The sequence below is a fragment of the Rhamphochromis longiceps genome, linkage group LG5, assembly GCF_057381845.1.
Source record: "Rhamphochromis longiceps isolate RC_006_pf linkage group LG5, R_longiceps_female_GT1.1, whole genome shotgun sequence".
In the NCBI taxonomy this organism is placed as follows: domain Eukaryota; kingdom Metazoa; phylum Chordata; class Actinopteri; order Cichliformes; family Cichlidae; genus Rhamphochromis; species Rhamphochromis longiceps.
Window position 1 is genome coordinate 11,039,395 of NC_140561.1, and position 72,089 is coordinate 11,111,483.

At 41.0% G+C, this 72,089-nt stretch overlaps 1 protein-coding gene and 1 long non-coding RNA gene across 2 annotated transcripts; one reads left to right on the top strand and one right to left on the bottom strand.

Moving 5' to 3' along the window:
* Window positions 1–634: 634 nt before the first annotated feature.
* Window positions 635–58,142, bottom strand: camkvb (CaM kinase-like vesicle-associated b). The gene is made up of 11 exons (XM_085407862.1): window positions 57,712–58,142; window positions 9,701–9,808; window positions 9,476–9,607; window positions 7,353–7,427; window positions 6,716–6,854; window positions 5,186–5,306; window positions 5,013–5,088; window positions 4,716–4,852; window positions 4,442–4,520; window positions 3,486–3,573; window positions 635–3,300 (listed from the first exon to the last, which is right to left on the bottom strand). Exons 2-11 carry the CDS (start codon window positions 9,793–9,795, stop codon window positions 2,938–2,940), a joined length of 1,305 nt encoding a protein of 434 aa, XP_085263988.1. The 5' UTR covers window positions 9,796–9,808; window positions 57,712–58,142; the 3' UTR covers window positions 635–2,937.
* On the top strand, window positions 47,530–48,300 carry LOC146669249 (uncharacterized). The gene is made up of 3 exons (XR_014911853.1): window positions 47,530–47,667; window positions 47,748–47,967; window positions 48,059–48,300. It is a non-coding gene; the product is annotated as an uncharacterized LOC146669249 (long non-coding RNA).
* Window positions 58,143–72,089: the final 13,947 nt, after the last annotated feature.

Sequence of the window (72,089 nt, forward strand, 5' to 3'; positions counted from 1 at the left end):
CCCAGAGGAAGAACGTTTTTTGTATTCCATATGAATTTCTCTTCTCCTCTCAGCAAGGACGGACTCTGATCACTGGCATTTCATCTCCACGCAACTGCTTGAGAGAGTGAGGAAAAAGACGCTTCTCTCATCCTACCATTTTTAATGAAGTCATCCAATGACAAAAAGACAGAGTTAGGATCCCCTTGAGCCCTGATGGCTCTATCAATGGCTGCATACTATTGCAGAATGGGCATTAAAAAGAGAAAGTCTCACTAGAGGAAGCCTATTTAAACCCCGGAGGGCCTGGAGAGTGAGCTCTATGCATTATTATTCCAGTGTGATGCAATTCAAGTGTCTTGGAAAGTGTCACCAAATGGCACTGCTGGGATTTTTCGAAACACGAGTTCACACCCCACGAGGATGGGTGCTAAGCTGGTGCTAATTGAGCGCGTGTAACACAGATGCTCTCCTCCGGGTTAGGGGGAAAGCAGAGTGTAATGACGCAGGCTCTTTCCCACATTTTCTCAAAATAATCTTCACTGGTTTGAAAGATGCTGTACACAATCTTTGCGCTTGGACGAGAAATAAGAGCTGATCGCACATGGATAAACAGATGAATCCAATTTTATTACCATCAAAGTCATCAACTCAGTCAAGGAGTACAGTACAGAGCTCACAAATGCAGGACAGGACCTACAGATGATCACTGGTCCTGGCAACATCACATCTACGAATACACCTGGAAGTGCTCGGCAAAATGAACAGACATGGGTTATTAAATACAGGGTTTATGAGTATGTATTGGGAAAAAGCATTGCTTCAAACTGTGCAACAGTATATGAACAGTATTTATTTGCCATCTAAACAAAGAGAACACACTACATGAAATAATCTATTCACATTAAAAAAATCTGATATCTTTCTGACTAAGCATCTTTTTAAAGATGAAATATTCATCCTAAACAATGTAAGAAAGATGGTGATGCAATCTGAACGATGCTTCGACTAATCTACTTTAAACACATTCAAAGAGATACTTTTATGAGTAAACGACTGTAACAAAAAAAGGTCAAACTTGAGATTCTATTGTAAACCTTTTCTTTTTTCTTCCCATTTAGTTTCAAATGGAGAAATATATCTTTTTATTATATAATTTGACAGGTGTGCACAGTAAATATTCTTGACAACAGAGTGGGGAAATCAGACAAGCTGGCTGTGCATAAGCCATGACATACTACACTTGAATTAAGTCATAGCACTGGCAGAGTGGCTACTGTCTTCATGTGGCCCGTGTTTCGGGCTCATGGGAACTTACAGTCCACCCACTGAGACACATATGAATTTGACAGCAGCCATATGTCAGTGTCTATGTAGGTCAGTGGCCCTCATGGGCCTGACAGCTGAGAAAGGACTACAGACTTCTACTTACAGGTATGTGGACTGTATCGAAAGGACACCAGGAATCACAGTTTCTGCAGCCAGTCAAATATTGCTCTAACTCCACTAGAGTGATTACAGAGGTTTCCTTCTGTAGCTCATTATTAAAACTCAAGGGGATCAGTGATAAGAAAAGATGAGATTGTTATTACTGTTTATCAAGTATAAGCTGAAAAATCTATGAAATAAAAAGAGAGAGTAAGAGCCAAATAAATAAAAAGAAACATAGAAAAAAGCAAAATGATCATGTACATAAAGTTTTAAATAAATACATAATAGAAATAGTAAAAAAAAAACACAGTGTAAATATGTGGTTGCACATCTCAGTACAATACAGGTCAACAAAGAGTAAGTGATGGTGCCCTAATTACAGCAAAGTCACCACAGTGCATGAAGTATTTTGAGTCGGTATCTGAACGCAAATGTTTTGAACAAGTCAAAGATGGCGGGATGTCACGAGGGCGTCTAAAAAAGAAAAGCTACAAAAAAATTTGGATGCATAGAACTGCTATGTAAAAATGGGAGGAAAAGAGTGGTGGGGTTGTTTCACATTAACAGCGGGGGCGCCAAAGGAACAGCAGCAGTTGATAGCGTAATGTACAGTATGCTTTTGAAAAGAACATTAGCCTTCACATGGCTTGTGGCAAGAGACGACAATGCTGTGGCCTGTGATAAGACAAAGCTGGCTGTAGCACATCTTTATCCACCAAGTGGGTGTAAAATGAACAGCAAAAGTGAGAAAGCATGCTGTTTTGGCTACTTCTACAAAGGTCTCTATGTACAGAATCTTTACACTTACAGCTATGAGGTTCTTTCCTGAGCAGGAACTTAGCAAAGAAACATAGTGTCTGTGTGTGCTTATGTGTGCAGCTGCCTCGTTCTAAACAACACTGGCTTAAAAACTCCCAGTCGCTGATTAAAAGCCCATTAACTGGTAAGTGGAGAATACAACAGACGGTAAAGATAGCCATATGTGTCAAGTGAGAGAAGTGCTCGTGATCTTCTTCAGGTGCGAATGTTAAGAAGCAAAACTTTTCTACCGATTCTACAAACAAATACTGGAATTGCGAGGATAACTGCAGGGAGAAGTTTCCCAAGTCGGCTCATTAAAGAGGAATCAAAGCTGTTTTCAGCACAATTATGTCTTCCATTATTCTCTTATCACTATGAGAAGAAATGGAAAGAAAATGTTAGCTGCAAGCCACAGCTTGACAGCAAATCGTTTTAGCCCTAAAACTAAAGATTTTGAAGTTAGTGTTTATATAATCTGACGCACACTGGGGGAGGTCAGGGGAAAAAAAGCACCGTACATGGGTAAAAAAACAAAACAGAAAAAGCCAAGGCAACGTAGCAGTCAGGCTCAGGAAAGGTAGCACACAGCTTCCATGAGATGATACTAATGCTGCAAGTGAAAGAGAAGCAGAGTCAGTGTCACCATGCTAGCAGCTAATGTACAGTGTGCAGGAGTAGGTGGGGACTGCAGAAGTCAAACAGGGCGCGGGGGTGGGAGGTTGGTTTTTAACCCTGCTCATCACCAGCTTCAGCAGGTGTGTGAAGGGCAGCTGAAGCTTCACCGTTGCAACGCGATGCGGGCTCGTCCCCATGTGGTGCCGGGATGGGCTGCTGATGGTCTTCGGCTGAGGGCGCCACCCCGGCCGAGGCCTCTGGTGCCGGTTGACTTTTCTCTGCTCCGGCGGGGAGCTCTGTGACCGGAGCGGTTGAACCCTCAGGTGCTGTGGCAGATGAAGGAGCAGGAGGGTCGGCAGCAGCCTGGGGAGCTGTGGAGTCTGCTGGGGCCCCGGCTGCAGGGTTTGCCGCCTTTGCGTCACTGTGCTCAGGTGCTCTCAGTCTCTTCATGATGGTGGTGACCCGAACAGCTTTCTGTGGGAGAATTAAGATCAAACTGAACTCAAATTGATGCTATAACCCCCCCCAAAAAATGCAACTAACAGTTACACAACACTGTACCGTGCTGCTGTATATCCTTGTTCAAAGACAGTAGAACTATTGTCGAACTTTTTGAAAAAGAAAAAAAGCTTCCGGAAAGAGAGAACAAAAGGGCTCACCTTCCATTTAGCTCTGGCAAAGTTCTTTTCTATTTGTGCGCACACGTTTTCCTTGATGTTCTTATCTGAGGCTGCACCACCAGAGATCCTGTTGCACAAAACAGGGGAAATACGAATTCACAACAGAGATTCACATTATCCTTACCTTCATGTGCCACGGGCTGCTACACACAGTATAACTCAATTTGCTGTTTGTTTTATCGATTGGCAAACTTTTCTAAGGACAAAATAACCTTTAAGGATCATTTTTATCTTGGCTATTTTTCTTCAGGAATTTGGCATTGACAGTCTATTTGTGTTCATAGGTTAGACTTGTGAAATATAAATAAGCAATGGTATCTGGGAAGCTAAAAAAATGCTGTATACAGGTAATAAAGTCAACTTGATAACATGAGATTATATTTATAGAGAAATGTAACAGGTAACTCCAATTAAAGCACATTTAGACATGCAAATGGGATTCAGAAGAATGTTAATCAATATATTTTCAGGGAACCAAGTTTTAAGACTGTTTGTGCCTGATCTTTGTCTCAGACGCAGCCAATAATAATTGGCTAACCGCTAATAATCCTACTATAATGATCATAGTATATGTATATATATCTGTCTGTACCCTATCTGCTCCCTAATGGGTGGGCTAATCTGAATCAAACGTTGCACAAATATTGTTGCACCTATAGTGAACATCTATATGCTTAAAAAAAACATTTATAATAAATATTTTTGCTTGATGTGTCGCTGTCACCTGTGCAGAATTTGACTGTCAGAGAGTGCACTGAGAAAGTGCAAATAATGCTCAGGACAGTAACAATCCTGGAAATGCTAACCACTGTTTCTTTGCATGATTCTACCAAAAAACAAAATGAACTTTTGAGAAGTCTTTCAGGTCAAATTAATATGGTCGGATCAGAGTCCTTTCATTTAAATGCACAATTTATCAAAGCTCCGTTGCCTACCATTCATGGTTTATAGCCTCCTGGGCTGTCAGTCTCTGGTCTTGATCCACCTCCATCAAACGAGCAACCAAACTCTTAGCTGTCAAAGAAAAATATCGTACAGAAGAAACTCAACAAAGAACAGGTATATTCCCCCGACAGACGAGAACATAAATATGACATATGTTTGAACACTCTAGCGGAAAGAAGAGGAGAAAACTCTCCAAATCTGAAATGTTTACCGAGCAAGCTGTCAGTGTGTTGCTTCACAATGTTATCTTTATCCTAAAAGTACCTGAATCAGAGATTTCATCCCAGTACGGAGAGTCAAACTCATAATCTCCTGCTAGGATCTTTCTGAACAAGTTCTTGTCATGGTTTTCATAATCATCATCATCAGTTTCATCGTAGAAAGGTGGGTTGCCTGACAGCCTGATGTAGGATAGAGTGAAAAAAGAGTGAATATGTGGAGTCCAAAAAAAGCCTTCATCCCATATTTAAACAAGCTTATGCTGTAACAGAGCATTACAGATCAATCAAATTTCCACATGTGACTGAGAATAAGCCTTTAAGTCTCATAAACATAACTTACAAAATATACGTGATGACGCCTGTTGCCCAGCAGTCCACAGGTCTGCCATATCGCTGTCTGCCAACTACCTCTGGAGCTGCACCAGAAAAAAAGACATTCACTAAATTTCTACACGTCTGTAAACCAGAACAAGCACTGCCTCATTTGCATGTTGTGAAATTTAATATTCTCACCCAGATACTCTGGCGTCCCACAGGGCTCTTTGATTAGTCCGTTCTCCAGCTTGGCAAGATGGAAGTCACTGATGACTATTTTTGAGTTCTTCAGGCGGTTGTAGTAAACCAGGTTCTCCAACTGTGAAAAGTGACGTTTTTTAGCTGATGTAATATTCATATTTAAGGCATTAAAAAAAGCGAGTTTAAATTTCCAGTGGTTTCAAAACAAAAATAAAGAGAAGACTTAAACGATGTAAATGTTTAATTATGTATTACGAAGTGGGATTTCAACAGTTTTCACAGCATTTGTCACTGACACACATTTAAAAGTCCAAAATCATACAACACCTACCGTTCTCTAATTGTCTCAAATTTGCATACGAATGAGTTGCAAGACAGTGGTTTTTAGCTACATGCTAATGCTATCCCTCTCACTGCTCATAATGATAACACTCTAATGTTTGGCATGGTTACTATATTGTAGTGTCTTAGTTTTATGAAGCCTATAATCATTATTTTTGGAGGTATTTGGTGAGAAATTAAGGTGCTGCTATCTTGCTATCATGGTGCAATGATGCTATCTTGTAGAAAAATGCTAACTTTATCAACAAGAGGCTACAAGGACTAAACATTATCTCATATGGTCTGAGATTTATGATAAGTAAGACAACACAATTAAACTAGTTAAGATGAAGAAGAAAAAGTTGTAATGCTTAAAAGTGAAATTAAAACAAACGAACAAAAAATTCAAATAAAAGAATAAAGACAACAAAAGCTTTAATAACAATAAAAGACGACCAAAAAGCAACATTACAGAAAAACAAGTCAATAAAAAGGCGTCATTGATCCTGAAAGCCTCGTTTCCTTAGTGTTATCTACAAATGAACACATTTGTACCAGCATCATATGAAGGTGGCTTATGTGAATTTGAAAACTAGTCAAACATAGCATTGGGGGAAAAATAATACTAGATGTTTGTGCCTGCTCTCTTCTTTCTATGCTGTGAAGGACATACATAACCTATGAGATGCTCTCTTAAGAAAACAAACCTGAAACTCGCCATTTTTCAGTGTAATGAGATTAAATACGTCATTTTTAAGAAAGAAAAGTGGTGTGTGCAACATCCCGCTGCAGGAGGCAGCTGTCAGAGGGTGGAACAATTGTGACTATGCACAGTAGCAGGTAGCTTGGCAGAAAGGGAAATTAATTCCAAGAAGCAGATGCTTTGGATTGCACACCTTTTCTCTAAGCTGAGGTTTGTTGTTGAGAAAACTGATAACGGTGCAGAAATGTCTTTCAGTTTGGTTTTTCAGGGAAAAGTCATTTAGCCATTTAGTAAAACTGGACTGAAAGTTGCTGGAAACCTTTTTACATCGTACTCTTTATTTCAATGTGATGAAAACAGCTTTTAACTGATTAACTGAGGACATGTGTTTAAAAATGATATTCTTTGTATATTCTTGTCTCTTTTAATGAACTCCAGTACAGTCATGTTGTTTTGAATACTTCTGATTTGATGATGCGACTTGATATCCTGAAGCATATTACCTTGAGATTTCTGTGAACAATGTGGAGTGAGTGGAGGTAGGCAACCGCCTCCAACACTTGGCGTACCACATTGCTGGTGTCCCGCTCTGAATAGTAGCCTTGATCCAGGATCCAGTCAAACACCTCTCTGCCTGTTGCACTGTGGAAGTTGTTGGAAATTAGGAATGTAATTTAATTTCAGTAGTGAAAGCTTTAACGAACAGTTTAAATTTAAGATTTACTAAAAACTTTTCTGTCTTGGCCTATTCTTTTTCTTCCTTTGCTCTCTACTATTAACAGTTTAGAAAAAAGAAAAAAAAAATACATCTGTAATTTAAACTGAAATAAAGACATCCTAATTTGATTATTATTTAACAAGATTGCATAAAAGATTTCCGTATAACCAAAAGCTTTTTAAATCACAAAAAAAGAATCCCACGTTCTGGAATTCCATGGAATACAGTACACAAGATTACAAAATCATGAAAGAGCTAATTTCACAATGAATACCAAGTGACTGGAGCTGTTCTTGTATCTACAGGACCTTGGGCTCATTCACCACAAGTATCAACAATATAAACAGATACATTTCAAGTTTAAGTTACGGTCAAGACAAGCAGAAAGGTTTTCCCTTGGCTCATCAGACATCGGAACTCACAGTTCAAGGAAGAGGAAGTACTCTTTTTTGGTCTCAAAGACATCCACCAGTTGGAGAATATTGGGATGCTTTACCCTGAAAAGATGTGTCAAAAGACACAAGAAGAGAATCAAGTCAAATATCAGATAAGATCTGAGTCATTCATTCTTTTAGAAGGCTAATGTAAATACCTTTTCATTTTAATGCACATAAACAACATGCATTCTGAAATCTGAGAGAGGGAACAAGACATATTTAAATATGCAAGACATATTTAAATTCCCATAGATACGCAGATTTGTGTAATCTGATGTATCCATATGGGCATATATCTCAAACATTTATATCATGAGCATTGACTATGCCTTCAACAACCACAGCAACATGCAAGAAACTCTGAAGGACATTCACGAGCCTACTGGTTATTTTCATGATCATTTTTCCACAGTGCTGACTGTGGAAGTCTGCTAAAAAGCTCTGTCTTTAATTGCTTCCTTATTCAATCACTCCAAGCACAAAGTTAATTTTGTGAATGGAAAATTGAGATTTGGGACATTTATGAATGATTTTCATCGTGCATCACAGGTGTGTGTTTTGTAACCATAATTTACATGTCTGAATCAGAATCCAGACACAAGCTGTGAAGTACTGGAGAATTTTTAAAGAGCACATACTCATCATGTGTTATATAAATGTTCTTTTTCAAACCTGCCATGAAATAAATGGCAGAAAGTAGATGCAGTCCAGTATATTACAGACCAGCTATTAGCTACTGTAACAACTTATTAAAGCAGATAAACACTATTTTTTTCTGTCGTTGTTTAGGACTGGAATATTTAGTTTAGTTTTAAAATAATCAATGATGCCTAAAAACTGCACTTCCTGGAAGGGCTACCTGAGGTTGGTTCCAAAAGTGAGTCAATCCTCAAACACCCCCAAATGAACAATGTCCAGCTTCATAGTGACAGTTTATGTTTTACAGTATGATACAAAAATATTTCCAGAAGATACTAAGGTGTATGCTGTTGAGCATTTCTGGTAAGGAATAGTATATACTATTTTAAAATGATATTGGATCATGCAAATCTAAGTAGCTATACCCAATGTCTTGATGCAAACTCAATCATCCAAGTAAAAGAAAAAGAGAATTCTGTTCAACTGGATTTAGCTTTTTCAGTGGGAGAAACATTTCACCACTCGTCCAAGTGACTTCTTCAGTCTCAGCTGACTGCAGGTTTCCCCAACCTTATAAACAGTACCTTTGCACAATGACTGAAACTAGCACAACAGAATGAACAATGGCCTGTGAGGTCAGTTCTTTGATCATTAATACCTCTTTAATGTTTCCATACCAACCCAATTAGACGTGTACTAGATCTACTACTAGATCTGTTACTTTTCCCGTATTAAACTATGGCTGCATCACATGTTAAACTGAGATTTAAATCTCAAATCCAGGATATTTACAGGGGAACCAAAACATGAAACTAAACAAGAAGAAGCTAAACTGACAGAACATACAACTGAACGTTCTCTTGCGTAACAACAAAACAAATGGAAGAAGGTAACTTGAAAGAGTAATCTCTTTTTTTCCCATTTTCATTCTTTTCTTTTGTAATGTCAGCCCACATTTGTCTCTTCAAAATGTAATTTGATGTTTTGCCAGCAATTATTCACAGGCTTTGACACTGTCATCTTACTGCTCAACCCCCTTCATTGATGACTACAACATGAAATGTGGATGCAGTGCACATCCCTGTTATTAAAGTCTAATTTTGAATGGAATAATCGGTGTTTTCAAAGGCTCCTTATAAAAAAAAAGCACTTTTATGGTAATCTCACTCTACTGCTTTGCTTGCTGACAGCGACAAATTGTTTGATAAGGCTCAGGTTATGCTAATGTGGGCTTTACCAGAAAGTCAGATCATCAAAGAGAAGCTGAAGGAAAATCTCTGATAATAAAGGCTTTAAAAAGTGACTGCATATGATCACTCAGCAGAATGAAGTTCACTTTTCTGCTTTCTTAAAGAGCACTGAGCTGTTTCTTCTTCTTCATAAAAAGATGTTTTCTGTGAAATCATTTTCAGTAAAATTAAATATAAAGCAAGAGTCACACAGCAAGATGAATCAGATGAAAAACTCACATCTTCAATATGGCAATCTCGTTTTTTGCAGCCTTACGGACTTTCCTCCCATCCTTTTTCAGGAATTTTTTACATGTGTACATCTTCATTGTAGTCCTGTCCTTGGCCCTGAATATCTCACAGAACTCTTCCCTGAAAAGATTTTCACAGCACTTCAGTTTTTCTTAAACAACATAATGGAAGCATAATTCAAATTCAAAAGCAAAAACCTTCCGAGATACTTACGATTTAACGATCTGACCCAGGTCATATTTATCTGTCACGTCCGAAGGACTGTGGTAATCCTTCTTTTCCCCGATTGTTAAACAGCCAAATGGCATGGCCACTCCTGACCTGTGGTATAAAAAAAGACAGAGCGAAATAAATAAGAATAAAGATTAAAATCATTGCAATTTGTCAGGTCATTCCAACTACTGCTGATTTATTCCCTCACACAGATCCTTAATCTTACACTGGATGATGACTTGGCTGCAACATATCCCTCCCTCAGCCATAAAATAATTATTCCAGAAATGCATTCTTCCACGGTTTTTTTAGTGCACTCTCTGAACACCTTGATTGCACACTCATTCTTGGCGGTGACCTCAACCTTGGACTAAATGAAGAAATGGATAGGCTCAACACAACAGGAACTCAGCGTAATTGGCAGTCCACAAATATAATCAAACAGTATATGAACGACTTTGGTCTTTGCGATGCATGGCGCTCTCTTCACCCCGCCAGTAAGGAATATACTTTTTTCTCGCATGTTCATCACTCTTACTCTCGTCTGGATTATTTTTTGGTCAGCAGCTCACTGCTGTGTGACATTTCAGACACTGAGATTCATCCTATAGCTGTCAGCGATCATGCTCCTGTATCTTTAACACTAATGCACAAGAATAATACTACGCCAAGTAAAAACTGGAGATTTAATATATCACTACTTAAAGATGAAGACTTTATTAAATACTTTAAAAAGGAATGGACTTCATATTTAGACTTTAATGACACTCCCGGAATATCTGCTTCTGTTCTATGGGAAGCAGGGAAAGCTGTGATGAGAGGTAAAATAATTTCTTTCTCATCACACAAAAAGAAAGAAGAAAACAAAAATATTCAGGAATTAGAAAAAAACATCAAATCACTAGAAGAAGCCTACGCGTCCCACCAAGATCAGGAAACATTGAACAAAATATGCAAAACAAAACTAGAATTAAATGAAACTATTAATAAAAAAACACAATTCCTTATACAAAGACTTCGCTTGCAGAATTTTGAACACAGTAACAAATCAGGTCGATTTCTAGCTAACCAGCTAAAAATAAATAAAGAAAAAATAACTATATGTGCTGCTAAAGATTTATCGGGGAACACAATATATGATCCTGGAAGAATAAACAACATTTTTAGGGATTTCTATGAAACTTTATACTCACCACAAATAAACCCATCTAAAAATGAAATTGATCTGTTTCTTGACAACGTAACTCTTCCAAAATTACTAGACAGTCAAGCAATGGAACTGGATTCGCCACTGACGCCAAGTGAACTCCAGGAAGCCCTGATAAGTATGCCCAATAATAAGGCTCCAGGTCCAGACGGCTTCCCTGCAGAATTCTACAAAGAATTCTGGACAATTTTGGCACCAGTATTCCACAGCATGTTGCAGGAAATCGAGGAAAAGGGCAGACTACCACCAAATATGAATTCTGCCAACATTAGTCTCCTGCTAAAACCAGGCAAAGACCCTTTATTTCCCTCAAGCTATCGTCCAATTTCTCTTTTAAATGTAGACCTTAAAATAATCTGCAACGCTCTCTCAAAGAGATTAGAGAAAATGACCCCCCTCTTAATTCATCCTGACCAAACTGGTTTCATAAAAGGTCGGCACTCCTCAACAAACACTCGTAGATTACTTAATTTAATAGACTACTCATACGATAAAAACATCGAAACCATAATATTATCTCTAGATGCAGAAAAAGCATTTGACAGAGTTAATTGGAAATTTTTATTCGCAACTTTACACAAATTTGGTTTTGGAAACTCTTTCATAAACTGGATAAGAATATTATACAATTCCCCAACGGCTCGTATCAGAACAAATGACCAGACATCCTCCAGCTTCTGTCTCCTGAGGGGCACCAGACAGGGATGCCCACTCTCCCCTTCACTTTTTGCAATTTTTATCGAACCTCTAGCAGCAGCATTTAGACAGGCTACAACAATTAAGGGAATAAAATGTAAGAACATAGAACATAAAATCAGTCTCTATGCGGATGATGTGTTGCTTTTTCTGCAAAACACACAAACCAACCTCTCTGAGGTAATTACTTTAATAAACTGGTTTTCAAGAGTTTCAGATTATTCAATTAACTGGCCAAAATCTACAGTTCTCCCCATTAACTGCTCCTTCCATAATTCTTCCTCTGCCCCACTGCAATCCGGAAATATTAAATATTTAGGTATTAATGTCTCTCCTAACTAAACTAAACCACATCCCACTTCTAAAGAAAGTAGAAGGTGATCTGACTAGATGGAAATCTTTACCCATATCACTCATGGGAAGGGTCGCCACTATAAAAATGATGATCTTGCCAAAAATAAATTACTTATTTTTGATGATCCCTAACAAACCATCACAAGATTGGTTCAGATCTCTGGATTCATATATTTCCAAATTCCTTTGGAAAGATAAACCCCTGCGTATTAGCTTAAAAACACTACAAAGAACCAAGGATAGAGGAGGATTAGATCTGCCTAATTTTCACCAATACTTCTTAGCCAACAGGCTTCAGTTCATCTCAGAATGGTTAAAACATACCTTCTTAGTTGAGCCCTGGCTAGATGTTGAACAGGCACTATGCAAGGATCTAGAGATTTCAGACCTACCATTTATTAGCTCAAACATCAAAAGACATGAATGCTTTAAAAGTATCAACATCAGCTTTTCTCTAACAGCATGGTGGGAGTTTCTAAAAATAACGGAGTCTTCATTAATCCCATGCAAACGTACACCTATCTGGAATAACCCTGACATATTACAAAACAATAATATGATTAATTTCCCAGAATGGAGTTGTAAAGGAATTAAATACTTAGAACATATATTAGAGGGAACAGAATTTATTCCATTTGACAGACTAGTTGAACAATATGGGATCAACAAGACAAGGTTTTTAGAATATCAACAAATTAAATCCATAGTAAAAAAGAAATTTAACCTCAGTCAAGTTGAATTACAAACACCACTAAGTGCGGCACATTTTCTTACTCTTAAATCCCCCAAATTATTATCTAAAATATACAGAACACTTTCTAAATTAGATGAATCAATATCCCTTCCTACTGCAAAGTGGGAAGCAGATTTATCAGTCAACCTAGACCAAAACTTCTGGTCTCAGATTTGCTTAAAAACTTTTAAATTAATTAAAAATCCCAGTCTGCAATTAATACAATACAAAATACTTCATAGAGTGCACTATACAGGTCATCGGATGTTCAAGATGGGCTTTACATCTTCCAACAACTGCTCACACTGTCAAGGCAATACACCAGACAATTACATCCACGCTCTTTGGTTCTGTCCACCAGTGCAAAAGTTTTGGCGCGAGATATGTGAAGACTTATCAAAGTGTCTGAAATGTAACATTCCAACTTCCCCCTTAGTGTGTCTACTGGGCAGCTTAGATAATGTCACTTCAGAAAAGAATATAGCCCATATGATCTTCACTGCCCTATGCATAGCCAAGAAAACAGTCCTCATGAACTGGAAAAATAAAAATAATCTTAATTCTAACCAATATAGAAATTATCTATTAGATTACATTAGTCTTGATACAGCCTCTGCCACCACATTAGATCAATTGCTCTGGGCCCCTTTTATCAGCTCCATCACCTAGTGGGGGTGGGGGGTCATAGTTTGGTCCCGCCTTCACTGTTGTGATTGGTGAGGGGGTAGGGACAGGCTTAGGGCGTCGGGGGGTTCCCCGGAGGCATCTTCCTTGGGGAGCTCAACCCGGGGTAGCGGTCACGTCCGGTTGGGGGCTCTGTTGGCTCTCAGGTGACTGTTTCCTCGCGGCTGCGTGCAGCGGGGCTAGGGGAGGGTCTGTGCTGACGGACGTGGGTTACTGACCTGGCAACCTGGCTGCCCCTGGGTGGGTCCGGGATGGGCGTGAGGTTCTGGGGGCGCTCCGTCTCTGGGCTGGGGCCCGGGCCGGGCCTCGGGGGCTTGGGTCCTGGTTGGTGTGTTGCCGGGGTTGTGGGCGGGTGGGTGCATGGGGGCCCGGCCCTGGAGCAGGGTGCCGCCGGTGCGTCGAGCCGCCTGGGGGGCTCTTCAACTGGTGGGGGGGATGGTCACATCTTGCAGGAGCTTTCTTCTCTTCAGGAACTCTCTGCAGGAGGGGGAGATACAGGAGAGGTGGAGGAAGATCTCAGCCTGGGCGTTTACCGTCTTATGTAGTCTGGAAGATGTGTGGATGGTGGGGTGGGTGCAGTTTTCTCTGTGGTGGGGTTGGGTGGACTGTCCAGGGCTCTGTGGAGCCGGGGGGCGCTACTGCACTGGGCCCCGGTCTGATGGGCCTGGGCCCCCCTTCCCTGGCGGGTCGCGGAGGGTGGGGGTGCCTACTGGGGTCAGCGGGGGAGCTGGCCCCAGGGAGGGGTTACCTGCCCCTCCCTTCCTTCCCTCCCCATCTCCAGCTGCCTCCCTCTTCCCGCTCCTCCACAACCACCCACACATGCAGGGCCTTGGAGTGGGGGTATGTCACCAGGGTGCAGAGGAGGCTACCCCCCGTCCCCTTCTGGCTGCCTCTGCCTCAATTTTATCCCACAACTTAGACATTCACATTATTCACACTCTCATTACACATACATATAGGATCTTGGGGGTGGGCACAATCACGGAGTCCAAATCACCATCAGGGTGTATACCTCACCCCTGACGTCGTTGCCCACCTCTCAATTTTAAATACACTTAGTCATTGAGGGCTAGCAGGAGGGACTATGCGCTTACCTGCTGCTCCTTGGCAGGTAGCTCCATGCCCTCCTGGGTTTTAATTGCACCTTAGAACACATATGCATCAACACTACAATGAGCGGGTGGAGGGAGGTTTGGAGTCTTCTCCCACCCCCATTCTCTGCGGCCTGCTGGAGCGGGAGGGCTAGTAGGAGGAGTTGGCCGTCCGACTGCGGTCTGGGGTGTGGGGCCTCCCTGCTGCTGCGGAGTCGGGGTGGTCTGCCTCTCCCCACCGCAGGGAAAAGGGTAACACCACCTGGGTCTGGGTGCAATTCCCCCCTCCAGGGGCAAGGGTACCTAGACCCGGTTTGTAGAGTACGCTTGGGGAGTGTGATTGTGTGTACAGCGTCTCTTTATGTCTGTCTCCACGTTGGTTGAGTGTGGAGTGAGTGCATATGAGAGCATGAGGGTGGGAATGGATGTTTGTGTCTGTGTGTGCCTGTATGTCTGTGTCTATATGTCAGGTTGGGTATCAGACGCCACCTCTCTGGGGACACCTCAGGCCCTCCAAGGTTTGGAGGCCTATCTCCACCCACCACCACTTCCCCTGCCGGTGGCGGACTCCCTCAGGTGTCGGTGTGTTGGTGGTTCTTTGTGTCTGGGGGTGGGCGTCCGGGTACACACCGGCTCACTCCTTGGCGGCCGCTTGTCGGGGCCTGGGGCCTGGGGCTCGCTCGGGCCCCTTTGGAGGTGGGGTGCCCCCGGCCTCTCGGCCTGGGGCTCGGTCACTCAGGCGCAGCTGGGGGCCGGCGGAGCTCACGGGCGCGTCACTGCAACTCCCCCTGACTTCTGCTCCGCGGCTGCTGGGCGAGCCCTCATCTGGGACTCTCCTCAGCTCTTACTGGAACAGTGGCGCGGCTGCCCCTCTGTTGGTCTTCCATGGTCTCTTGTGTTCTGGGGGCCTCTGGATGTCTGGAGTTTTGATCTCCTCCATACCTGCTTCACATCCTGGAGGACGGGGCTGTGGCCCCCCCACACTCCCTAGCAGATCATTACATGGAGAAACCTTTGGAATGCAAGCATGCTGATCCACACAGGTATGCACACATGGGTATTCACAGACGCGGACTAAAGCTTTCTTGGCTGCTGCCTCAAAGCACACTGTGCGCTGTCTATCTTGCGTGCTGCACAATATCGTTTATTATTTAGTAAATATTGATATCTATGACTAGCTAGTTTATTGTGATGGTGCTTTGTTTTCTCTATTATTATGTTGCTCTTTGTTGTTTGCTGTCTCCTCTGTTTGTTTTTTTTGTTTGTTTTTTTTTTTTTCTCCATACAGGTGACCCAGGAGTTCTTTTTTTTTTCTCTCTCTCTTCCCCCCCCCTTCTCACCGTCTCTTCTCCCCTTTGGTTTTCTTTCTTTCTCTCCCCCTCTTTCTCTCATTCATTCCCCCTGTCCTATTTATTAAAAAAAAAAAAAAAAAAAAAAAAAAAAAATGACAAAGGATGAACTGAAGCTCTGCCATCACGTAATGTCGCATACTGCTGTTTCTGATGTCATTTAAAAAAAAAAAAAAAAAAAAAAAAAAAAAGAGAAAGCATTTCCAAAGTGTGAGCACTAAAGAGTCACCAGAGGCAGTATGAGTGCCACAGATTGTTTTAAACTTGCTAAACAGAGCTTTCATGATCCAGCATTAATAAGAATAAAGGCATAACTGCTACACAGTCCTACCTTTATGTTACAGCTCATAATTTTGAAAAGTCTGCACTGAATATACCAGCACTTTTCCGTGGGCAGAAACTTACAAAACACAGGGGTCAGGGAGCAGCAGGACTAACGGTTAATTCAAACACAGAGCCCAGTAAGGTGAATCCCACAACAACTGAAGCATTTCCAATCAAGAAAGGGAACCAGCAAATATCGGCAGAGCACCCAGAGAGGGAATTGAGGGAATTCAAGTATTTTCTAAGCTCTAAATCAGCACTTTAATATCTAATTGCGTTACAGTATTTCTGTGACTCTCTTTAACAGTTTCAATTTCAAACTTGTTTGTTTTGTTTTGTTTTTTGTTTTGTTTTTTTTTGGGGGGGGGGGGGGTGCGTAACATAATTCTATGTTGGCAAGTTTTCACAGTTTTCCTATTTTTAGTAAAGGATTCTATGATTTAAAAAATCCTCCAGCACTCATTGTCAGCTAATGATAAATGTTTTGACAATATCTATTGAAGTGATAATATTTTATATAACACAGAAAGATGCCAGGCAGGCATCATAAAATCATGCACTTTTTAAATGTGGTCCATTTTCTTAATAAAAAGTAGTGGAAGACTTTATTTTATTTTGTTTATTTGTATTTCTCTCTGCTTGCTTTATTACAAAAGTCACTACACATCACTGCTACACATTAAAGGTTTTATTTGCAGCTGAGGTGTTATAATTATTGTAGAGATCAAAGGAGAAATGATTTTTTTCTTTGTAATCTTCTCTCCGCACAGTAAAGTCAGGAGCAGCGAACCCAAGACCAAGACCGTGACAAGCCGAGCTGTTTCTGAATTTTCATGGTTCGCTGCGGTTAGCATGTGTATTTTTGTTTATGGCCAAATGCAAAATTGTGTCTGAAGTCAAAATTCCCAATCCATCTTCAAACACTTCACAGACTTCAATCAGCTTTTTTACGTGTCTTTAATTATCTCAAACCTCAACTCTAACTCTTCTCAGTAATCTTCATAGCAAATCAGACACAAATCAAACAGATCAAACACAAAAGAGAAAGCTGTTACACACAATTAATAAATTCACTAGTTTAACAAGAAATGTATCTCTGCGTCGTATGAAACTGGTAATGAAAAAGAGATTAGGGATCGTCACAAATATAACAGTGTATCAAGCACATGACTCAGAGTTTTAGAATTTAAGGCCAGGCATCGAATAACCTCAGTCTAGTCCCTCCTATCACTCCAACTCATTCAAAAAGACATCAATAACCAGACAACAACAGCATTTATTCCACAAGGACCTAAACTCAAGCAAACTAAAAGCCATACATGATGCTCAGTGGCAACACACTAAAAAGTGTTCTAACTGTTGTACTTTTTAAATAAAGTTATGCAGCAGTAAATGCTTATCAATATTCCTATCAATCTGGGAACACATTCACTAGTTTTGGGGTGCCAGAGAATTTGGGTTAAAAAAGCAAAATCAAAACTAAATTAATTCCAAACAAACCCAACGGTTTCCAGACTTCATCAGACTAGTTTCCTCATTTGCTCTCCATGCATAATGCTTAACACAACCAGAACTTGCTCAAAACGACTCAACACTAGAATTGGGGCAAAAAGTGGACCACTTAAAAACCATCATATACACACAACCGTGTTGTTATTCATTCAGAAAAGCCTTTAATCTTACTGAGTTGTGACTTGGTGCTCCAATAAGGAAAAACCACCTGTTTACACCCTCGGTTATGGACGAAGCATTTCACGGCTGGCTGGAGTGTGGGATACGGTCTTTCAACAATTTGTATATCGATAAGAGGTTTGTTTCTTTTGAAAAAAGCTTTCTCAAAAAGTTTTAATTTACGTTGATTTAAGTCTTTTAGATATTTGCAAATTAGATGTTTTGTCTCATCTAATTCTGAGTGTTTCCCTATGCACCCGTCCACTTCTCTGCTGGACCTGATAATTAAAAACAAAACGGACTCAAAGAAGATCATTGGTAAAATGTATACAGTGTTTAATGACCACAAGCTGACTACCTTAGAGGGCCTTAAGCATAGATGGGAAGGGGAACTAGGAGAAACAATACCCGAGACAACTTGGCTACAAGTTTCAATGAATATCTCCAACTCATCAGGCGATCTGTTATACATTTTAAGGTTGTACATCATCTCCACTGATTTGGACCCCACATGCGGCCTGGGTAAGACAGCTCCAGCCACTCTGCTGCACATGTTTTACATGTTTTACACAAGTTACATGGATGGAGCTCAACCTTTCAGACTAACTCCAACATAACAGGACAAACGATCCAGCCAACCCCTCTGATTTAAATGTTTGGTGTGATTCCCTCTGAAGCATCCCTGAATAAACTTGCTCTATCACCTCTCTGCTGGCCAGAAGATTTATTCTCACCAAGTGGAAGGACCCCCGGCCCCCAACATTTGGCCTGTGGATTAGAGACGTGATGTTCATCTAAGGAAGATTAAGTTCACCATCAGAGGGTGTGCTGGAAAATTTCATCCTTCCTGGCAACCGGTCATTAGTTATATTGACAAAATGTCATCCTGTGATATGGAATCATGATTCTGTTATGTTGAATGTATATAGCCCAGTGGCCCATTGTCTTGCATGCCTATAGTTTTGTGTGTACTCTGAGTATATATATCACTATTTTATTTTTCACTTGAGATCTGTTATTGAGAGGTGGGAGCAATGTTGTACATTTATTGGTATATGCTTATGTGTTTAACTGTTGGAAAAATAATTTTAATAAACTACCTGGATCAAAAAAAAAAGTGGACCACAAATGGAAACTTCTTTTATCATTATTTTCCTCATTCCCCATAGACTCTATAGATTTATGTGACCGCATCTGCCTGAGTAATACCCTCTATATCACATGGTAGTAAATCTTGTGAAAACATAAGTAGTGTTGTGTTTCGCTAATTTAGCACCTTTAATACCTGAGAAATGGAGACACTTATGCTCATTGATTGGCAACACTGCCTCCAGTGGTTAAAAACTGTGTTAAAGAATAGCTCTCTGCATCAACATAAGTCATGAGGATGCCTATGGTATGAGAATCCTAACATATTGAGAAATGTAATTTTATTGTGTTTTGAACAACCAATGCGAAGAAAAATGCCCTCCAAAAACCAAAAGAAATGGAATCAGCAAGAATGTGGATGAAATCCCTTGATATATTCAAGAAATCCTGAGAGAAAACAGTGACTCTCTCTGTGTCTACTAGTGTTTTTAAAAAGGAATCATACTACTTATTAATCCAGTGCAGATACCTTGGGGCCAGCAACCACAACACTGCATGCTTGCTGACTGGACTCGCATAAATATTCTCTTTGCAAAACTAGGAATGTAAAGCAGTAGTGGAAAATGCCTGAACAGCATTTTCTAGAGATGAACATACGGTGTAAAATATATATTTCCTATCCATGAAGCAACCATTTGTATTGTCACTTTGTGACGCAGGGTAGTAGGGAAAATGAGAACCTTCTTACTATGTAAGAAGGAAATTTGTCTTCTGCAGCTTCTGATATCCAATCTAAATGAACAAGGCTCAGCTGAGAAAACTGTGAAGAGAAAACTTTGTGCTCACTTCCCTTCCTTTTCTTAACTGAAGCACAACACTGACTTGTGCAGTCAGTGAGAGGAGCTGACCTTTTTTGGCTCCCTCTCTTTCTCTCACTCTCAGTACATTGTATATCAATGCTGTGGCTCAGTAAAATTGCGCTGCAAAGATGAAAGGAAAGTTCTGCAGGGATGGTGGTTTAAATGGAGGACATTCTGAGTAGGTTTAGCAGACCGAAAAAGGCCAAAACATGTCCGAAAAATACATTATGGCTACGTTCAGCAAGTAGCCACAGTCGTGACATTCTAGGAAAAATGCACATGAGAAGAAGAGAGTGGGCACGCAATTTTGAGAAATGAATTGCATGAAGTAATCCAGAAAATCAACCTTTGCGGTTTTTGAAAAACTTTATCTTGAGCCTGCAAAGCCACAAGAAGCACAAGGGAGAACATACGCAAAAAATTCAACACCAGATAATGTAATTCTTCAAAGAACTCATGAAGCAATGTAATGGAAGAAGAACTTGTCAAGCACTTGAAGCAGAAATAGCAGGATGCTTGCTATATCACATAACAGAGGCTGCATAATGGATCCATTTCAATCGACCGGCATCAGCAACATTCAAGCATTATCGCCCCGTGTTCTGACTGTTATCTGCCTCTGGGGAGCACTACTCAATGGCTCTTAATGCTTTATGTGCCACTGTGTGCTGTGACTCTGCTGTGGGCCCACCTCGGGACACAGTACTATATCACCAAGGAATTTCTGCTAGTGCTGTGAGGATTTACAGGACAGAAGATGGATAGTGAAAAAAGATGGAGGCTTATTAAGCAAGTGCAATACCTCCTTCAGCCAGGCAAGGCCGTCAGGAAATGAGTCGTTTTAGTTCTTTGTGCTTGATGAAACTCTTGCAGTGCCTGGAAAAGCCAGGGATTAGACTAAAGGCAGTGCTGAAAGTGCTTTTTGAAGCACGTAAGTGGGGATTATTTTAGCTGCTACTGGGATATAATGCAGGGTTACTCCACAGGGAAGTAGTTGGTATAGTTAGCTTACTTAAGTGAGCCATTTTTCCCTTGTTTTTAAGAAATGTTTCACTTCATGTTTAGTTGTTGACTCTCTGCGCGGCGTTCTTTCACACCCTTACTCCCCCTCTGCCTCAGTAGCTACTAAATGAGGATGCACAGTAAAGATCAGATCCCATGCATTACGCTTGTGCTGACTGTAGGCCATTACATACTTCACTGAAGCGAACCCAAGCAGTGCTAAACTGCAACAGTCATGCACAAACCACATTTTACACACATAACTGCTGATCTTATATAAGAATAACAGCATAACACATGATTGAAAACCGTGTCATATCTTTTTAATATCACACATTTCTCATTTGAAAACATTTTTCAGGATCAAGAAGTATAAAAAGCTTTTATATCGCACCTAAGACCAAAAAATTAGACTAATATACTAATAAGATACCTTTGGACAAACAGAGAGGTTTCACTCAAACAGCAGGAAAGTTCCCATTCTCCATTTAGCCTTCTTCTACAGCTGAGAGATCACAGGCACGCTTTGAGGGTAACCCAGAGTTAGCCACCAAAACGTGAGAAGGAAACCAAAGGATAAACCGTTACATGCAGTTAGCTGCGTTTGACTGGTTAAATGTGACATAGTTGAACACTGGTGTGCCAGCGTATTATTAAAAAAGCCAAAACGCAGCCAGTGTGGCATATCAGACCTTGAAGGAAACACACTGTAGCTTTATAATGTTTCACTGAAGCTCTGCAGTCACAGTCCGATCATTTACTATTAATGCTCTTCTGAAGATTTTAGGTAGCAAACATAACCAGGAGATAATATGAATAAGTGGTCAAAATTCATCTTTCACACAAATACCATCCATGCTGAGTCCCTCAAGCACACTACTTGAGTGTTTTGGGCAAACTACTAATTCTGTTTTGACAAGGCTAAGATCAAATATCATCTCTTTCTCTGTCTCTCATTATCTCTCCATTCTCTGTGTTCCTAAAGACTGGTTGGAGCCTGAGTCTAAAAAGACGCGTCTCTCTAGGTAATCTCTTTGGAAATAAACATTCTTGACCTTCGTTTTCTTTCATCCTCACTGATCTCCTCCTGGGATTGCCCAAAAGACTGCGAGAGCACTTTGCTTTCAGCTAAAAAGAGAAAATAAGGGCAGCACAGATGGGCACAGTGACAATTGTGTAAGTCTTAATAAAGCCTTCTGAGCAGAAAGGTTCTATTGCACGCACACAGTGCAAGGAAACTATTCTTTTTGCAGTGAAAGCTAATAGAAAGCACATCTGTTGGATTGCAGCACGTCAGGTCTGAAAGCCCTCAACTTTAGCTGTGCCAAAACAATGGAAAACTAATGGGCTCATAAATAACACTCTGGCTACAGTTAACTTTGAGTTTCAGTAAGAATGTATCGACTCCTTCATGTTTTCACGACTTTCAAACAATGATTTCAAGATTCTTTTCAAATCCTAGCTTCACTGAGATTCACACAGACTGTCAGCGTCAGGCGATGGGATTGGTTACTATGGGGGACATAATACGCAGAACCTCTGTAGCTTCTGTTGTGTAATTGTTGTATTTGCATCTGTACTACAAAGACCATGGTGCTCTTCTATTCATTCCTGACTGACAGTAGAACAATATAAAGCACTGAAACAGAGAGCACATTTTCCAGTCCTAAGCAGTGTCTACAGACATTCAATCCAGCATTTAACAACCTGTCTTTGTAACTCACATCGATAACTGTATCAACATATTTACTAACCCAGGTGTTGTCTAATCTTATGCTCCTCGTTACGCCGACCTGTGGCATACACTGTATTCTGTTTCTGTTTATGATGACATCATATACATGTCACGTGTTAAACATAATCTCAGAGGTCAGACGAGTGCTATATTAAAAAAATGACCAACAATTGCTTTGTAAATCTCACCTATCACGTCTGTGAAACGTTACTAATTCAAAAAAGAAATCTGACTTTACTTGCAGGTGTGAAGTTTTGAAGGTGCAATAATAATTTTAAGCAACACCAAGACTGTGAAGCAGCTATTTTTCAAGTCGGGTGTAGACACATAAAACAAAAGGATGTGTCGGCTGTGAAGGGTGAGCAGGTGTATGAAAGCTACAGGAAGTAAATCATTAAAATGACATGAAGGCAGTCCAGCCGTGGTACTCTAACTCAAAACCTATGTGCAATTTTACCCTTGTAGCTGTTATGAATTAAAGATACAGGCAAATATAGACACTGCACTGAAATCATTTGCTATCCATTAATGTAAAGCTGCCCAACTCTAAGTGAACTTTTATAAACAGTTTCAGCTAAGAGCCGAGACAATCCATTAGTGTGGAGAGTAACTGAGAGGCCAGCAGACGCGGTGGAATACTGATGGTATGCAATAAATCTACATCGGCAGTAAGTGACCCCGGCAGTGCCTCTGTTATAGAGGCCAGAATAATAGCTGCTACTATTCCCAGAAAAATGGGCCAACCAAGATGGAAACCAGTTCAAAGATATTTTACAGTATACAGTTCAAGCTGCATTAATTGAGTGGCATATGAGTGCATTCATAAAAGAACTTCCCCAAAACTCACTTGGAAGAGCATCAGCAACATCATCGCTCTGCCTCATTACTGCACTGCACAAGAATTACATCTTTTTTTCATTTTGATTAAGGGAAATGAATTCTTAGAAATGTTGACCAAAAAAAAAAGAGTTTGCATGCTATGTCTCTGGGGCTTTTTACTGCACTAATTAAAATTGCAAGGCGGCGTATAAATCTTGCTGTTTCAACCTTTAGAGAGCTAGCTGAAGAACATGGACGAGAGAGCTCTATAACAAGAGGAGGAAGGCAGGGTAATAACAGCAGACAGGGAACACACGAAGGGACTGGGAGTTGCATTAATCCGCAGCATGTGTAGAGCAGGGTTAGAATAAAAAGATAGTGGCAAAGGTTTTAAAAAGCCGGCCAATTCACAATTGAATTAATTATTCATGGCTGGCAGTCTCATTTTCCACGGTGTGTCTCACTGGGCCTGTGATCCGTGTGTTTCTTGTATCGAGGAATCTCTGTGTCCTGGGGCACTTGCTAAACAGTGTGCTAGGAGCAGAAGCATGGCAGGTCTGGCAGTACAGTAATAATTACAAGCCTTCTCCACTCAGCCCTCTTTTAATCCTAGTTCAGTACACAATACTGCTCACGGTGTCTGCATCAGTCTCACACAGGGCCAGTCTCTCCAGATCCACTACATCTCTCGTTTGTTTGCGTAGCATCACAGAGGAATGAAAAGTTTTTGAGGGTTTATTGAAGGACCCTGGATCCTAAACACTTCGTCACCTTTAAAGTAGAGATAGACCGATCCGATATTACGTATCGATATCGGTCCGATACTGACGTACATTACTGCATCGGATATCGGAGAGAAATAAAAAAATGTAATCGATCCATTAAATATCAAAAAAGCACCTCACAAAACGCGTCGGAGCAGTATGCATCACGTGATAGAGCGGCTGTGTGTATTTGGAGCCTCGCTACCAAACCAGCATTTCATCTCCGAGGAAGTTTTCCCAGAGAGAAGTAAAGCAACTGTGTAAGTTCATCTCTGAATGTTTGTAAAGCATTCCAGCGTTAAGCTTAACAACCGATATATGGAGCAACTGCCTCTTCTCTCCCTCCCTCCCTCTCCTGCTGCTACTTCAATCATGAAACTGATTAATGATCAGCTGATTGGCTTTTGAGAGTCCGTCTCTCTTCTTTGTTTTTGGCCCACTTTGCACCAGAAAGAGGAAACCAGCGGCTGAACAACAGCAGCACGTTTAACCTTGATAAGCTGTTGTTAGAATGTATTTAATATTACTTTGTACACCAGGATCTTTTTCTAGCTGATGGCTGGTAACTGTGCAGGGGCGGATCTAGCAAAGTTTAGCCAGGGGGGCCGATAGGGCATGAACAGGGAAAAGGGGGCACAAAGACATACTTTTCTTTCTTATTCTCATTTAAAATGTCGAGCTTTTAAAAAATGATTATTTGAATCTTACACCCAAAGTTTTAATCTTATGTAAAATATATAGAAGTCCATTACTGTATATAGTAACTGTTAAGTCTAATATACCCTAGTAAGCTATGCTACTTTTTCCTTTGGGAAGATACCATCTGTGCAGTCTGCAATTCTGTTGAAGAAAGATGTTGAATCTATTTAATTATTCTTGAAAAAGTAATTTATTTATGTGCAATTTTTTTCACACTGCATCAAATTAAAGTTGATTATGTCAATTAAGCATCAAGAGGTGGAGGGTGGTTCCCTATTTTTTTTTTTTTTGCTGGGAGTTTGCAACCCTATTAGTTAGGTTGCTTAATATTTCTGCTAAGTACTCTTTAAAATACCAGAATAGGAAGGATGGAGTAGGTTTAAGTTTATCTGATTGATCAGTATTACTGAACCATGAAATATTTTGGGTGCAGGGTATTTTTTACATACAGGTATAACTAATAGCTTTAGTGTTGTTGTTTATTTAAACCTGAATATGAACTTGTACAAAATGCAGCAAGATATTAAATAAACAGTTTTATTGATTAAAAAACACACTATATCGGATTCATATACAGGGAGTGCAGAATTATTAGGCAAATGAGTATTTTGTCCACATCATCCTCTTCATGCATGTTGTCTTACTCCAAGCTGTATAGGCTCGAAAGCCTACTACCAATTAAGCATATTAGGTGATGTGCATCTCTGTAATGAGAAGGGGTGTGGTCTAATGACATCGACACCCTATATCAGGTGTGCATAATTATTAGGCAACTTCCTTTCCTTTGGCAAAACGGGTCAAAAGAAGGACTTGACAGGCCCAGAAAAGTCAAAAATAGTGAGATATCTTGCAGAGGGATGCAGCAGTCTCAAAATTGCAAAGCTTCTGAAGCGTGATCATCGAACAATCAAGCGTTTCATTCAAAATAGTCAACAGGGTCGCAAGAAGCGTGTGGAAAAACCAAGGCGCAAAATAACTGCCCATGAACTGAGAAAAGTCAAGCAGCTGCCAAGATGCCACTTGCCACCAGTTTGGCCATATTTCAGAGCTGCAACATCACTGGAGTGCCCAAAAGCACAAGGTGTGCAATACTCAGAGACATGGCCAAGGTAAGAAAGGCTGAAAGACGACCACCACTGAACAAGACACACAAGCTGAAACGTCAAGACTGGGCCAAGAAATATCTCAAGACTGGTTTTTCTAAGGTTTTATGGACTGATGAAATGAGAGTGAGTCTTGATGGGCCAGATGGATGGGCCCGTGGCTGGATTGGTAAAGGGCAGAGAGCTCCAGTCCCACTCAGACGCCAGCAAGGTGGAGGTGGAGTACTGGTTTGGGCTGGTATCATCAAAGATGAGCTTGTGGGGCCTTTTCGGGTTGAGGATGGAGTCAAGCTCAACTCCCAGTCCTACTGCCAGTTTCTGGAAGACACCTTCTTCAAGCAGTGGTACAGGAAGAAGTCTGCATCCTTCAAGAAAAACATGATTTTCATGCAGGACAATGCTCCATCACACGCGTCCAAGTACTCCACAGCGTGGCTGGCAAGAAAGGGTATAAAAGAAGAAAAACTAATGACATGGCCACCTTGTTCACCTGATCTGAACCCCATTGAGAACCTGTGGTCCATCATCAAATGTGAGATTTACAAGGAGGGAAAACAGTACACCTCTCTGAACAGTGTCTGGGAGGCTGTGGTTGCTGCTGCACGCAATGTTGATGGTGAACAGATCAAAACACTGACAGAATCCATGGATGGCAGGCTTTTGAGTGTCCTTGCAAAGAAAGGTGGCTATATTGGTCGCTGATTTGTTTTTGTTTTGTTTTTGAATGTCAGAAATGTATATTTGTGAATGTGGAGATGTTATATTGGTTTCACTGGTAAAAATAAATAATTGAAATGGGTATATATTTGTTTTTTGTTAAGTTGCCTAATAATTATGCACAGTAATAGTCACCTGCACACACAGATATCCCCCTAAAATAGCTAAAACTAAAAACAAACTAAAAACTACTTCCAAAAACATTCAGCTTTGATATTAATGAGTTTTTTGGGTTCATTGAGAACATGGTGTTAGGATGCCTGGGTCATTGACCCAGGGTTTTTGAGTTTATTATATTATTTATACTTTCTAGTCTTTGGTTTCTTTGAGTTCTGTCTTATGGTTTATGTCTCTGTCTTCTTTAGTTGCTCTGTCTCCCCTGTCACCTGTATCCCCTTGTCTAGTTCGCGTCTCTGTGTATCCTTAGTTCCTATATCCCCGTGTTCAGTCAGTGTTTGTGTCTGCCCTGGTCCCACGTCTCTGTTCCCTCTGTAGTGCCTGCATGTGAGTCTGTGTTATGTGTTTCCTGTTTTACTTTGAAGATCTCTGTCTTATCTCAGTGTGTTCAGTTTACGCTTCCTTTTGTCTCGTCAGTTCTGATTTGCCCCAGCTGTGTTTCCCTCCTGTTATTCATCCCCTGATTGCTCCCTCTTTGTATTTAAGCCCTGTGTTTCTCTGTGTCCGTGTCGTGATCTACCGTTTATTTTGCTGTGTGTTTTGTCAATCCGCCGGTTTAAGTTTATTTAGATTTTTTCCAGTTATGTTATGTTTGAGTTCAGCATTAAAGCTATTTCAATTTACGTTTGTCTCTGGAGTCTGCACCTTGGGTCCTATCCCTGTCCGCACACAGCCCACACCTAACACATGGTTGTTGTTCAATAATAAAATTATTCCTCAAAAATACAACTTTCCTAATAATTCTGCACTCCCTGAAGGTATCGGCAGATTTCCAGATTTATGATATCGGTATTGGACATAAAAAAGTGGTATTGTGCTATCTCTACTTTATTAAAGAATAGGTGACGATGTGATTTCATTCATTCAAAACAAAAGCTGTGCATCTGACTCACACTGCTGCATTCTTCTATGAATGAGAACACTTTGCAGCTGCTTCATCAGCACAAGAGTAAGCGCACTTTTGCACTTCACTTCCTTCCCACTTCCTTCTGTCATCCTGTGCCATCACTCTCTCGCAGCCACGCTTCATGGCGAAACACTTTAAGCAAACAACAGCACGAGCTTAACTTTGCACCTTACAAGAGTCACATGACAAATCAGAGTACAGTTGCTTCTTACGGCAGCTTCTAGAGAGGAAGTGAGACAACAGGATGTGTCACATACAGCAAAGAGTCACAGTTATATGGTCAATGTATTTCCAACCCTTCCAGGACCGGCAAACAACCCTTTTTACATCTGATGCCCACCATGTACAAAAGAAACACATCCATCATTACACAGTATAGACCATTTTGTTGTTGTTGAATACAAAAGAAACTGTTATACTCATGATACATGTTCATTTACAAGTGTGATAAACTTTTGAAGTATTTTAATACTCAGTGAAAACTATAAAGAAATTTTTAATAGGCCAGCTCTGAATTAAAAGTAATTTAACCATATTTCCCTAAAAAGTGGGAACGTATTTAGAATGTACTTAGAATTAGAGATGGCACGATACCACTTTTTTATGTCCGATACCGATATCACAAATTTGGATATCTGCCGATACATATATGACTCCGATATAGTGTGTTTTTTAATCAATAAAACTGTTTTTTTAATATCTTGCTGCATTTTGTATAAGTTCATATTCAGATTTAAATAAACAACAACACTAAAGCCATTCTGTTATACCAGTATGTAAAAAATACACTGCGCCCAAAATATTTTAGTAGTATAGCTTACTAGGGTATATTAGACTTAACAGTTATACAGTAATGGACTTCTATATATTTTACATAAGATTAAAACTTTGGGTGTAAGATTCAAATAATTATTTATTAAAAGCTAGACATTTTAAATGAGAATAAGAAAGAAAAGTATGTCTTTGTGCCCCCTTTTCCCTATTAATGCCCTATCGGCCCCCCTGGCTAAACTTTGCTAGATCCGCCCCTGCACAGTTACCAGCCGTCAGCTAGAAAAGGATCCTGGTGTAGAAAGTAATATTAAATAAATTCTAACAACAGCTTATCAAGGTTAAACGTGCTGCTGTTGTTCAGCCGCTGGTTTCCTCTTTCTGGTGCAAAGTGGGCCAAAAACAAAGAAGAGAGACGGACTCTCAAAAGCCAATCAGCTGATCATTAATCAGTTTCATGATTGAAGTAGCAGCAGGAGAGGGAGGGAGGGAGAGAAGAGGCAGTTGCTCCATATATCGGTTGTTAAGCTTAACGCTGGAATGCTTAACAAACATTCAGAGATGAACTTACACAGTTGCTTTACTTCTCTCTGGGAAAACTTCCTCGGAGATGAAATGCTGGTTTGGTAGCGAGGCTCCAAATACACACAGCCGCTCTATCACGTGATGCATACTGCTCCGACGCATTTTATGAGGTGCTTTTTTGATATTTAATGGATCGGATTACATTTTTTATTTCTCTCCGATATCCGATCCAGTAATTTACGTCAGTATCAGACCGATACCGATACGTAATATCGGATCGGTCCAGCTCTACTTAGAATGCAATACCTATTTTACTATATTTAAAGTCTCTACAGTGATGTGCATACGACAATAAGGTTTGCGCCAGCCCTCATTTCTTTATTTTTTGTTAGGACAATGGGAAATAGGTGGAGCACTTCATTAAAATGTGCAAACATTCAAGGAAATGCAGCATATAGGCCAAAAACAGTTTGGACAGTTCTAAAAAGCTTGAAAGTTAATATTAGGCATGACCACTTTTATTCTTCAGCAGAGCCTGAACTCTCTTAGACAGTTTTCTTGTCAGTGCATTAAGTAGCTTTCAGGAATATTTCTTCGAGCCTCTTGAAGAACACACAAAGCTCTTCTTTGGATGCTGACTTCAATAATGATCAGGTTCAGGTTCTGGGGAGGCCATCCATGATTGATAGTGTTTTATTGTATTATTCTTTTTTACATTGGCAGTGTGTTTGAGATCATTCAAGAATGTTAAATGAATTAGTTGCATATCAGATGCTTTCCACATGGTAAATCAAAAGATTCTGTGTTCATAATTCCATCAATTTCGATCTCCAACACTAACCGGGTGAAATGCCTCCCCAAACCATGACAGAGCCTCCAACACGTTTTGTTGAAGGCTGAAGACAATGTAGTAACTCTCTCCTGACCTCCTCCGTACATATTTACAACAAGTTGAACCAAAAACTTCAAATTTGGATGTGTTGCTGCCACAACTTTTCAGTCAAGTTCTTGTGTAATTTGGCATGTCTCACTTTCCCCCCCTTGTTCACCTCATTTGAATGGTTCTTTGCAGCCACCTTTTGCAGGCCATTTCAGTCCTATAAAAAATGGACAGGTAAAAAAGAGCCAAAGACAAACAAGCTTCAGAAACCCTGAAAAACTGTTGCTTAAGACCACTTTTTAAAAATTATAAGAAACTCTGACTCCTTTGGAACAAATTATAATGAAATGAGGGGGTGGCTAAAGACTTTTGTACAATGTTATATATTCTACTAGAAAATGTAGAACTGTCTCTTGCAAGTGCAGTTTCTCTAGTGAAACTAGCTCAATGAAACAGCGAAGTAGTGAGAGTTGTGTTGATGGCAGCTGTTCCAATAAAGCATACAGCTAAAAATGCTGATAAAAGCTGATAAAACTGATTATATCTCTATTATGCGTATGTAAATGACAAAGAGTTAGATATCTTACATAAAAAAATTAACTTCTATATCTACGTCCTACTGAGAGGATCAAACTGTATTATTAGAAATGAAATCCAAATGGCCACTTTTGACTTCCAATATGAGTGTCCATGGGTACTTTAGTGCAGACACTGCAGTACATACAGTGGGGCAAAAACGTATTTAGTCAGCCACCGATTGTGCAAGTTCCCCCACTTAAAATGATGACAGAGGTCAGTAATTTGCACCAGATGTACACGTCAACTGTGAGAGACAGAATGTGAAAAAACAATCCATGAATTCACATGGTAGGATTTGTAAAGAATTTATTCGTAAATTAGGGTGGAAAATAAGTATTTGGTCACCTCAAACAAGGAAAATCTCTGGCTCTCACAGACCTGTAACGTCTTCTGTAAGAAGCTTTTCTGTCCCCCACTCGTTACCTGTATGAATGGCACCTGTTTGAACTCATCATCTGTATAAAAGACACCTGCCCACAGCCTCAAACAGTCAGACTCCAAACTCCACCATGGCCAAGACCAAAGAGCTTTTGAAGGACACCAGGAAAAGTATGGTAGACCTGCACCAGACTGGGAAGAGTGAATCTACAATAGGCAAGCAGCTTGGTGTGAAAAAATCAACTGTGGGAGCAATCATCAGAAAATGGAAGACATACAAGACCACTGATAATCTCCCTCGATCTGGGGCTCCACGCAAGATCTCATCCCGTGGGGTCAAAATGATCATGAGAACGGTGAGCAAAGATCCCAGAACCACACGGGGGGACCTGGTGAATGACCTGCAGAGAGCTGGGACCAAAGTAACAAAGGTCACCATCAGTAACACACTACAACGGCAGGGAATCAAATCCCGCAGTGCCAGACGTGTTCCGCTGCTGAAGCCAGTGCATGTCCAGGCCCGTCTGAAGTTTGCCAGAGAGCACATGGATGATACAGCAGAGGATTGGGAGAATATCATGTGGTCAGATGAAACCAAAGTAGAACTTTTTGGTATAAACTCAACTCGTCGTGTTTGGAGGAAGAAGAATACTGAGTTGCATCCCAAGAACACCATACCTACTGTGAAGCATGGGGGTGGAAACATCATGCTATGGGGCTGTTTTTCTGCCAAGGGGACAGGACGACTGATCCGTGTTAAGGACAGAATGAATGGGGCCATGTATCGTGAGATTTTGAGCCAAAACCTCCTTCCATCAGTGAGAACTTTGAAGATGAAACGAGGCTGGGTCTTCCAACATGACAATGATCCAAAACACACCGCCCGGGCAACAAAGGAGTGGCTCCGTAAGAAGCATTTGAAAGTCCTGGAGTGGCCTAGCCAGTCTCCAGACCTCAACCCCATAGAAAATCTGTGGCGGGAGTTGAAAGTCCGTGTTGCTCGGCGACAGCCCCAAAACATCACTGCTCTCGAGAAGATCTGCATGGAGGAATGGGCCAAAATACCAGCTACTGTGTGTGCAAACCTGGTAAAGACCTATAGTAAACGTTTGACCTCTGTTATTGCCAACAAAGGTTATGTTACAAAGTATTGAGTTGTATTTTTGTTATTGACCAAATACTTATTTTCCACCCTGATTTACGAATAAATTCTTTACAAATCCTACCATGTGGATTCATGGATTTTTTTTTTTCACATTCTGTCTCTCACAGTTGAAGTGTACCTCTGGTGCAAATTACTGACCTCTGTCATCATTTTAGGTGGGGGAACTTGCACAATCGGTGGCTGACTAAATACTTTTTTGCCCCACTGTATATATGCACAATAGTCTTCAGGTAACATGGCTCATAAGCACATTCCCTATGGACAGAGTGTGTGAGAAACAATGTTAGCTTGTTTTTGATGAAACAGCTGCAGACAATCCAACCTGAAGGAGAATAGTTTGTTTGTATACATATGAGTACATACCTGAATACACGCCTGCCATTGTGCAATGCACGGTGAAACCATATAGTGCGATGCTCTATGAGAATTTGTGTCCTTTCGGATTTCCATTGGAGACAGCCACAATTTCTAATTTTAGCCCAAGAAATGTCTCTGCTGTCAACACTCCTGTACCGTTATGTCACTTGTAATTCAATACACAAAAGTATTGTGATTGTAACGAATCACAACATATTGTATGTGTTCTCCGGCTGTACTCTTTGTAGATACACATCAAATATTATAAGAAGAATACAAGTTTGGGGAGAATTTAAGGTTGAAAGGCTAATGCAAGAGTCTTAGCAATACTATCACAAATGATTGGTGATGTCTAACATTGGTGCAGAAAACAGATGTTCCTGAGTATGCACACAAATCTGCACAAAGTAGATTCATAAGAAGATGCGACAGTCAGGGACAGTTTTGACTACCAATTCATTTCCAGAATAACTATAAAGATACTGGCTGTCGCCCATGCTAGCCCTCAGCCTTCTAGTAAATGCACTTATGGTATACATTTTAAAATCTTAGGTGCCATCTTTCTTGAGTTATCGTGTTCATAAGGTTTTCAGAAAACATGACTTTTGACCTTGATCATCAAGATTTTTAGTAGATGTTCCCATGGCATCATTTTGAAAATGCTTGAAACTCGGTGTCCATGCCTGGTGATGTGACAGCAATACCCCATTAGACTTTTATGGCTGACGGGTCACAGTGGAAGGAATCAAGAACCCTAACGTGATTTTTCTCTGGGGGCAACAGCCTATTTTTGAAAGGGTTTCCAGTCCAGCCACTTGGTATCTGATGCAAAACCTCTAGCAAGATTTTCATTGAACCAAAACCTGCTTAAACATCAGTCGTCAGTAAAACTAAAGTCATTAATAGGACAACGAATGTAAACCACAACACTCCCAGTACCAAAGATGTTGCCTGCAGATGTCAGCATATTCATATATATTTAAACACACATTCATGTAAGCACTTTTTTTTTACCTACCTAAGCACTTTGTAACATTCCCGACACTCACTAACACTCCGATGGATTCACTGAGGGAAACTTGTCTTGCCTTGACAAGGATACTTGTCTTGTCCAAACATACTTCACCATCCAGACTGGAGTAAACAAGGAACTGATCCACTGACCTTCTGACTGGCAGAAGCTGTACTCTACCTCCTGACTCCTGCACCTTTAAAGATATCATAAGCTATGATTGCTGTATGATTTCCATTAAAACAAAAGTTATACCACTTAAATTATTTATTAGGTGCATAATCATCCATCAATCCATCCATCCATCCATAATCATGCAAAAGTGAAATTACATGAGATTAATAATCATGGCTGCCAATTCCAAACAAATTAACTTTAATAAAGCTGTGCCTTTTGGAGACTCATTGGGAGATTTCTCCTCTCCTCAACTTCTCCTCTACAACACCCAAGTCTTTACTAAGCCAACCTCATTAACTGCTTTGCTCCTGCAAGCTGCTTCACGGGACAGACACTTTAATTGTTACCCATAAAATCGACATTACATGAAAAATATAATCTAGAAGCAGTGATAAATAAAATGGACTTGTTTTTAATGTCGAGCTAACACTAATTGAAAGTCCCCTTAGAGTGCTGACTGTGAAATTAACAGAGCAAAAGAGACACAAATTATGAACAGTAAATTTATGATAGGACATAAATAAAACTGACCGAACGAGACTGTAAATTGGTCACATTTAGAGCGAAGAAGAAGAAGAAGAAGAAGAAGAAGAAGAACTACTACTTCCTAGGACAAACACAGCAAAAAAATCAACCTCAGGCTGATATTCATGATGTTTCTTTTTCTACATAATATTGTTTTGTTTGGCAACATAAAAGGTAGATTAAAGTCACAATGAAGCCACAATTAAATAGCATTTTATTAACACAGCCAGGTAGTCAGTTACATGTTTCATAACGCTGCTCCTGCTACATGGCTTCCTTCAAAAAAAGGAGAATGTTGATCAGTTATCAGAGACTTCTTAAAAACCTCTTAAAAATAGCAGTTCCTTTTCTTGAAGTTGGATATATAACAGATCAAATTAGCTGAATGAAAAACTGCTATTTCTTTGGCCCAGCACCCAACACACTAAATGCCTTGTCTTACTCTCGTAGTCTCAAGATCCATCAAGTCATCACCAGGAGCGACAGCCACCCCTGACTCTAATCTCATCCTTTTGCTAAATCTACTTTCACCTGTCTTCAGGAAGAAGAAATGCTAAAACCAAGAATGTCAGTACTTTATGAACTCTAGGAGTTCCAGCAGCTGATTTGTTTTTCCATCAAAACTGAAGCTTTTTATTAAAAAAACAAAAAACAAAACAAAACTTCAGTTTTAGCCTGTATACAGTACAACAAGATGGTGCATACAGTCCATGGAAAGACAGTACAGACATGCATATATAAGCACCCTGCCTGGGGCAGCACAGACAGAAGTAAAGATACATCTGCAGGAATTAAAAAATGCTTCTAAATGACTGGTGTTGTAGAGACCCACCTTTTAGCACATCCCAGCACACCCACTCACTTCACCAGATGCACCTTGTTTAGTTCTCTCACCTTTGATTGGGTGTGGTGCTTGTCCTTGATTGCACTCACCTGTCACACATTATATGTCACACAGTACATAAGGACTGCATTCACTTTTGGCTGACTCTTTCCTCACTTCCACACGGGGCGGCAGCTGAGCATTGGCAGTCCATGTGTGTCTTTGTTTCCTTCCTTTTTTGCCTTATTTATTTGAGAATAAAAGGAGTACCCTGAAAATAATTCTGCATTAGATGGCTGCTTTTCTTATTCTAACCGGATGAGCCCATGAAGCTGATTGCTTCAGCCCTGAACCTTCCTCCCTTCAAAACATGGTCCTCCGAGCCGGAGAGGTATTAGCATCATAGATACACAGCAGCCATCTAGAAGATCCAGTCGTGATAGTAGACCTCCTGCCTACCTGCAACAGTATGAAGTTCAGTACCCTGGAGCTAGAAGAGCTACATGTGAGACAGAGAGCCAAACTGAATGGCAGCACAGTGATAAAGACACACATGGGCTGCAGGATCCTGTCGGAGAGTCAGAAAGACCACCAGAGACATCCCTTGTTCCTTTACCCACCACCCAAGATGAGGTCATGAGGGAACTCCTAACGACCATGAGGGAGATTAAGCAATTTATGGTTCAATCATCTCCTTCCCATTCTCGTAGCTCCAGATCTTCAATTCGCACAGTCTCATCTGATGGAATCAAAGCTTCTGTATGCAGTTTACGAGCCAGTCCTCAAACACATCAACAACATGAGCAGCTCCCAGTGATTGATACAGTAACCTGTCAATCACCCTTCCAGCCCCCGCAGATTAGCCGTCAGTCTGGCTTAGTTACAGCTGCCAGCCCTCCTTTACCTAATTCAACAATACTAGATGCTGCTATCCCTTCAACTGGTTTGCCTAGACCAGTCCTTGCTACAGAAGATGAGACTCCCTTTGATTTCCTGGCCTTATCACGGCAGGATCCCGACCAGATCTCATGTGTTCAACCTGCTGTTCCTTTAGCTGAAGACCCTGTTCAACCTCTCATTCGCATATCTGACCACAAGCATTGCCCTCCTCTAGAGCAGCAACCAGCTACATCCAATACCTCATATGAACAGAAACCTTTGATATCTGGTACTGCTAGCTCGGGTCACTCCTCTAGCACGATAACACATTTATATAAGCTTGAAGGTCCTTCATTTCCAGACCTTAGTAGAGAAGACGAAATGCAATACAGGATGTTACGGATGGCCCTTACAAACCTTCTTGATCCTCATGAGACAGAGCACTTCAAATATCATGTCCTTCTTGATCACCTCAAAGTAGACCAAGCTAAACGATTAGCTCTTGCCTTTTCCTACGCTCCTGACCCATACACTCAAGCCATCAAAGCCCTTGATGAGCGTTATGGGCAACCAAGACAGCTGGCATTGAAAGAGCTAAAGAATATACTGGAACTGCCTCCTATCAGAGCAGGTGATGGTCAGAGCCTTGATAATTTTGCTCTTCGAGTACAGGCTTTAGTTGGGTTGCTTAGCACTATGGGAGAACAAGGACGTGCAGAACTAGACTGTGGCTCCCATGTCGATCGCTTGTTAGTGAAGTTGCCTGCAGAGCATTTCAGTCGCTTCAAACGGCATGTTTACAGGGAACAGGGAGAAATGACGTATACCTTGCCTTTGTTCTCATCCTGGTTGCAAATGGAATGCAGGTGTCAACCAAAGAAGGCCAGTCCTGTTCCATCCTTCAACCAGACACGACCTGCCCGTAAGTACGCTTCTCCACTTACAACAATATTACATGGGGCAAATACATCTGATGATCCTGTACAGGCAGCACAACCCATCATAACTAAGGCAACATGTGCATATTGCCGCTCACCTGAACACCACATTAGTAAGTGTCCCGAGTTCATTCAGAAGACAAAGGATGAGAAAATAAACTGGATAAAAGCAAACAAACGGTGTTGGCGTTGTGCTAGGACTCATCAGGCCGCAAAGTGTGACCTGAGGAAAGCATGTGCCACCTGTATGGGACTACATCTACAGATCCTATGTGATGTAAATAAGAGATCTAAAACTGAAACTAATCCTGTAGTGAGGACACTGTACTTTGATAGACCTAGTGACTGTCCTAGTGTCCTTTTAAAGGTTGTGAAAGTGCTCCTGCGAAACGGCAAAAGAACCCTTGAAACATATGCAGTACTTGACGATGGCTCCCAGCGTACCATTCTTCTGACATCAGCTGCACAGCATCTCAACCTAACTGGGGAAGCAGAGAGATTATCACTTAGAACGGTCCGTCAAGAAGTTGAAACTATTCATGGTTCTTCCGTAAGTTTCAAAATCTCACCCATCGCACACCCAGAGAAAACCTACACAATTAATAATGCCTTCACTGCAAGTCACCTAGCACTTTCAGACCACACCTACCCTGTATCATCTCTCCAACGGAGATACAAGCATCTTCAAGGTATCCCATTACCCATTATTAATAAAGCAGCGCCACTCCTGCTCATAGGCTCAGATCATACTCACCTCATCACGCCTACTGCTCCATTGAGACAGGGACCATATGGGTCTCCTGCAGGAGTTAAAACCCAATTAGGATGGACACTTCAAGGTCCGATCACAGATTTTCAGCCCCAGAGCAGTACAGAGCATGTGCAGTGTTTGTTCACATCTCTCAGTTCATCTGCAGATGTACTGCGTTATCATGTTGAGAAGCTATGGCAACTAGACACTTTACCTGAATACAGTGAGAAATCTGTGATCCGATCAAAGCAAGATCAACTGGCACTGGAACTCCTTGAACAGGCCACAAAAAGGGTTGAGATCAATGGTGTTAATCGCTACGCCACTCCTCTTCTTCGGATGGCAAACTTTCCTCCTTTGAATGTCCCTCCAACTGTAGTCATGTCTAGACTCCGCAACACTGAGGCTCGGTTAGCTAAAGATCCTGACAAAGCCATGTCTTACAAGGATCAGATTTTGAAATTGGAGCAAGCAGGCTATGTAGTCAAACTTAGCCCAGAGGAGATGCACAATAGCAAAGAAACCTGGTATATCCCTCATCATATGACAAGTCACAACAATAAAGATCGCATAGTCTTTGACTGCTCTTTCACATTTCAAGGTCAGTGTCTCAATAAGTACCTATTGCCAGGACCAATCCTAGGCCCAACACTTCTTGGTGTTTTGTTGCGTTTTAGGCAACATTCAGTAGCAATAAGTGGCGACATCAAAGGCATGTTTCACCAAGTCAGTCTTCTGCCTCCTGATAAACCACTCCTCCGATTCCTGTGGCGTGACATGAACAAAGCAGCTCCCCCTTCAGTGTATGAGTGGCAGGTACTCCCCTTTGGTACGACCTGCAGCCCTTGTTGTGCAATCTATGCACTGCAGAAACATGTGAAGGAATATCAATCTGACAAAGATGTGCAGTCTTCAGAGAGTCTTCAGAGTTTTCCATCAGCAGAGTTAGCTCGAACACTCCTAGACAAATTAAGAAACCATCTATCAGAAGGAGGCTTCGACCTTCGCCAGTGGGCCAGCAATAATCCTGTTGTGATTAGCCATCTACCATCTGAGGTAAGAACGGCAAGTAATGAACTTTGCCTGACTGAAGACAAGCCATCTGGCCCACATGAACGCACATTAGGATTATTGTGGAATTGTGAGACTGATTTGTTTGCCTATAAATACAGAACTCTAGCCTCACACCCCACCACAATGCGTCGTATCTATGCAGTACTTGCTCGTCTGTATGACCCATTAGGCTACTTACTCCCATTCACAACACGCGCCAAAACCTTGGTGCAAGAGCTATGGAGAAAAGAGAGAGATTGGGACGACCCTTCCCTTCCACACGACCTCTTAGAGGCATGGAAGTCCTGGGAAGAAGAACTTTGTTATCTCCCACAAATTGCCATCCCACGTTGCTATACTTCTAAGGAAATGGATGTTTCTACCACAGTTCGAGACATTCATATCTTCTGTGACGCTTCAGAGCGAGCATATGGTGCTGTCGCATATTTGAGATCAGATTATCTTGAAGGCCATGTAGAACTGAGTTTCTTGTTAGCTCGCTCACGTGTTGCTCCTAAACGGCATTTAACAATACCCAGACTGGAGCTATGCGCAGCCCTACTAGGCGCACGCCTCTGTGAGCTCATACAAACAGAACTCACCTTACCAGTCAGGACTACCACCCTTTGGTCTGACTCGACAACTGTACTTCACTGGCTTCAGTCAGATTCCTGCCGTTTCAAGGTATTCGTAGGAGCCAGAGTCTCAGAAATTCAAAACCTCACAAACAGTCAAGACTGGAGATACATCAATTCAGCCACAAATCCTGCTGATGATGTTACGAGAGGTAAATCCCTGAAAGAGTTCCTTAGCCCAAACAGGTGGACTGAGGGTCCCTCGTTTCTGCATGAACCTCCAAATAACTGGCCCACAGTTACAGATCTCCATCCTGATGATGATCAGACTGAGTTAAAGAAATCCTACTTTTTTGGTATTGTCAGTATACCCTCCCATACATACACACCCAGCTTCAGAACGTATCAAGAGCTATTGGATTTCACGGCTCATTCACTCTCCAACCAAAAGGGTAACATTCCTTCTGCAGCTGATTATCAAACAGCAGAACAAGAAATCCTTCGTCAGGCACAACTGGACAGTTTCGGTGAAGATTTAGCCCGTTTACAGTCAGACAAGCCCCTCTCATCCGACAGCCGTCTATTGTGTTTGTCACCAGTGTTGTGCAGGAATTCTGGACTTATCCATGTAGGAGGCCGACTACGGCAAAGCCCAGACTTGGAATTGAATGTCATTCACCCAATAGTACTTGATCCTGCTCATCCAGTGACCAAACTGATCATACAAAATTATGATGACAAACTGCATCATGCTGGTTCAGAAAGACTTTTTGCTGAACTACGTCGGAAATTCTGGATTCTCAGAGGAAGGGAAGCCGTACGCAGGCATCAGTATAGCTGCGTCGCATGTCAGAAATGGAGAGCACAGCCCATCATTCCAAAAATGTCAGACTTGCCTGCTGCTCGTCTTAGGTTATTCAAACCACCTTTCTACTCCACAGGAATAGACTGCTTTGGACCATACAAGGTCAAGACAGGCCGCAGATCGGAGAAAAGGTGGGGAATAATATTCAAATGTCTCACCACTCTGTGTATACATCTTGACCTCCTAAACAGTATGGATACAGACTCCTTCCTCATGGCCCTCCAACGATTCATTTCTCGACGAGGAACACCCCTGGAAATTATATGTGATCAAGGAACTATCTTCAAAGGAGGAGATAAGGAACTACAGGCAGCTTTTAACAACCTTGCTCCGACTCTACAGCCGGTCCTGATGACTAAAAGAATCCATTTCAAATTCAATCCCCCGCATGCACCCCATTTCGGTGGAGCCTGGGAGAGGGAGATACGTTCTGTGAAGAATGCTCTGAAGAGAACCATTGGTGCACAGATGGTCACTGAAGAGGTCTTAAGAACAGTCCTAATTGAGATTGAAGGCATTCTTAACTCAAAACCCCTAGGCTATGTATCCTCAGACATTGCGGACATTGACCCCGTAACCCCAAACCTTCTCCTTATGGGCCGACATGATTCATCACTCCCCCTGGTATCCTATTCTGATTCTGACCTCCTAGGCCGACGACGATGGCGACATGCACAAATATTGGCAGATCACTTCTGGCGACACTTCATAAGAGACTATCTACCATCCCTCCAAAGAAGACCCAAATGGCAGAAGGAAAAACCAGATCTCACATTGAACTCTGTCGTCATGATTATGGATTCACACCTTCCACGAGCCCTTTGGCCTGTAGGAAGAGTGACGCGCTTGCTGAAAAGCCCAGATGACCACATCAGAACTGTGGAGGTCTTAGTACAGGATAAAACCTATATCCGCCCTGTCTCCTGTCTGATCCCCCTGCCCTCGCTTCCTGACGAAGACTGATCCTGATCATATCAACATATTTCTCACTAGAAATATGGGGGCGGCTGTTGTAGAGACCCACCTTTTAGCACATCCCAGCACACCCACTCACTTCACCCGATGCACCTTGTTTAGTTCTCTCACCTTTGATTGGGTGTGGTGCTTGTCCTTGATTGCACTCACCTGTCACACATTATATGTCACACAGTACATAAGGACTGCATTCACTTTTGGCTGACTCTTTCCTCACTTCCACACGGGGCGGCAGCTGAGCATTGGCAGTCCATGTGTGTCTTTGTTTCCTTCCTTTTTTGCCTTATTTATTTGAGAATAAAAGGAGTACCCTGAAAATAATTCTGCATTAGATGGCTGCTTTTCTTATTCTAACCGGATGAGCCCATGAAGCTGATTGCTTCAGCCCTGAACCTTCCTCCCTTCAAAACAACTGGATAATTTTCTCTTAACCTGAGGCTTAATGAATCTGCCTGATAAATTGACAAGAGGGGGAAAATAAAGAGAAGTGTGGGGAGAAATATGAGCAGCTGAATCGGTGCAGCCCTGAGTTCATTCAAAGACGAGACTTAAAGCTAATGCCTGTACAGTTCCACATTAAAGACATAGGAGTCCAGCAAGAAAAATAAAACATCGTTGTGTCCTACTTTACTAACAGCTCTTCAAGGCTAACCACCAGAAATCTATTTAAAATCTGCTGAGACATTTCACTAAAGACTCAAACCATCAATCTCATCATAGTACAAAAGGAAGAGTAAGGGGATCACCAAAGTCATTAAGGGTGATCTTTTAGGAACCAAGCCTTCCAGTTCAAGACAAATGTGCAAACGCAAATTAGCCTGGAGCCCTCCAGTTCAGTTTCAATTTCCAAGGGGTTTTCATCAACAGACAAAGACTAAAATACTCCTACATACAACTTTATTAATGCACTGCACTACAATCCTGGACTGTACTGCATGGCATGTGTCTGTGACTGATATCATGGTCGTGATAAAAAGAGGGAAAAGCCCAATATTTCTTTTTGTCTTTTTTTTTTTTTTTTTCTTGTTAGCACAATCCAATTCTTTCCTGCACCACCCCGTGTCCTCTCACAATCTGCTGTTTCCTCTACTCAGTGTAAGGCGAGTAGTTTGGGTCTAATGCTCTCATTAGTTCCTGCTCTATCTCTGCATAGCATTGCATGCTGGCTTCATCTTTTATTCTCTGTTCTCATTCAGTTTGAACAGCCCTGCTCTCCCATCTGGGAGCAGAGGATTCTTTTCCTCCCATTATATCATCCTTTCACTGAACTGGATAAACTGTAAATAGGAAGTTTAGAGCCTCTGACAGGGGATGGAGAGTGCTGATGCTCCTCCTGCTACACCCAGAGCCTGATGGTTAACACAAAAGCCTCCACATCATCCTTGTTTTAAGTCCTGCACATCTGAAACTGAATGCCACATGACAGCGTGTTGCTCAAAGGCAACACGTGTGATGAGGATATGGGAATCTGCATGAGTCATCATTATGAATTTGATGACAAAATAGCATCAATCCACAGAGAGTGCAGACACTGACATCAAAATATGCTCCTTAAAAATACATAAAGATCACATACCATCGTGATTTTATATATATATATATATATATATATATATATATATATATATATATATATATATATATATATATATATATATGAAGCATGCTAAAAATAATACTGTGTACAGCTGCAAAACGGGGCTAGGCTGCTAAGTACTTGAATGCATCTGAGCAGTATAAATCAGCTCTGGTGAAATAGATTTAGGTATTCAGCTAAAAAAAAAGTGAGTCAGCAAAAACAGGAATGCTGCAGTGGGAAGTTTAACACTGTTGTGTAAAAGGAAAGCAATCTCATAGGTGTGAAATCGACGTGGCTCACTCATTTTCAGCAGGAAACCATCATCAAATCAGCACACACTGCAGTATAACGGATGAAAACCAACCCAGCGATAATGATTCAGTCTCATAAACAGGCCTCCCTCATTCTTCTAGAATTAACCAGTTTTAGATTTTGTTAGCTCTCCCTCCAAGTCCAGCCTTAAAAGCCATCCACGTCTTCATTTAAATTCTCTTTAATTTGGAGAGAGCAAATAAAACTCAACAGCATAAAGAGACTTTGTGGTCAGGGCACCATGCCGCTGCTTGTTAGAAGTCTGCTACTAGGTTCTTGGAGGGAATAGAAACTGATGGGGATGAGTGTTACAGAACTGTTTTCTGAGGCTTTGGTGTGAAATCAAAGAGAAGTTTCTAACGCTCGCTGCTTTGGAGAAAAGCCTAGAAATGGAACGGGGATATTATATCAGTTAATGATGACTATCTACAGCAAAACTCCTGCAGGGAGATGTTAAGTACAGTAAGGACAGTCAGAGCATATCATTACATGAATTCTACTTTAAATGTTTACCACCTGAAATGGAATACACACAGCTTTCTAGTTAAGGTTTGAGGTTTTATTTCAGTCAAGAACCATAAACCTTTTTCCCTTTATTGTCACACAGATTAACCTGCCAAATTTTTAAAAAGCATCTGGTCACAAAAGAAATAACTGTTCCAGTTTTCCTTCATTATTTAGGCTCAGAGTCAGTCAGCAGAGCACACTAGCTTTCACTAGTTTGACATGGCTTTTATTTGAGACACAAAAACAAGAGGACAGGAAGACAGATTTTGACAGGGTGCTGTTGCTTTGATGATTCAGCTCAAAATGAACTCTGCCAAATTGTCTGCTTGCTTTGTAACAATGTTTAGCTGGGTTGTGCATGTCATCCACATGGATGCCAGGACCCAAGCAGTATTTTGCATTGTGACAACAATACATGAATGCTGTCACGGTCCTGGGTCAGTGGCCCAGTGTTTTGAGTTTCTTGTGTCTCTGAGTTTTTGTATTATGCTCTTAGTTCTTTGTTGCCCCAGTTTATTCTATAGTTTAGTGTCTTAATTTGGCCTTCTTGTATTCTGTTTAGTTCTCTGAGTATTTAGTAGCTGCCCTCTATGTCTCTTTGTTGTTGTTCTCTGTTTTTCTTAGTTGCTCTGTCTCCCCTAATCTAGTTTGCGTCTGTGCTACTTCCTGTTTTACTTTGAAGGTCTGTGTCTCATGTGAGTGTATCCTACTACTTTGCCCCCTTCTCTCGTCAGTCCTGATTTCTCCCAGCTGTGCTCCCCTTCTGTGTCTCATTCCCCTCGTTATTTCCCAGTGTATTTGAGCCCTGTATTTCTCTGTGTCAGTGTCACGATCTCCCTCATGCTGTGTGCGATTCTCCCCGTGTCTCCTGGTGTACATTATAATTAGCTTTTCCCAGTTTAGTTTTGTATTGTTTGTGATCTGTTTTCCAGCAATAAAGCTGTGCTTTTGAGTTCAAGTTCTGTCCCCGTGAGTTTGCATCTGGGTCCAATTCCTGCCTGCCACACAGCCGAAACATGACAAATGCATTCCCTTGCTGCACGTTCTAAGGGTACTGTTGTTGTCTGGCATCCACATCCAGAGAATCTATAGCAAACGATTGATTTAGGAATGATCATTGATGTTTTTGAAGACTTGTGAACCAAATACAAATACGTGTGCACCAAAAGGAAGCAATATTGATCAGTATCAGTCACAGTATCAGTTCCGCTGTTCATACATAATTCGGTTAGAAATGGTTCATAGCCTACACATTTTAAGCATTTACGGTTTACAGCTAAAAAGATGATAAGGGGCCGGTGATTTCATGATGAAATTATATGCCATCCAGTATAAGTACATGTACCTATAAATGTAAAAATTATGAGTGCAAGGATTTTAACTATTGTCTTGAACAATGCATCAATTCCACAGTCAGTGCTATAAGGAATAATATGTGGTTAATTAGCCAAAGAAATGAGAAACGCTGTGTGGGAGTGTGTAGCTCAACTCACAGTTTAATGGAGTGTAGGTTTCAACAGATGCTGATACAATTTTTTAGGGTAATTAAGATAAGGTAATATTAACCCTCTACAGTCTGAACCATGAAATAATTGCTAGAGAATTCAAATTTTTTGAAAATGAGTGTTTAGTGAACCTTCTAATGAAATAATTACGATTCATATGTTATTGCTTGCAAGAAGACAAATGAGACCTTCACCTGGAGCACAATTTGGGGTAAAGACCAAATTATTGTGTGATTGGGTGATCATTATGTGCAAGCAGATGCTACCACAGGTGATACCACTGTGGACTGTGTACGAATGGACGGACAACAGACGCGTGACCATTTAATAATGATTAAAATCAGTATACCTGGCAGCTACGATAGTTTTGTGCACAGACAGGCAAAACCGTTAGAACAAAAATGAAATAAGTTCATTATTGTCCAGACAGCAAAAACTGTTTCTTAAAATTTCCTTTTAAAAAATCTTTACACTGATTTACATCTGGAATCCAGGAATCAGGCAGCTCAAGGCAGAGGCCTTATCAGTATGCATGTACAGTACTTTGTTCTGACAGTCACATACTGTACACCCAAGAAAACTATGCACAAAGGAAAGCATGACTTTTTCAAACAGGCTGGTCTATGTGTACTTTCTTGTGGACAGTAGATTTTTCAGAATGGAGCTTGTGAGGATAATTTATCTCTACTGAAGATAAAAAGCGGGAAAGTTAGTTGTTCTTGCACAGCAGTTATAAAAAAAAATATGGCACGAGGGCCTAAGTGGCAAATTTGTTAAAGAGAGTTAGTAAATTACCACAAATTCAATAATTAGATCCGACATTTCTGCAGTCATAAATATGCAGAATGTCTGCCGAGGTCTTTAAAACATTGCCACAGAGCAGATTAATTCAACCTTCATGTCCTATTTGAGAAAAATCGCCTTTATGCTTGTGCAAAGACTGTTTGTTAAAAAGCTTTTCTGCAGAGTAAGTAATCTCTGGTGCAATGTAAACTAGAGATAATAACATTTTTGTCTTTGTCTGTAAAATATCAAAGATCCAGTTCGTAACACAGAAACCTACATACAGTGTAATGTCTAAGTAAGTAGGTCGTTTTTGCAATGTACACCACAGCGTCATCATATTTACCAGCTATTCTCTCTGGGGGGGCAGCAGGATGAGGAATGCATAATCTCCCTTGACAGAATGTTCATGAAAATTAGGATGGTGTCACTGCTGTATGCTTTTGGATGCTTAGAAAGAGAAGCAGGCTTGCACTGAACTTGTAGCTGCTTTACAAATGGCAGCTGAGTGGAGCAGCTACATTTCTCACTGTGCGCAGGTAAGCAGATGTTTGAGACACAGACTTTAAGAGAATTCAGTTGCAAACAGAATCACAGTGCTGTGGCTTACAAGTTCCACAAGAGCTTAAGTGCAGTCTCCATGGTTACATAGTACTCACATGGGTGAAATGGAACAGGGCTCGATCTGTAAGAGATGACATATTCACAGTGGAGAAAGAACTTTGCCTTCTGGAGGGAACACACTCTAACACCTCAGACTGGGGTGAGTACGTGTTGAGACCCACCATATGGACCCAGTCAGGGATGATGAGCTGTGTCTCATATGGCCTTGATAGCCCCGGTGGAATCGCGCCTGCCCACCAGCCCAGGCCCACCTGGTCCTTGGCAGAGCCAAAAGCAAAACTCATTCTCTGCAGGCGATACTTCCTGTTGCACACAGACAAGCGCTGAGCCACCCAAGAAACGTCATTCAGTTTGCATTTCCGCCAATGCTTAAATTGTTCTAGGCATTCATGCATGTTTCACACCCACAGTGTGATCACATTTGTCCTTCTGAAAGGAGACGATAGTTCACTCCAACCACGTCAGATCCAGCACAGCACTCCAACTTAGCCTTACTTATTTTATTGTATGTACCAACGGATGACCCAAAAAGGAAGTTCATTAGATCAAACATTTTATTCATTTAACCTTTTATTCATTGTTGTTAAGTATTTGCTTCAATTTAACAATTCATAAAGTAAATGATCGCATTCATTTTATTAGCAAAAACCCATTCTTAAAATTTTCATTCATGAAGTGAGGCAGAGACTGAGCGAAACAGGCCTTTATGGTCAAATAGCTGCTAAGAAACCACTACTAAGGAAAAGCAGCAAGCAGAAGAGATTTGTTTGGGCCAAGAAACACAAGACATGAACATTAGACCAGTGGAAATCTGTGCTTTGGTCTGATGAATCCGAATTTGAGATGTTTGGTTCCATCCGCCGTGTTTTTGTGTGACACAGAAAATGTGAACGGATGGCCTCTACATGCATGGAGGTGTGATGGTGTGGTAGGAAGGCTGGCTAGCACAGCATTCTCCCATCCGGTTTGTGTTTAGTCGGATCATCATTTATTTTTTTAACAGGAAAATGACCCCAAACACACCTGCAGGCTGTGTAAGGGCTATTTGACCAAGAAGGATAGTGATGGATCGCCACATGACTTGGCCTCCACAGTCACCTGACCTAAACCCAACCAAGATGGTCTGGGATGAGACGGATTGCAGAGTGAAAGCAAAAGGGCCAACAAGTGCTCAGCATCTCTGGGAACTCCTTCAAAGCTGTTGGAAAACCATTTCAGGTGACGACCTCATGAAGCTCATCGAGAGAATGCAAAGCAGTAATCAAAGCAAAGGGTGTCATATGCTGTGGGAGTGTCTGGTTGGGCGTGGTCCAGGTTCCTGTCATTTGTCCCTGGGAGTGGAGTTGGCCAGCTCATCACCTGTTGTCAATCTCCGGGGCTCCACCTAGAGGGTTTTTAAGCCAGCACGGCCTGCCACTCCTCGCCAGTTCGTCCTGCTACCATCTGTGGTAAACTCGGCCTCCTCTGAGCTCTGACTCTGTATATCTGGACCTTGGGTTAATATGTTTTTGTTTCCTGTATTCTTCAGATTCTCCACCCATCGCACTCACCAGTAGTGCTGTTTTTGGTCTCCATCCTGTCCTCCCATCTGCTCGGAACCCGAGGATTATATACTCCACTTCTCCTCAGCCTGCCCTTCAGTCTGTATTCTCCATCTCTTCGAAATCTGGACCGGACTCTCCACTCTTGACCCTCTTTGGAATACACCCCTGGCAGCCTTTTCCCCGTTAAATGACTAGGGTCGCCAAGTAAGCCCAAGACTATTCACTGGCACTCCGTACCTTTTGTCCCTTACTCGTTTGTTTCCCATTCAGTAACATTTCTCCCCTGTGTTTACAGAAGTTCCCGTTAGAAGTCTCCCCGTGCTCTACGCCGGTTTCTCCGCCCACGGATTTCCTTTAGTTTTCTGCGTATGGTTTTTGTTAAACCCAGTTCCGTTCACGTTTTGTTCTTTTCAATAAATTATACACAGTTCTAAGCAAATTGAGTCTGCTCTTGAGTCCACCGCATTCTCGTCCGTGACAAAGGGTGGTTATTCTGAAGAATCTAAAATCTAAAACATGTTTAGAGTTATTTCACACTTTTTTGTTTACTACATAATCCCATATGTGTTCATTCATAGTTTTGATGCCTTCAGTGACAATCTACAATGTAAATAGTCATAAAAATAAAGAAAGACCATTAAATGAGAATGTGTGTCCAAACCTTTGACTAGTAGTGTGTGTATATATATATCGATAGGCTCATTATAGTAAGATAATTTAACTTGGTTAAAGCCTTGTTTACCCAACACTATCACTAACAATGTCTTCCTTGTACTTAATGTTAAATAAGAAGAGATTTTTGCCAAACATACTGAACACATATGCACACACAGACGGGGTAAATCTGTAACCTATGAGCTGATGATACAGTAACATAGTGCAACACACTTACTGGCTCAGAAGAGTCCTTTGTAAATGACTGGAAAAGCATTACTTCTACATGTGCTAGTTAAAAAAACCTCCTGGTCTATAGCATTTGAAATTGATGCCACAACGTTAATTATAAGCAGATATAAACACATAACGCCAACTATGGGAAAGCAGCAGCACACTAATGCTTTGTTACATTGTATTGCAATTGTAATAACTTGCCCACTGAAATAGAGCAGACTCTACCGATAACGCTCATGTAATGTGGCTAAAAGCTTCTGAAGAGTTGCAAAAAGGCCCTTGAGGTTAAAACACTTCTTCTTCCGGTGGCACTTTTTTGAACATGTACGGCAGATTTAAGTATTCTCGTTGCTGTTGCTATGTATCAGAGTCCTTTAAAAGGATGCATGCTTCTTGACATGTGGCTCTCTTTTAATAATGCTCTCATGACGACAATGTTCCTGGCAGAAACAACATGCAACTGTTGAGGCACAACAAAGCCAGTCTGAAGTGACTGACTCATTTAATTCTATGATGGTTGGTGGCAAGTGAATGTATACGAATGTGTGCTGGGAAAACAGGAGCGGGTACACTAAAAACCCATGGGGTCAGTCCTCCTATGCTTGCTTGGCCTTTTTTGGTATAAGTTAAGAACAGGCTAACAGCAAAAAAACCCTAGAAATGGTGCTTCTTTACCTCCCACGTGAATGAAGAAAGCCTACCTCTGAGGCCTTTCTCCAGTCAGTAGTAGCTGTCTGTACCTAAATATACTTTCCTCTCTTTTCTTGCTTGGTCTAGGCAGTGATACAGTTAATCTCCTCTCTGTGTGCTGCTGCGCTCCATAAGAAGAGAATGAAAGGGAGAGAAGCGTGTATATACACGCTGAGAAAACAAACAGGGAGGAGTGGCGAGGGGCCAGGTGACTCAGAACATGTGACAGGGGGGTCATTGCGGTGGGAGGCAGTGAGATGAATGACTGAGGTGTGAATCCGAATCGCTAATGGAGGCATCCACCCCCACCAACCCCTCTCTTCCTGAAGTCTGCGATTAGCTCATCTCCAGCCTAATGTCAGGCTACAGGGCTTCATCTTTTGAGCCAGGCGTTTGAATATTCCTGTTTTAATGTGAGAATCTGCAAAATTTCCAGATCTTCTCTGTGGTATTTGTTTATGCAACAGAGAAAACCAGATAAAGTGCATACATGGAAATTGTTCATTTCTGCTTTTCACGGGCTGTTTTGATGTACGACGGCTTGACCATTTTGCTTTATGTAAAATCTGAAACGCTTCCTTTTCACACTTCAGCAGCTAATCTGACCATTCACTCTGCCTGTTGTTAGTTGCCTTGGTTACACAGTCAGTGTGGCATCATAGTACAGTACCGATCCTGCTCAATGCAGAGAAGCGCACTGAGCAGAAGGGTGTGTGTTGCACGCTGCATATTACTAAAATTGGAAGACTTTTTTTTTTCATCTTTTGGATGTCCAAGACGTTTGTTTATGTCACCAAACATCGAGTAGAGATAAAATATTCATGTACATTACAGCGCAGATAAGTGCTTCTGTTGTTGCCTTTCGTGCAAGAAGAGCAGGAACAGTTGTTTTGAATGATTTTTTATTAGATCTGCTCATTCAAGTCTACCACCTGCTCCCTCGGCTCAGTTTCCCTCCTCCCTTATCTGTAGTCGAGTGGGATTCATTCAATGTGAAGCTTCTACTTCTTATTAAAGAAGAAGGTTGTCAAATTAGCAAAGGATACAAATTTGCTCAGATATGGGACAGACTGAGACAAAACTACTGTCTGAAATCTTGGAATATGGCTGAATCCATCAGGATGTCATAATACAACAACATGTATGAAGGATAGATGGGTCTTTTGCAGTGATGATCTTAGAACTAACACCTAAATGTGCAGTCCTGTTTGGCATATCGAAACTTATTGTTGAGTTCGGCTCATTGTTTACCTAAACACACTGTTTTGGGCCATTGTTAGCAGTCCTACTGTTCCACTGTTCATGAACGTCTAAATTTAGATTTACTTTAAACTTTTAAATGGAAAAACAAAGATCTAATTGTAGCGGGAAATAAACATAAACACAAGATCAACCCAAACCAATCTAATACCAGAGAAAGAGAGCTGATAGCTGGGATATGTGCTGCAAAGCCAGTTCGGGATATCCTGGGTTTTATTCAACCCAAAATTCACAGTCCCATTAAGCGGTGTCATGAGGGTGTTTTCAACTCTGTTTGTGAACCCAGGTGTTCTGAATCTAACTGAGAGGTGAAATAGGCAAGTGTAGCTGTGTATTTCTCTCAAGAACTCAAAGCTATATGCTGCATACAAAACTGGCAAAACTGTTCCATCAATAGGGCACAAGGAGAGCATCTAACAATAATTACACTTGTGTATTCCAGTGATTAAATATGTTGCTTTGATATATTCTTGTAGTGCGTAAGTCAGTTTTAGCCTCATTCTTTGTGCTGGAATCCTGACAGTATTAAATGATCCTGGGAGCTTAATATATAGTCATAATTCAAAACAGTATGAAGGCTTACTTGCAGGTCTTATAGTGTCAACAAATGCAAGGCTTTAAAGCTCTAATCGCTCTGTCTTTTAGGATTATATCACCATACAAAGACCTTTAGAGCAATGAAATGGCAGCTCCCAATGCTGAGAATTTATTTCTTTTATATAAGAGCCCCTCTCACAAGCTGTCCACCGTGCTTCACTGGATCTTCTATGCAAGGCGGTGCTTTTATATGCATTTATATAAATCACTGCACGATATAAATCATCTCGCACATAACTTTTCTTGAGAAGGTTGTGTCGTCTTAAACACTCTGAGAATAAGGATAACAAGGTTAATAAGGATATCAGCCGTTAGATGACTTTCTGTTTTGCTTCTAAAAGTAAAAAGCTAGACTCCACCCACACAAGATAGGCAAACATGTACATTTAGCACCTAAAAAGAGTGCTAATTTCCTCAAGAGATCAGAAGTAAGAGAGGTGATAGTGGGCTTTTTTAGTGGTTTTAGGTTTCTGTTCTGTAACTTCCTTTTATAGTCCTGAACTATCACTTGAGCATCACCCCAAGCTTTTGGCTTTGGCCCTCTGCATCTGGGGTCCTGTTTTTCAGGCCCTCCTCTCCTGTGGTTCATTATACAGCTTTTTATGAAGTTGCGTAACAGCTTGGTGTCAACTGTTTGCTTTAGCTTTCTCTCTCAAGGTGACATCTGGTCAGTGTTGTGTTCACAACCAGTTTCCAGGGCCCCCAAAGTGGTCAACAACCCCTCAGATAACCCAGGTTTAATGCTGTGTTTTATTGAGGCAATAAAGATAATGGAAGCTGCATACAACTAGCCAATGCCAAGCTATTTAAACAACAATTAAAAAACAGAATCCTACTTCCATTTGGAAATTACTAATTTGAGAATATACAATGAGACAATAGTGATTAAGCCTGCAGTTCACGTATGATTGAAGTTGCCTCCTTTAGAAAAAACAAAATCCTTGCCCTCCTTTAACATTTCTGATTTAATTGCACACTGTCTTAAAAGCTGCCAGCTCTATCACCGAGCCTTTCCTCCCCATTCTCCTCTTTTCTGCCAGAAGCCAAAGCCGCAGTGTTACACTTCTGAAAACTGCAAACTGACAAATCTGAGCTTGTCATCTTGCTTGAAATCCAGAGCGAAGTCAGAAAACACACACAGACAATACAGCCTGCTCAAGCTGAAATACGCCTCCGTTTGAAGGTGTCTAAAAAATACTTTCTATCCCTCAGGCTGAATTCAGACTCTCATTAAGTCCTGATTCAGGGGGCAACTCAAGGCACATCTCTGCCCACGTGACCATGGTGACAAACGACCAGAGCGCCATTGATTGTAGTCACGCAACAGCCCCGTTGTATTCAGGTCCTGTCATACAACTTTAATGAAAACAGATTGCCCCTGTCCTTCAACTGTGCAACATGCAACAGGGACCAGAGCCACATGTAGGCAAGACAGTATTAAAAGAGACAGAAAAACCAATAACATTCCTCATGCGCAGAACACAACAAACATGAAAGTGCTTCATTTTTTTGTCCCAGATAATAATCTTGTTACATCGACAGTAGTTTTTTTTATTTAACTGATTTCGGAAGTTAAAAGGAAATATCGCTAGAAATTTCAACACATTTCATCAGCGTTTTGTTCTATAGGGCAGAAACATACTGCAGACATGCACTGATGTGCAAAATGTCAACATCTAAATTTTCTTTAGACCCTCAAATATTAATGGAAACAACAATTTGTTTCAAGATGCAACACCACAAATCAACATCGCTTTAAGCCCCCTTTTTCTTCTCACTACTGTGAATGAGAAAATAACAGAGCAGGCAAAGTAGGGTGACAAACTGCCAATGACAGCAATAGGTAGCCTGTTACTTCTAATGCAGTGTGAAAAGGAGGAGATGTGCCAGATCAGGACCACACCAACGTCACTGCCTGATTTTTGCATAAGCAACTCACTTGCGGATGAAAATGTCAGACAACGGCAGAGCGAATCAATCCTGAGGTGAAATATTAATCTGCTTCAATTTAAAATTCCCCTTTAAATTTTCTATTTGTGGATGGCCAGGCAGCGTGGCTCTTTGAAGCTTCGTGGTGCTGTGGTAACCCTTCCTCTAAAGATGAGGTTTGAGGATAGAAACAACTCCTTCCTGCGTGATTTCCACATGGACACACTCTCTCAATTTATAAGGCTCTTAATTGTTTCCTCTCCGTAAACAGAGCCGGCAGCGTGACATGCTACAACACAACCACGCTCCGTGTCTTCCCCTGGTACGACCCATAATGACTCATGTCAACAACTTGTCCCAAGTGCCTGCAGAGAAAAAACCAGCCTAATAAGAAAGCAGCGGTGAGAGACTGACAATCCACAGCTGATCTGCTCTACAGAGCATGCACTGGCATCTTTCTTTTTTTCTTTTCTCATCAGCTTCCGCCTCCCTCACAACACCAAATTACAAAACACGTTGCAGTAAATAAGCAGAGCTGCAATACCAAGGAGAGAAACAAACAAAGCATCTTAAAAAAGTAAAGGTGAGAGTAAACAATGATCCATGCGAGGCACTGCACAGTCAGTGGTGTGTGGAAGTTGAAACATGGACAAAAATAGTTTCCTGATACATATTGCATGTGCAACTACAGCCTGTAGCTCAGTGCTGTGGAAGTATCATTATACTGAACAACTCTTGAGGCGTGCAGATGTCAGAGCCTATTTTACAGCCTCTGAAAACTTGATCTCTGATATTAGACTAGGATCTCACAAGTAAAAAGACATTAGCTGAGGCAGATTTCACAAAATATTTGAAGTTCCATTTATTATTATTGTTATTTTTTTTTAATAAACTCATCTAATGCGTATCATTAGAGCTCTGTGGGTGTGGATTCATTGGATTTCACTGATTGTATATGAAACTTGGACGTAACTACTGTGACTTTTAAAGCCTTGGTCAGAGTAACTTGTAATCGTTGCATCTTAGTTTCTGAAGCCAGTCAAACCAGTCTGGACTCCAACATCATGTCATATGTAATAAGACTTGAAGAGATCAGGGAAGAGGTCTTTTGTGAGGAGTCTCTCACAGATTAGTAAGAATGTACTGAGTTCACTTTTCACAGAAGCTATGTCCATCTTTCATACAGGGTCTATGTGAAAAAGAAAAAGAACATAATTAGATTCTTAAATACTGGATTGATGCAAAAAGAGTTTTTTTGCATCTGCGTTTTCAAACAGTCGCCCAACTTCCCACTGGATAGAAGGACAGAGAAAAAAAATACATGAAATGTCCCGTGTGATTAAAAACAGAGGATGATGCTCAGTGCAGCTGACAGTCCACCTGACTGATTTTATATTTTATCGATTTTATACATCGGTGCACAATTCCAGACGCTGACTGTTGCATGCCACTTGTGAAAGTGATGATGGTCAATTCCACAGATGTATTTTCTTCTTCTGCTTTTATCAGCCTCCCAATGTATAATAATAAATCAGTAATAACATTTATTATTATAGCTGCTGTGATGTGTTTTAACAGTCAGAGGATGATCTGGAAGGCTGTTTGTATTGAAAATTCATTACTATAGGAGCTGTACCGTAGGAGCTTACAAGGATTCTGACAGTCAACCAGTAATGTATGCATACACTGTATGCTCAGTGTACTCATTTTAAATGCAACCTCCCTCTCTGTCACAAACGTGAGCGTCTTCTCTTTCATGTTGAGATTAGCAGCTTAATGTTAGATGCTGCATTGCGTGAGTGCTTAACAGCTGCCACAGGTATCACTGCAGGATTTTTTACTATAGCATACCCCTTATTTTCCTCTCACTCACTTGTCACAGTGGGGTATTGATTCACTGTAAATGGAGTGCTACAAGCACGGATACAGCAGATGGTATCACTTATTCCTGCTTGGCCGTTTGAGTCACGTGAGGCCAGCTTCGACTTCAATTTGATGGGCGGACAGGAGCCGCAGCAAAATTAGGAAAGCCGTCAAATGAAGCATATTAATTTAAACAGGGCACCCTGAATCAGAGATAATAGTGGCAGCATTTGCATACGTGGAAGTGGAAGTCAGCATGATTTATTTTGTTTACAGTATATGGTTTGCTGTGAGCATCACATCATATTTGCATGGCACCACATTTATGAAACTGAGGGTCTGCAGGCTGTTTGGAAATGGTTTCTAATGAGCAACAATGCATCATGCAATTTAATTTTCTCTCTGCTGAAATGTAGCATTTAATATGTTTGGCATGCTTATTAAGTCTAGAAAAATATTTTTTTTAAGTGAAATAAACAGTTTAAATGGTAAAAATGTGTATCTATGAGGCATACCTCACATCTGTGTTATGTAAAGTCAATACAACAGTCAGCCTCTGCAGTGGCTGAGTATCCACATGCCTTTTGATTCCGCTCTTCAAAAGGAGAGACCGCACTCACACGCTACAGTCCTCATAAAAACAGCCCGTCCCATCTCTTATTACTTTATCTCTAACCCTGCCACACTCGGTGGATGTTTCTTCTGACTTAAGTCATTAAACTCCCCTCGCCCACTATGTTTATTTTCTCACAACATTGAAAACAATGTAATGAAAAATACCACACTGGGAGCATCTGTGTAAGCAGCACAGCCTCCTCCTCATCACTGCATCACTGTTTCCACTTGTTAGAGCAGAAAAGAAATGCTATATATATATGATAATCTCACCGGTCCTCTGTGTGATATCTCACTGCAGTACATACCAATTTATGTACCAATATTGTGGCTCACTCTGTGTTCAGATCTACACACAGTACAGGCGCTCAGCACAACTCAGCTTTTTATGTTGGTCTTGCACATTAGTGACTCTCAGCGGTCCCACAAAAATTTTAATGAGCACAAATAAACTATCTCAGAGACAAAGGATACAGTGTAATATTACATAATTGAATGTGCTGCAGTACTTTGAGAAAAAGCACAGATTTGAATGAGCAAACCTCGTGAAAGTGATCCCACAGCTACTTCTACAGACCAGGGGAACCAGCTCTGCTCTTCTCCCAATTATTTCTATTAATTAGCAATGTTACTGTTGTCCTCGTAGATAAACCAACAATAACAGATTCGTACATTTGCATTTGCCTTTTTCAAAACAGTCGCTGCACCTTCCACATCTATATTGTGCCAGAAGCTCACGCAGAGTCAAGAGCAGTTGCAATGCAAAGTTGGAGCAGCTCTCTCCCCGGAGATCTAATTGTGTACAAATTGCGAGGCTAGGTGGTAATCTGCTGCACTTTCCTGCTGCCACTGGGGCCACATGGGGTTAAGCGGAGGTCTGGACCTCTTCTGGGACTAAACAAATCATTACATACAGCTCACCAGTGCATCACCCTTCTTAAAGTACCTTAAGGACATGAGTTAATGATGAATGGCATGACTCTATAATGGAAATGCTGTAGTATTTATTTTCCTATGTAATTCTGAGTGTGACTCAATCATCTGGCAAGGGTACGGCTTCTATCCATTGCTAGCTGTTCTTGAGAGATCCTGATTTCAGCATAAAAAATAAAAAAAATCTAAGATTTCCAACAAAACTAAACTTAATTGAATTAATACAAAGGTCATCAGTGCAATTTAGTGGTTTAAATTACCACTACCTAAAACATTTGCCCCTCATGACATATGTGAGGCATAATGAAAAACATGTCATTAAAACTTTTTGTTGATTAATTTGACCCGATTTGACCCGAACACGACAGGAAGGTTAAGTCAATTTTTTACATTCACATCTGGAAGTTTTCATCTGCTTCTGAGCAATGACAAAATGACTTAAGGTAAACCTCATTCAACAGCAGGTCTCAAAGGAACATTATTGACCTTTGACATGTCACCGTTTGCCAGCTTTTTTTCCCCACGGTGAAAGTTTGCTCTGCAGAGTGGCAATCGCCAGCACCGATCGTTTTATGATTGAATTTATCTGGGTGATGTGAGAGCATCTCCTGCACGTTCAGCATCAGCACGTACTGTGCATGTGTTTGTGCCGGGGGAACCAGTGAAGATAGAGTGCTGTAATAAACTCTGGGAATAGAAACTAGAGTGAAACTTGCTGTTAAGAATAAATAAATAAATAATTAAACAAGGATTGGAGGTGTTAAGGATTCCAGTTCATTCTTCTGTATTCTTATTATTGGCGGACTTCGTTACATATTCAAATCCAGTTTTCTTGTGGATGCGATCACTAATGAAAAAGTGGTAACATGTGGTAAAATGTGGATGTCACATAACTTCATTATATATATATATATATATATATATATATATATATATATATATATATATATATATATATATATATATATATATATATATATATAGTAACCAAAATCGTCAGGTTGCAATAGTCATTTTATTCAGCACATTCTACAGAACAAACCCAAATGTTTGGGTTTACTAAACAGATCGATAAAATAAAGCCTGTACGTGGTCGCTTTTTTTTTTTCTCTTTCACATTCCTAAATGTGGACGGCTATTCAGAAAAGAAAAAAAAACACCACAACTTACCTTGACTCCAAATTCCGCCACTAAACGTAGGATCCAGTGCCTGTCAAAGTCGAGTCTGTCCTCACTCCCCACTCCTATTACACTTTACGTCCCTGTGAAGTTCAGAGAAATAAAAAGTACTTCTACAGCCGATTCTAGCGCTCCTGCAGCCTGTGGTACTGTACCATCTGTTGTGCCCGTGTGCGTCGAGATCTGCACGGAGAGCAGGAGAGGAGATAGGAGGAGAGAGGAGGGGAGAAAAGGGAGCGAAGGGTCCGGAGCGCACGGCACAGCGAATAGGACACAGTGGGTACGGAGGAGGAGGGGGGGCGCAGAGACAGGAGTTAATCTCAGATATACTGATAAAACTAAGAAAAGCGGAAAGAAAAGAAGTAAATTAAAAGAAAAAAGGTGATTTTAGGGTTAAGCGAGTTGAGATGTAGCCTTCAGATAGGTTCACTCGTTTGTAACCTCGAGTGATTGATTGACACATAAAAGCAGTGTGAACGTATTATGCGTGTGTAAGTTTGCTACCAGCAACTGTGTTAACAAACTTAGCCGTCAGAACGGAAGGGAACGCCGGGTGTGGGTGATGTAGAAAAAAAAAATGACTCTGACCGATGTGCTGGCAGCAAATCAGAGCCATGAAGCTTCTGCTATGGCTCAGTGTGATGGACTGATTTACTTTGATTTACCGAGTACGGAAACAACACTGACAGATTTAATGATCTTTATATTTTTTAGTGCATCACTTAAATACAGATTCAATCAGTTTATTTTTTAAAATCCTTCTTAATTAATGTTCTAGTGCCTCCTTTCAGACTCCACACCGTTTAGGTGAAGTAAACTCATTTGTACCATCGTTTGTTTGCTTGTTTCTTGTTCCGTGTTAAAATGTTTTCTCCTTTTTTCTTTTTCCTTCTTTCTTTTTTGAAATAGAGGTGTTGATCCAGCTGTGAGGTTACAGGTTGACTTTTTTTACTCATTGAGACCTGCATTTATGCCCTTTAAAGCCCATACAGGTGTATGAGCACATAAACGAGGAATTGTGAAAAAGAAAAAGAATTCTTACACGAATTGTTTTTAAATCTGTAAATAATGATGATAAATAAATAAATGATAAGTATTGTGCAATCACGTGCACCTCCAGACATTTTTCATAAGTGTGGCCATGTGGGGAGCGACTAAAAGTACTGGGATGGCACACCAAAATTACAAATTGAAGTTTTACTGTACTGTTGTCAAATATAGATTACTTGAAAAATATGTCCAAAAAGAAAGGATATGAGTAGTTAATTTCCTGCTATTAAAGATGATATCACTGAAAATAGGTACAAATGACAACCAAATAAGATTTTGAAATCCATGATAATCTGTTTTAATAGATTCATTGACAGACTGACTGAATGGAAGTCCCAACCATCACTTTAATGATTCTTAGCAGAGCTGAGGAGAAGCAGCTGAAGTTATAGTAAAATAATGCCATCACATCACAAAATGATCTTTTAAAATCTCTTAATTGGAGAATGAACTACGATCTTTAGTTAATTCTCATGATTATTCTGTATGTTCAACTGTTTAAAGTTATTGCATTTTAACATGTGGAGTTTTCTGTGGAGATCTTTATAATCCCTTCTTGTGGCTTTTTTGTGACACAACTGGCAAAGTTTTATGTTTTATTCAGTAGGTATTGCATCAAACCATTTTGGAGTGTAGTGCTTTTTGTGATTATATGACTATATCTTTAGTATAAAGGAGTTCCACTGACAACCGTACAAAGGTGATGGCAGCGATCTCTCTGGGTCACTGCCATGTCACAAGTACAATGAGAAAATCTGTTTTTTTTCTTGTTTTTTTTTTCGTCGCTGGGATGCAGGAACCTATATGAAGCTAATTCAAGAATCTGACTGTTATTGGAGATGAAATGTTGCTCTAACATTCTAAAAACCCTGAAGCATCCTAATGTCCACAAACATTAGAAATGAAGTGTGGGGGGAACATATAGGCTAATGGAAAACCTGGTACTGAAAGCAACAAATGGATGGAGACAACATTCAATGCTCCATATGTGCTCACAAATAAAAGGCCAAAAGAGTCCAGAAATTATATTTAATAGAAACAAAGATTTTTAATAACTAATCTAAATGAATTACTCTAAAGACTCCCAACAAACAGTTTTACAAACTGTTCTACCACCTCGTGCAAAAAGAAATAGATTCAGCAGAAATCTGCTGAGCCAAATAAACCTGAAGCTTCCCACCCAGGACGAACATTTTCGCTGCGTCGCAGACAGACCGTTGACCGCGGTATCACTGGGTGCCATCTGGAAGTATTGAGAGAAGCCAACATGTCATACTGGTCATTTATAACTAATGCCAACTGGGATCACGAGTTTTCAGCTGTTCACGATGTGCTCACCAGCATCGATCACTCTTACGATGGCGTGGCAGAGGAGCTTTGCAGCAATGCGAGGTCATTTATTTCCAGGGATCGGTGCACTGTGTTGAATAGTTTTACCTCAGCCTTCTCAGAAGCATGTGTTATGAAACACTAATCTTTTTTAACCAAGCGTACGTGTTGATTTTTATACTTCTAGGTGATAATAGTTAAGTTTGACCTCTGGATACACCCGTTACCTGTTACTTCCTCTTTCTAGCAGACACGACACTGAGAGCAGTCTAGTAACTGAAATTTTGATAAGAAAGCAAGCCAGGATTCATCAAGAACTAAGCATTATTTCCTGAGCTGCTACAAAGTTTACCTGTTTAAGGAGATATTAATATACTTCTTATCTCTCTCTGCATGTTCACGAACAAAGGAATAAAGCAAAAAAAAAGACAGGATTTATAATGCTGAGTGGCACAGAGCAACATCTGACACGTTTAACAGTTAGTCACTTTGTTGTCAGTCACGACTACACCTGTGATGTAATGAGGCAAAGCAGTAGTTAGTGCAGAATGTAGACTCAGCTGTCATCTTGACTCAGAGACAGACGAGAGTCTCGGGGATCTGTCGCTACAACATCATGTTCTTCCTCATTGTGCTGCAGTCTCAAAAAATGTCTTAGAGTCGACATCGTTTCTTTTTCTGCTGATACTTTTCATTGTAGTGCACACTTACTGACACGTGTTCTTAAGGTGGAGGACCAAGTAGCCTTTTAATTCATTTACAGCATGAAACTATGAAGGGTTTGTCCTGCATAGTGTCCATATGAAGCGTGATTATCATATTCTGTGTCCTCCCTACTCACGCTTTTTTCTTTGTTGTATTTCTGTCCCTAATTATCTTCTCCGGTCGTTATTCACGGCGTGCCAAGTACTTTTGCTCACAGACTGTGCTGTTTTGCCGCAAACGCCTGATATCACCACAGCATCCGTGGCCTTGTAGCATCACGGCGCTAAAGCTGGAGTTGCTATAGCAACGGGTGATCAGAGGGGTTATTTTTCTGTGTTCGTGAACATATTGAGGAGATGATGGGGAAAAGATGATTTTTAATCAGTCATCAGCCTGATAGCGTTGTGCAAGCGCAACCCCACAGCACGCCAGGCATTTTAAAAGCCTGCAGAGTAATAAATGTCAACCTGTTATTGTTCCTTAACTCCAAAACATGCCAGGACACTGAATCTGATGTAATCAGTATAATATGTCGCTGTGATTTTTTTGGTAGCCATCCATGATTAAATGGTTCCTCTGGCAGCAAACTGCCACAGAACAGATTCTCCTGAAACAAGCTTTTCAGATGACGCGAAATCATGAAGGGCGCAGTGTGATTCGGTGTGGCCCCTGCGGAGGGGGTGCTGCTGTCACTTGTAAAGGTCACAGCTGCAGGCATCAACAGCAATGTAAGTTTTATATGATTATTTAGCAATTGAACATAATCACTGCAGATGTTAAGGTGATTGCAATGCACTTTGAAATGCAGTAAATTTAAGATTTTTTGGCAAATGTTTGAGTGCAGGGAAGACTGTGAGGAACAATATGGTAACAAAACATAGTTTATAAGTAATTTTGTCATAAATGAGTACTATAGAGTACAGTATTACATTTTTAAAACATTACAAACAAATATGATACAGGCTATATTATTAATGTCAAATCCAGTCATGGAAGCGTTAAGATCCTCAGTTTTTCTCTCTGGATAAGAAAGCATTATTCTCATTATAAATCATTGAAAGAGCAAACCATGTGAATTTAAACAATTCTGTGGATTCTGTCATTGCAAGTCACATCTCTCCAGAGGAAAGCTGATCTTTTTTTAAAATTTTACCTCCTCCCATCACAGCCCATCACAGCACTTAGAGGACTCTTTGCAGCCAGTGGATTTATCCACTTGCCCAAGATTTTTTTTAGCATCCTACATCACAGCTAATGGTGAAAAAGAAATTAAAATTAGAACAACCAAAAGGCAGCAGAGGGTAAATATGGGATCTGGTTCTCACTGTGTTACATAATGATACTCTTGAATAACGTCAATGGCAAATGATTTGAGTTGCAAAGAAGCAATGAGAGAACCTGCTGACCTCAAAGGGCTTTTTCATTTATTTTCAATACACTCAGCCAGAAGTGCCTCTGCTGCTCACGTTAAAATGCACAAATCAAAATTTGAGACTTTGCAATGTGTCTTTTAATCCTTCATAGGGTTTCAACATGGTAATTTTTAAATGTGTCTGAGTACTAAACAAATCCCAGTGTGCCAGGCTAGATCTAATATTTTATCAGAAGCAGAGAGATTTTAATGTACACTGAGCGATGTAGTGTAGAGTTTAATTATTAGATAGCTGCAAAAGATGCTTTTTGTTTTGTTTTTTCTTTTCTTGCTAAAATGAAAAGCCGATCACAGGGAGCCTTATTCACCATTCCTCTCTCGTAAAGCTGATTACGCTCCAGCAGGTGAGTGTACTTTCATCAAATGTTTAAGTGCCAGAGCTCAGAGGGGTTTTCAGTGCAGGCACACAGCCAAGTGGAGAAGCTGTTCAGCATTCAAATGTCTTCATGTCTGTTTATTTATGGCAGGTACTGTATCGGTACTTGCCAAGAGTCTCTGTGCTATTTCTGGTTCCCCTGAAATAACAAACAAAGGAAGCTCATTTTTTTTGCGAGGTGCTTTGAGGGCCACATTTAGATTATATGAATGGAAAACTATGGTCACCATAGAAATAAATGCTCAACATACGTTATTACACAAACCTGTTTCAGGCATCAGTGCACCCACCTCTTCTTCCCTGGACAGCTGGATGCATTGCTTTGCCCTGTTTCTGCCACTTGTGTTCAAGTTTAACTTTCAAGCACCGCCTGTTAACCAAAGCTGTGTTGGCTTTCCGTGAGAGTGATTTATTAAGTTCTTATCAGAATCGTACCAGCATGGCTAACACAGAGAGAGTTAGACAACCATTCACAACACTCACATTCACACCTATGGGCAATTTGGATTCACCAATTAACCTAAGACCACTACGTGTGGGAGGGAGTACCCAGCGTGAACTCACACAGGCATGGGGAGAACATGCAAACTCCACAGATGGCACAATTGAACCCTTGACCTCCTTGCTGTGAGGCAACGGTGCTAACCACTGGACCACCATGCTGCCTGTAATAGATTCATTCACTCACTCATTCATTCATTAGCATTTATATTCATAATTTGCAATCACCAATGAACTAAATAAACATGCATTTCAGGAGGAAGCCTGAGCACCCAGAGGGAACTTGGATGACACTCAGCATCATGTTTGGAGGCTGAGTTTTAGCTGGTCCACAGCAAGCATTTATATATGTCTGCAGAGGCATTCCTTCAAAGAAGCATGTACTCCAACAAGAAGCCAGCCTCTGACACAAGTCGTGCTTTCCTTAGTCCTTATGCATGTATAATGTATTCGCTTTGGAAAACAACAGTTGTCATCACAAAACACCAGCTGTGGACATCTTTATATAGGCAGAGGCCCTGCAGCTGATTTCTTATTTGGCATCCGTTGTCCTCGGGCTCTCTCTGTAGGCAAAGTCCATCAAAGTCCAGGCAAAGTGGTTTGAAGTGACAGCTTGAAACAAGAATATAGATGCAACATAGGATTGAATTGACACAAAAAGTAAAATAATGCAAGTTTACCATGCAGGGGAATGCAAACTACAGGGAGGGATAGTGCGCTTCAATTGGTTTTATCATAACAATGGTGTTTCAAAGTGACTTGAGATGTGTCCTGTGTCTGCAAAAGAGAGAGAGGGAGGGAGAGAGAGAGCATCTGAGGGTTACTTCATCATGCATTAATTATGACAGGATTTACTTTTCAGAGCAGTTTTTATATTCTTTTATTTTTATTATAACCAACTGCCAGGGGTTAGAGGCAAAATTCAGTCAGTGAAAAGCTTTCTTCCCAGGAAATAGTTTTTTCTCATCTATCAAAAATAAAATTTAGATGAACGTGATTAAGTTTTCAGATTCAAAAGAAAAATTATTCTCTGTTGGAAATGTTTTAAAGCTCATCCAGCTAGTAGGAGCCCTAGTTTCAAAGCTCCTTCTTCAACAGGACCCCCTTCATATCCCGAAGTTTGCTGTCAGTGATCAGTAGGGATGTTAATAGCTAGCTATTGTTCTTGTGTCCTTTTGAAGGGAACAGGGCTTGATGAGTCACATTCAGATTTTTAACAGTATCCTGCAATTCTGCTGAGCTACAGTAAAAGTCACCAGCAGTTTCCTGTGCCAGACTCTTCGGGTCCATCTGTCAGACTGATATCATACCACGAGATCAGAAGGGCTGCCAAACATTGTTGTAATCCTGTTTTGCACAAGGAAGTAAAGCGGTGAAATAATCCTCTGCCAACAAACCGATGGATGTAAATTATCATGGTAAATGGTAAATGGCCTGTATTTATATAGCGCTTTTACTAGTCCCTAAGGACCCCAAAGCGCTTTACATATCCAGTCATCCACCCATTCACACACACATTCACACACTGGTGATGGCAAGCTACATTGTAGCCACAGCCACCCTGGGGCGCACTGACAGAGGCGAGGCTGCCGGACACTGGCGCCACCGGGCCCTCTGACCACCACCAGTAGGCAACGGGTGAAGTGTCTTGCCCAAGGACACAACGACCGAGACTGTCCAAGCCGGGGCTCGAACCGGCAACCTTCCGATTACAAGGCGAACTCCCAACTCTTGAGCCACGATCGCCCGATATTATGAGCCACGATCATAAAAGGATGTTTGATTGTGTTATACATCATCTTACTGTATACTGTTTTTGTGGGATAAACCTAATAAAGGCCAAAAGAAATAGTGCTCTACATCGTCATCTTTTGAGGGCAATCAAAACTGTGCAGTTATTTGCAGCCAATGAAAAGAATGGCCACTCAGATCCTGATTAACAGTCATTACCAAGTCAGCTTTAACTGAAGGACTGAACCACTCAGAAAACCCTGGATTCACACATTTCCACTATTACCACTCGTGTTCTGTTTTGACTGCCAGGATCTAGTTAAACAGCTTTCCAACACTGAACTTTCAGACTATGAAGAGTTCTTTGGAAAGGGCTAGCATGTGAGAAGGATGTGGCGCTCGCTGCTTGGGGCGACCATCTGCAGAGCCTCTGGCGAAGAGCAGATCATCCATAGTAATAGCTGTTTCTCAGTGCCATGCTGCTAAAGCCCCTCTCAAGGCAGAGAAGCACATGTGTTGCAGTTACCTCCTAGCACGTGGCATCATCAAGCAGAAAGAGACATCTTTGTGGTCCATGTGGTTCGTGGGCCAAAGAGCCACCTATCAAGTACCTCCAGCCTAGTTTATCTAGGAATACAACTGTTAGTGCTTGAGAAGTAATGTATGGAAGCCCGTTTCCGCCACTAAAAAAAAAAAAGGATCCATAACTCAAAACTTTGAGTTATTTTCTCGAATTTCCGAGTTATTTTCTTGAAATTTCGACATATTAACTCGAAATTTCGATTTATTAACTCGAAATTTCGATTTATTAACTCGAAATTTCGATTTATTAACTCGAAATTTCGATTTATTAACTCGAAATTTCGAGTTACTTTTCTCAAAATTTCGACATATTAACTCAAAATTTTGAGAAAAGCAACTCGAAATTTCGAGTTAGCGCTGCCAATCAGTAATCTACGTGAATGACGTCATTTCCTTGTTACCCGGAAGCTGAAGCCCTCAGCTACAAATGCTACAGCTAAGCTACCGGTATTACATCCAGTCGTGAATGCACAGATTGCTGAGTGTTTTCAGCCTGGCTTCACAAATGATGAAATCCCTGTGTTATTAGCTGAATCACATGGTGTTACTATCAGCAAACGTACTCGCGAAAGCGCCAATTTGTTGGGATCCGTTTTTGAGTGCGCATTCCTCTGCGCCATATGCTTCCGGGTAACAAGAAACCGACCTCATTCACGTATATTTTTGATTGGCAGAGCTAATTCGAAATTTCAAGTTATTAACTCGAAAAAACAAAGCTAGTATCCATAACTCGAAATTTCGAGTTATGGATACTAGCTTTTTTGTTTTTATTTAGTGGCGGAAACGGGCTTCCATAGTAATGTCCTTCTCACTGGATTAGCAGGTATTTAGTCAAAGTCCATGTTAAAAGAATGCAGTAAACTATGATGGTGAGAGTGTGCTGATTCAGGTTGCAGTGCAACACGAGGTATAATCCATTAAGTCCACTTTGAATGACAGATCAATGAGGTTGAAGCTTTCTCAGATGCTCAAATTTGTACAGACACAGTTAATACTGTGAGACAGGATTTCAAACCACTCAGCTGTGGCAAAAGTTCAAACACATTCCTGTTTGTTTGTTTGTGATGTTAACACCCGATTTGCATCCCAGGAAACAGAATGAATGAAACAAATGATTCAAGGTTTAATGCAACTTTAACTTTTAACATTACTGATCTCAAACCACCATAATACTCTGTTTAGCCTGATGCTTGTTTTATGGTATTGCAAAGGTAATTTGCCTAAATAACCAGTATGCAACCAGTATGCTAACTTTTGCCAACCCTGACTCTACTTAGAATAATCATTTTCCAAAAAAAGATTACATCATTTCCACATGCTCATTTCTAAGCTACTTATTTGTTTGCTAACATACAAAATAAGTAAGCTCAGAACCAGATATTCTGACCATGCAATAACCAACTACAAGCGACATTAACATCAATTATAAGCCCTCAAATGTATTTGTGTTATAACAGAGGCTCAAGCTTAAATACATCTCAAGCACAATAATGAAATAGAGAATCCAAAGATAGGAGCTACTGTTGTCAAACTGTTTTCAAGACAGCGTTAAGACAAGGAGGGGGGTGGGGGACTGAGTACACAGTGCATACAGGATTGTAGCTTTCAGTGACACTGAATCTGCATATGGTAAGCAACTTTCTGGGCTTTGTAGTGCCCCCAAGACAATAGTGGTGCTAGCAATGACAAAAAGAAGTGCACAGGGATCTTAAACAGTAGGAATATACAAATGGTTGTAGTCCTGACCTGATGTGCAGCGTTTCAGGGTTGAACACTAAAATCTGCTTGTTCTCTGAGTGTAGCCATAGACCCTGTTTGAGCAGAGCTGGAGGTGCCAAAGGAGATGGCCAAGTATATATTAGCTGTGGTGTTTCTTGTTATTGTAGAACATTTATGATCTTATCCCGAACATCTATTGCAGCCTTTGCATGGCAGTGTACTTAGAAATCGGCCTTTTGCTGCCACACTAGTACCCTTATGTTCTGACTATTATACTGTTAAAGTAGAATTATAGTTGCTGCTGATGTAAAAGAGAAACATGATTCTGTTAGCAATATAACTATTCCATTTGGAGAAAATGGACTTGAGTCCAATCAGATGCATCTCTTATAAATCAAATTGTAAAATTCAGAAAAGAAAACTCCGGGGGAATAAATGTCCTGCACAGTTGCAGCTATTACAGTGAGTCATGCTCACTGTGCTGTGTAATGGCAGCATTATAAAAAAAAAGTGTCATTTTCAAGCTGAAATAGAGGTCAGGTTCTGATAAAGCTTTGAAAGGCAGGTGTAATTTATTACAGTCTATAAGAAGGCAGAACAGTCGTGAATCGCCATTTTCAGGTCGTGAGTTTCTCCTGATACAACCAATCTTGTTAACGCGCCTTTATTTTCTATTAAACTCTGATCAAGTCTGCAGCATGACAGTTTTGGGCTCATACCTGAGGTCATGTCTGAAATTATAGTTAGATGATCTGAGTTGCCCTACTGTGAACTACTTCTGAATCACAGCTACCTCGCCAACAGGGGTGCTTCACAGACAGATGGTTTCCATGGCAACATTATTTGATAAGCTCTCTCAAAGCGATCAAAAGGGGGAATAAAAAGCCACCTACTTAATAAGTCATAGACTGGTGAGTGTGACTCTATCACTGCTTTGTGAAATTTGGATGTCAGTTTTTGCACAATGACAGCGGGTTTATTCAGGTGGAGGGCAATTATGTCGCTGTGAATCAAAATCCAATTGCATTTGGTGTACACAGCTCTCATATCAGAATCAGAATCAGAATCAGAATACTTTATTGATCCCTGGGGGAAATTATTTTTTGTTACAGTGCTCCATTTTAAACCAACATTAAGACAAGACAGACAATACGCTAACTAAGAATAGTACAATATATACATATATATACATACATACATACATACATACATAAGTCACTTATAAATAAATATTTGGAAAAGAAACATGTGTAGTTGTAGCAGCAAACAGTGTGTTAAGTGGATGCGTTGTATAGGGAGATGGCCACAGGCAGGAATGATTTCCTGTGTCGTTCAGTGGTGCTTTTCGGTAATCTCAGTCTCTCACTGAACGAGCTCCTGTGACTGACCAACATGTCATGGAGTGGGTGGGAGGTGTTATCCAACATTGTCTTTATCTTGGACAGCATCCGCCTCTCCGACACCACCTTGAGGGAGTCCAGCTCCATCCCCACAACATTGCTGGCCTTACGGATCAGTTTATTAAGTCTGTTGGCATCTGCGACCCTCAGCCTGCTCCCCCAGCATGCAACAGCATAGAGGATCGCACTGGCCACCACAGACTCATAGAAAATCCTCAGCATTTTCTGGCAGATGTTGAAGGACCTCAGTCGCCTCAAAAAATAGAGACGACTCTGGCCCTTCCTGTAAAGTGCTGTGGTGTTTTTAGCCCAGTCCAGTTTATTGTCAATGTGTACTCCAAGGTATTTATAGTCCTCCACAATGTCAACACTGACCCCCTGGATTGAAACAGGGGTCAAGTGTTTCCTGGTCTTCCTGAAGTCCACGATCAGTTCCTTGGTCTTTGCCACGTTGAGCTGCAGATGATTCTGCTCACACCACGTGACAAAGGAGTCGACCACAGCCCGGTACTCTGTCTCATCATCCCTGCTGATGCATCCAACCACCGCAGAGTCATCAGAAAACTTCTGAAGATGGCAGGTCTCAGAAGTTTTCTGATGACTCTGCGGTGGTTGGATGCATCAGCAGGGATGATGAGACATATCGAAGTGCTTCCACTGATGCGCCGCCAAAAAATGGCACAAAGACTAAAGTTATCAGAGTTATGAATATGTGAGATAAATGATAATCAGAGTTAAGTTTGCTAGATGGAAAACAGAAGTTTAAAAATACTTTTTTATCTTTCTGCAGCTTATTATGTTTTCACTTGAGGGGCTGAATTTCAACCGAAAAATGTATGGGTCAAGATAAGTTTACCCAGCAGCTGCAAGGCTGTGAAAATCGTACATTGTGTCGGTGTGTGCTCATGCACCCTTTGTCTCCCTCTCTCCCTTCCTCTTATTTACCCTGTCTAATATGATTTATGATCTTACATAGAACCGAGAAAATGTTTGCATTAGATCACTGAAAGCATGACCCACATTTATATGTATCTTTGTCATATCTGCCACAACAAATCACTCACTAATCCTATATATACCAGCGTTAGACATGATTCATAAGCACCAACAATTAAATCGAACGATTACAGATTGGATGACACAACTTTATTTATGCATGCATGGTGACCTACAGTACAGGGCCCAACATCATTATAGGCTGTTGAAGTTGGGTCTTGACAGCCTGGTTGCATAATCCTCATTGTTATGTCCCAGTACCTGCAGAGCAGAAGTGATTGCAATAAAAATGGTGGGAGTGGCAAAGCAGGCACAGGGTGAGGCGAAAAATCAAGCTCCGTCTCCCTGATTGAGGGCATAGAACCCAGCAAGGTAAATGTGATAACAGACACCACAGAAATGTGTTTGTGTTTGCATGCATGGCAGAGCAGCCCAAAAAACTTTGTAAAGCACTTCCATGCAAGCTTGAGCAAAAGAGAGTTTAGCTTCTGTTAAAGCCATCTGGCACCCCTTTGATAAGATGCGACTGAACTGTGTCATATTTTCTTCAGCTGGCTTGTCCATTAACACTACAGACCATAGAGGAGACCGAGACAGAGAGCGGCACACAGTGTGTGTGTGTGTGTGTGTGTGTGTGTGTGTGTGTGTGTGTGTGTGTGTGTGTAAGAGCTGGTGGCTGTGAGTGTGTGGGTAGGTGGGCGGTGTGGGATAGGGGCACTCAGAGAACGACAGGGAGAGTAAATGTCATTTCAGAACCCAGCTCCTTTCCGCTAACATGCCACCCTCCTTTCACTCATTTACAGTTTTTCTCAAATGTTAAAACACAAAAGCCAATCCTGTAACCCAAATGACCAGTAGTCTAAACACATTTACTAAATGTAGCCACCATATTCCAGTACCATAAACACATGTCACATGAAGACACAAGTCACAAAACACAACCCTCTGTACTCATAAATCTAAACACATTTTTCCTTGCTAAAACACATGTTGCAAAACAACTCTGCTCATATCCTCAAATGAAAGCCCATGTGATGCAAAATGCTTGCCACAGTCACCAATCTTTGAACACAGGGAACACACCTGGCGTCATTCACTACACACAATGACTGAAAATTGAAGACACTTGTTGCTAATGCTTTACCCACATGTAAAAGCAAGTTCAGAGTGCACAGTATGCTGAAGATTCCAAACAAACACAATGGATGAAGGCAGAGTCAGGGGAAGAGGAATTTGATGCAGAGGAGGGAGAAGAGCTGGCCCTGGAAGAAGAGGAGCAGGCCAATGAGGAAGAGGAGTTCAAATGAGAGGAGGAAGAGGAGCGACCAACGAGGAAGAGGAGAAGGTCCAGGAGGGAGAGCAAGACAACCTCGCACCATCATTACGGACGAGATGCGAGCAACAGCTCAGCGACATGATGCCGCACAGTGATTGTGGTGTGTGTGTGGTGTGAATAACGTAAATAAAAAAACTTCACACCCTGTTCATGTTTTCAAGATTACTGTTGTGTGCAATAGATTCTGTTTTTGCATTGAGTTGTGTTACAGTAGTGTACGTACATGCAGGATTTTCTATAGATTTATACTACTCATATGAAACTCACAAATCTAAATGCCTAATCCTCTGCAGAGATCTACGACGATCCGTTACTGTATAGTTTCTAAAATATGCATTGGCAGTTATGAAACAAAGAACCTTCTCACAAATTGAGAATTGTGTTTTCAATTGTTTTGCTGTAGTGTGTAATGCTGTGTATAGTGTTTACAGTTTTGACAGCTTCGAGCTGCTCTCTTGGTGTGGGAGTTTGAGTTTTGCAGTGGGAAGGTGTGGTTGTGTTTATGTAGCTTTAGAGAAGGGTGTTGTGTTTGGACATTGGGGGACCCGGTGGTAACGTTTGTGACATGTGTTTTAGCATTTGAGAAAAACTGTAAAACCTGGTTATTGTTTTATTCCTTTTTCAGATGCAGTGCGAGGATTTCACACTAAAGCATGAGGAATTCCTGAAAATGACAGCTAGTTTTACACATTTTCATCAAGTCTCATCAAATTCTTCTTTTATGTGTATGTAAAGCTTACAAAGCAAGCGATGGGGGATAGAGTTTTTAAGAGGCTATTCTGCTCGTGTGTGTGTGTGTGTGTGTGTGTGTGTGTGTGTGTGTGTGTGTGTGTGTGTGTGTAACAAAAGAGATGAAGAGGATTTATTTGTAAGAAAGAGAAAACAAAGGAGCAGAGGAGTTGACCTAAGGGGAGGACACTTTTTCTGCACTTAATTGCTAGCAGTCTCCCGGGATACAGAAGATGATCGTGTGGGCCTTATTCAGGACAATGTTGCAAAACCTCAGCCTGTTTGGCATTTTCTCATTTAATAATGCAACTGTGTGAAAAGTACAGGAATTTTTAAGACAAACAACTTCCAGGACTATTCATGAATTTTTGAGCAATATGTGTCCATAGACACGATGGATCAGCAGTTCTTCTCATCCCCTTCAATTCATGGTTCAGCAGCTGGAGAAGGCTCCCCATCCCCAACCAAGTTGCTGTTTAGCTG

Bases quoted from the DNA above. Each gene is read 5' to 3' on its own strand.
- camkvb (XM_085407862.1), bottom strand. From the start codon at position 9,795: ATGCCATTTGGCTGTTTAACAATCGGGGAAAAGAAGGATTACCACAGT. The intron at 6,855-7,352 runs GTGAGTTCCGAT...CAACTTCCACAG, and splicing joins TACTTCCTCTTCCTTGAACT to TGCAACAGGCAGAGAGGTGT. The intron at 4,521-4,715 runs GTACTTTTAGGA...TTTCTTTGACAG, and splicing joins GGATGAAATCTCTGATTCAG to CTAAGAGTTTGGTTGCTCGT.